The sequence below is a fragment of the Amphiura filiformis genome, chromosome 18, assembly GCF_039555335.1.
Source record: "Amphiura filiformis chromosome 18, Afil_fr2py, whole genome shotgun sequence".
Classification (NCBI taxonomy): Eukaryota; Metazoa; Echinodermata; class Ophiuroidea; order Amphilepidida; family Amphiuridae; genus Amphiura; species Amphiura filiformis.
Genome location: NC_092645.1, coordinates 7,162,360 through 7,234,448, shown reverse-complemented (window position 1 = coordinate 7,234,448; position 72,089 = coordinate 7,162,360). Strand labels below are relative to the sequence as shown.

The 72,089-nt window shown below is 36.4% G+C and overlaps 3 protein-coding genes and 3 non-coding genes across 6 annotated transcripts; 2 read left to right on the top strand and 4 right to left on the bottom strand.

Annotated features, from left to right (window-relative positions):
- Positions 1-21,311: 21,311 nt before the first annotated feature.
- Positions 21,312-27,536, bottom strand: LOC140139806 (microsomal glutathione S-transferase 1-like). Its single transcript, XM_072161539.1, has 3 exons — positions 27,334-27,536; positions 25,073-25,161; positions 21,312-23,008 (listed from the first exon to the last, which is right to left on the bottom strand). The coding sequence occupies exons 1-3, from the start codon at positions 27,454-27,456 to the stop codon at positions 22,765-22,767; spliced, it is 456 nt and encodes a 151-aa protein (XP_072017640.1). The 5' UTR covers positions 27,457-27,536; the 3' UTR covers positions 21,312-22,764.
- A 5,210-nt stretch (positions 27,537-32,746) lies between these two features.
- Positions 32,747-53,345, top strand: LOC140139805 (uncharacterized). The gene is made up of 11 exons (XM_072161538.1): positions 32,747-32,918; positions 33,662-33,886; positions 35,088-35,168; positions 36,244-36,380; positions 40,856-40,961; positions 44,174-44,257; positions 45,042-45,362; positions 46,320-46,532; positions 47,523-47,609; positions 48,042-48,123; positions 48,500-53,345. Exons 1-11 carry the CDS (start codon positions 32,834-32,836, stop codon positions 49,263-49,265), a joined length of 2,187 nt encoding a protein of 728 aa, XP_072017639.1. The 5' UTR covers positions 32,747-32,833; the 3' UTR covers positions 49,266-53,345.
- Positions 53,346-57,706: 4,361 nt separating this feature from the next.
- LOC140139355 (uncharacterized) lies at positions 57,707-71,758 on the top strand. The gene is made up of 6 exons (XM_072161132.1): positions 57,707-57,805; positions 58,414-58,719; positions 68,653-69,084; positions 69,657-69,800; positions 70,323-70,404; positions 71,174-71,758. The coding sequence occupies exons 2-6, from the start codon at positions 58,515-58,517 to the stop codon at positions 71,616-71,618; spliced, it is 1,308 nt and encodes a 435-aa protein (XP_072017233.1). The 5' UTR covers positions 57,707-57,805; positions 58,414-58,514; the 3' UTR covers positions 71,619-71,758.
- Trnap-ugg (transfer RNA proline (anticodon UGG)) lies at positions 60,889-60,960 on the bottom strand. Its single transcript has one exon. It is a non-coding gene; the product is annotated as a tRNA-Pro (tRNA).
- Positions 64,501-64,572, bottom strand: Trnap-ugg (transfer RNA proline (anticodon UGG)). Its single transcript has one exon. It is a non-coding gene; the product is annotated as a tRNA-Pro (tRNA).
- Trnap-ugg (transfer RNA proline (anticodon UGG)) lies at positions 66,933-67,004 on the bottom strand. The gene has a single exon. It is a non-coding gene; the product is annotated as a tRNA-Pro (tRNA).
- Positions 71,759-72,089: the final 331 nt, after the last annotated feature.

Sequence of the window (72,089 nt, the reverse complement as noted above, 5' to 3'; positions counted from 1 at the left end):
CCAAATCTGATTACAATCGTACATGAACATAATGCTAGAGCCCTTTTGGCATTATTCTGATGATCACAGCACGTAATATGCAGAAAATATTGAATTTTAAAGTGATTTTCAGTAATCAACCATTTTTGTCCCCTGTTTGACCTTGAACTCAAAATCTGTGAGGACCCCATAGACACCAACTAATGTCAATGCATATGTGTCAGTCGCATCTCTGTACCATAGAATCTGTAGGAAAAGAAGCATTTTGAAGGTATTTGGTTATGTGCCGGAAATACCCCTTAATGACCTTTTGACCCCAAATCTGTGAGGACCCCATAGGCCCCGGCTATAGCCAAGGTAAATGTCCAAATCTCGATACTCTACCATGTAATCTGTAGGAGAAGAAGCATTTTTGGTAAAAATCACATTTTTAGCCAAAATTACTAATGCGTGACGTTTGACCCCAAATGGGTCATGTCATATGTAAAGGCTGGGGTAGTTGAGCTTGTGCGCAAGTTTGGTCATAATCGGTCAAATAATGAAGGAGCTAGAGCAAATTATATCAAATGTTGACAGAAAGAAGAAGAAGAAGAAGAAGAAGAAGAAAGAAACTACTGATTCAAGAGTCTAGCCGCCGCTCGGCTAGACTAAGAAGAAGAAGAAGAAGAAACTAGATATATTGCATCCTTAGTAAGGCTGCGAAGTCTAGCCGTGACCTTGAAATGACCTCTGATGACCTGGAAATGACCTTCACCGCATATTTTGCATCATATCCACATAACGTATACTAATTTCCATGCAAATTTTGCAATTTGACCCCTTTTGACCTTTGGTTGACCTTTGGTGACCTTGAAATGACATCCATTATATTTTGAATCATATCAAGATCACATACACTAATTTTCATTTAACTTGGACAAACTTTAGAACTTGACCCCTTTTGACCTTTGGTTGACCTCTGCTGACCTTGACATGACCTCCAATATATTTTGAATCATATCAAGATCACATATACTAATTTTCATTTCAATCGGACAAACTTTAGAATTTTACCCTTTGACCCCAAAACAGACCCTCCTCCATGTTTAAGCCAAATCTGATTACAATCGTATATGAACATAATGCTAGAGCCCTTTTGGCATTATTCGGATGATCACAGCACGTAATATGCAAACAATATTGAATTTTAAAGTGATTTTCAGTGATCAACCATTTTTGTCCCCTGTATGACCTTGAACTCAAAATCTGTGAGGACCCCATAGACACCAACTAATGTCAATGCATATGTGTCAGTCGCATCTCTGTACCATAGAATCTGTAGGAAAAGAAGCATTTTGAAGGTATTTGGTTATGTGCCGGAATTACCACCTTAATGACCTTTGACCCCAAATCTGTGAGGACCCCATAGGCACCGGCTATAGCCAAGGTCAGTGTATAAATCTCATTACTGTACCATGTAATTTGTAGGAGAAGAAGCATTTTTGGTAAAAATCACATTTTTAGCCAAAATTACTCATGATGACGTTTGACCCCAAAGGGTCTGGTCAAATGTAAAGGCTGGGGTAGTGGAGCTTGTGCCCAAGTTTGGTCATAATCGGTCAAATAATAAAGGAGCTAGAGCAAATTATGTTAAATGTTGACAGAAAGAAGAAGAAGAACTAGATATATTGCATCCTTAGTAAGGCTGCGAAGTCTAGCCGTGACCTTGAAATGACACCTGATGACCTTGAAATGACCTTCACCACATTTTGCATCATATCCACATAACATATACTAATTTTCATTCAAATTGAATAAACTTTGTAATTTGACCCCTTTTGACCTTTACTTGACTTCTGGTGACCTTGAAATGACCTCCAATATATTTTGAATCATATCAAGATCACATATACTAATTTTCATCTAAATTGGACAAATATTAGAATTTGACCCCTTTGACCTTTCGTTGACCTCTGGTGACCTTGAAATGACCTCCAATATATTTTGAATCATATCAAGATCACATATACTAATTTTCATTTAAATTGGACAAACTTTAGAATTTTACCCTTTTGACCCCAAAACAGACCCTCCTCCATGTTTAAGCCAAATCTGATTACAATCGTATATGAACATAATGCTAGAGCCCTTTTGGCATTATTCTGATGATCACAGCACGTAATATGCAGAAAATATTGAATTTTAAAGTGATTTTCAGTAATCAACCATTTTTGTCCCCTGTTTGACCTTGAACTCAAAATCTGTGAGGACCCCATAGACACCAACTAATGTCAATGCATATGTGTCAGTCGCATCTCTGTACCATAGAATCTGTAGGAAAAGAAGCATTTTGAAGGTATTTGGTTATGTGCCGGAAATACCCCTTAATGACCTTTGACCCCAAATCTGTGAGGACCCCATAGGCCCCGGCTATAGCCAAGGTCAATGTATAAATCTCATTACTGTACCATGTAATCTGTAGGAGAAGAAGCATTTTTGGTAAAAATCACATTTTTAGCCAAAATTACTCATGCATGACGTTTGACCCCAAATGGGTCATGTCAAATGTAAAGGCTGGGGTAGTGGAGCTTGTGCCCAAGTTTGGTCATAATCGGTCAAATAATAAAGGAGCTAGAGCAAATTATGTTAAATGTTGACAGAAGAAGAAGAAGAACTAGATATATTGCATCCTTAAAAGGCTGCGAAGTCTAGCCGTGACCTTGAAATGACCTTGAAATGACCTATACCACGTTTTGCATCATATCAACAACTGTGTGATATTTGACCGCACGATTGTCATGTGACAAAGCGTGGTCACGGGCAGTGATTGCCTGTGGTAAAGTTTGATATTTTACGTGTACTTCAAATAATTAATTGGTGTGGCCCCTGCATTGCATACGTGCTCCGTGTAGATTTCGCCAGGCGTACAACACTAAATCCTTCCGCATTTGGTGTAACCCTTCATAGTCCCGGTAAAAAAATAGTGCCTAAGCGAAATATATCGGCGTTCCGAGGGAACCGAATTTTGAGTGACTCTTGGTTGAGTTGATAGTTGATAAAAACGATAGAATAGGAGCTCAACCTTACAAATTTGTTCAGAAAACGTTCCGAATCGAATGTGCATGGGTGACAGGCTCTCGGAACAATAGCATGGCCGTAACTGGGAAGGAGGCGCGAGTGTCTGCTAAAATTCGGGATGGCGCTGTTCAGGGTTTCGAATCTGTCAAGATTGTCTTAATTTATTTCAAAAAATCAAATTTAAATACAAAATAATATTTAAGACATTTGTGCAATCAAAATATTAATAAATGATTGGAACGTTCTGATAATAATAAGGCTGATAGCACATGCGCCGATGACTGAATACTGAGAAGCCTACTGAGAAACGTAGTAGGGGAATACAAGTGTTGAAAGTGACTTGTATGGTTGGCTAAGCAGGTCATAACGTGTACTAATACGTGTATTCAAAATTTCGAATACGCGTAATGGAATCAACCAATCAGCGTTTAGATTCGAGAACGTGGGTTACAATTTCGACCTCGTGAGACTACCCGCATGTGATATCAACGCAATTGGCACTTGTCCTCGTGCACTAATAACAAACTTCACTTAATAATCAAAAAGCTTATAATTTTCATAAGAATAAACTATAAGAAGCGGCAGAAGAATATGAATGAAGATTATTTTGAAGCTTTTTGAAACGGCCCCGATATAGCATTCATTTCTACATACTTACAAAGTATGATGTTTTGCATAACTTTTATTTTGCATAAAGAAACACCGCGCGATGTGTGTTGTAAGGGTGCATACTACCAAATTACTGTCCCCATCATTTATTAGACATTAGGATAATCATCCCTGAAAACAGAAACATACAGTCATGCAGCGTACACTTAAGTGTGAAACATGTGTTTGAACCTGAGGTAGGCCTATACTAGTTTCAGGTTTGAACATACATGAACACTAACTTATGCAGGATATACCCCATGCAGCATACGCCTATACAGTAGGTCTGACCAAACACGGAGAAATTGAAGGTCACTCTGTATATTTATCTTGTACCTGACCAGCATGCAAATCCTCAGAATTTAGAGAACCGCAGGTCAAGGGCATGGCTGTGTATATGTGTTGTTCGGTATCGGCCGCTTTAGGGGCAGGATACGGTCACTGTTCTAATATTCTCTACTTTCAAAGAATAATTCCTATTATAATTTATATGTAGCCTAGCCTAATACTTTAGGATTCAGTGTGGAGACAAGATACAGATATTGCTAATTCATTTGTTACATACACTATCCGCTGTTTAAAATGTTTTTTATTCCAGGACGGAATGAGTTGGTATAGTGGAGTGTATCCTATCAGTCTATGATCCTATCTATTATTTGCTACATTAGAAAATATTTCAACACTGAATAAATGCATTTTAATTCCCCCAAGAGAATTTTTGAAAAAGCATTTTGTATAAAGGAAGCCGATAGGCCTACCTTTAACCCTCTCCCTAAAAAGATATGAAAATACCAAAAACGACTTTATTCTCTGATCTTTTAGCATGTTCTGTTCATTCCCGTCATTTCTTACAAAAAACGGCGTGATGTAGCACGGTGAGGATTAAAATTATTTCCGAATTTTTATCTGCAGTGAACGAGGTTGTTTACGTGCCTCGATTTAAATACACGGGCTTTAAAAATTCCTCCCACGTTCTCGAAACTCAACGCTGATTGGCCTATTCTATTACGCGTATTCGAAATTTCGAATACACGTATTAATACACGTAATGACCCGAATAGCCAACCATAGACTTGCCGGAATCATTGCATGGTGAACGGAATTGCTTCAGGGCTTGGTAATAATCCTTAGAAAGCCTATTTAATATTATGTAATGTATAGTGAAGAATGAAAAGGATTAGAACCATAGTGTTGCTTTATCGTAGCAGTTGCCTATACACCGAATACACAGTCATAGTGGGTGATTAGAAAAGGTCGGGGACTCTATAAAACGATGATAAAATCTGTTTGGGCGTTCGCCGGCGCGGCAAATTCGGGATAAATCCTGGCAACTCATCTGGCACACATCAACTCGCCATCATGTTGTTTTTGTGTCAGATGGACGGTGAAGAATAACACAGAACTCCTATGACCGGTATAGGCTCTTATCGCGTGACTGATAGCCGATGCAGAGACTGCAGTAATTAAAAAGACCAAAATGACCCACTTAATGACGGTTGATCTAAAATCTGTGAAGACCCCCTAAACTACATTAGTCAATAAACAGTTTGAGTAAATTTTGTGGAATTCTGTCAACTGCTCTAGGAGAAGAAGGAATTGCGCTAAATTGAAAAAGCGTGAAGAGATACAAGAGTCTAGCCGCCGCTCGGCTAGACTAAAAAATAGTCACGACTAGAAAAAAAAAAAAAAATATATATATGAAACAGGTAGGGGTTCGAACCCACACCCGAGATCAGAGTTTAGAAGCCGGGGTTCTTACCGCTGCGCTATAGAGGGATGCTGAAGTTTTCTGAACAAATTCCAAGTAGTATGTGTTGGTGTTAATGTATAACATTGAGGTCGGATCTAAATTGTATAGAACTGATGTATAGTGTTGATGATAGTGGTGGAATTAGCATGATAAAAGCACCCATTCATGGTTGAATATTGTGAATAGATTGGATGAATGTTTTTTTTTTTTTTACCATGTACACTGTAGTGTTATGATCAATACCAGTTTATAAAGGACATTTTAGTCAACAATACCGGTCTGACGTAATCCCTGCAGGACTCGGTAATAATCCTTAGAAAGCCTATTTAATATTATGTAATGTATAGTGAAGAATGAAAAGGATTAGAACCATAGTGTTGCTTTATCGTAGCAGTTGCCTATACACCGAATACACAGTCATAGTGGGTGATTAGAAAAGGTCGGGGACTCTATAAAACGATGATAAAATCTGTTTGGGCGTTCGCCGGCGCGGCAAATTCGGGATAAATCCTGGCAACTCATCTGGCACACATCAACTCGCCATCATGTTGTTTTTGTGTCAGATGGACGGTGAAGAATAACACAGAACTCCTATGACCGGTATAGGCTCTTATCGCGTGACTGATAGCCGATGCAGAGACTGCAGTAATTAAAAAGACCAAAATGACCCACTTAATGACGGTTGATCTAAAATCTGTGAAGACCCCCTAAACTACATTAGTCAATAAACAGTTTGAGTAAATTTTGTGGAATTCTGTCAACTGCTCTAGGAGAAGAAGGTGAATTGCGCTAAATTGAAAAAGCGTGAAGAGATACAAGAGTCTAGCCGCCGCTCGGCTAGACTAACTAGATATATTGCATCCTTAGTAAGGCTGCGAAGTCTAGCCGTGACCTTGAAATGACATCTGATGACCTTGAAATGACCTTCACCACATTTTGCATCATATCCACATAACATATACTAATTTTCATTCAAATTAAATAAACTTTGTAATTTGACCCTTTTGACCTTTAGTTGATTCTCTGGTGACCTTGAAATGACCTCCAATATATTTTGAATCATATCAAGATCACATATACTAATTTTCATCTAAATTGGACAAATATTAGAATTTGACCCTTTTGACCTTTCGTTGACCTCTGGTGACCTTGAAATGACCTCCAATATATTTTGAATCATATCAAGATCACATATACTAATTTTCATTTAAATTGGACAAACTTTAGAATTTTACCCCTTTTGACCCCAAAACAGACCCTCCTCCATGTTTAAGCCAAATCTGATTACAATCGTATATGAACATAGTGCTAGAGCCCTTTTGGCATTATTCTGATGATCACAGCACGTAATATGCAGAAAATATTGAATTTTAAAGTGATTTTCAGTAATCAACCATTTTTGTCCCCTGTTTGACCTTGAACTCAAAATCTGTGAGGACCCCATAGACACCAACTAATGTCAATGCATATGTGTCAGTCGCATCTCTGTACCATAGAATCTGTAGGAAAAGAAGCATTTTGAAGGTATTTGGTTATGTGCCGGAAATACCCCTTAATGACCTTTTGACCCCAAATCTGTGAGGACCCCATAGGCCCCGGCTATAGCAAAGGTAAATGTCCAAATCTCGATACTCTACCATGTAATCTGTAGGAGAAGAAGCATTTTTGGTAAAAATCACATTTTTAGCCACAATTACTCATGCGTGACGTTTGACCCCAAATGGGTCATGTCATATGTAAAGGCTGGGGTAGTTGAGCTTGTGCGCAAGTTTGGTCATAATCGGTCAAATAATGAAGGAGCTATAGCAAATTATATCAAATGTTGACAGAAAGAAGAAGAAGAACTAGATATATTGCATCCTTAGTAAGGCTGCCAAGTCTAGCCGTGACCTTGAAATGACATCTGATGACCTTGAAATGACCTTCACCACATTTTGCATCATATCCACATAACATATACTAATTTTCATTCAAATTGAATAAACTTGGTAATTTGACCCCTTTTGACCTTTAGTTGACCTCTGGTGACCTTGAAATGACCTCCAATATATTTTGAATCATATCAAGATCACATATACTAATTTTCATCTAAATTGGACAAATATTAGAATTTGACCCCTTTTGACCTTTCGTTGACCTCTGGTGACCTTCAAATGACCTCCAATATATTTTGAATCATATCAAGATCACATATACTAATTTTCATTTAAATTGGACAAACTTTAGAATTTTACCCTTTTGACCCCAAAACTGACCCTCCTCCATGGTAAGCCAAATCTGATTACAATCGTACATGAACATAATGCTAGAGCCCTTTTGGCATTATTCTGATGATCACAGCACGTAATATGCAGAAAATATTGAATTTTAAAGTGATTTTCAGTAATCAACCATTTTTGTCTCCTGTTTGACCTTGAACTCAAAATCTGTGAGGACCCCATAGACACCAACTAATGTCAATGCATATGTGTCAGTCGCATCTCTGTACCATAGAATCTGTAGGAAAAGAAGCATTTTGAAGGTATTTGGTTATGTGCCGGAAATACCCCTTAATGACCTTTGACCCCAAATCTGTGAGGACCCCATAGGCCCCGGCTATAGCCAAGGTAAATGTCCAAATCTCGATACTCTACCATGTAATCTGTAGGAGAAGAAGCATTTTTGGTAAAAATCACATTTTTAGCCAAAATTACTAATGCGTGACGTTTGACCCCAAATGGGTCATGTCATATGTAAAGGCTGGGGTAGTTGAGCTTGTGCGCAAGTTTGGTCATAATCGGTCAAATAATGAAGGAGCTAGAGCAAATTATATCAAATGTTGACAGAAAGAAGAAGAAGAAGAAGAAGAAGAAGAAAGAAACTACTGGGATTCAAGAGTCTAGCCGCCGCTCGGCTAGACTAAGAAGAAGAAGAAGAAGAAACTAGATATATTGCATCCTTAGTAAGGCTGCGAAGTCTAGCCGTGACCTTGAAATGACCTCTGATGACCTGGAAATGACCTTCACCGCATATTTTGCATCATATCCACATAACGTATACTAATTTCCATGCAAATTTTGCAATTTGACCCCTTTTGACCTTTGTTGACCTTTGGTGACCTTGAAATGACATCCATTATATTTTGAATCATATCAAGATCACATACACTAATTTTCATTTAACTTGGACAAACTTTAGAACTTGACCCCTTTTGACCTTTGGTTGACCTCTGCTGACCTTGACATGACCTCCAATATATTTTGAATCATATCAAGATCACATATACTAATTTTCATTTCAATCGGACAAACTTTAGAATTTTACCCCTTTTGACCCCAAAACAGACCCTCCTCCATGTTTAAGCCAAATCTGATTACAATCGTATATGAACATAATGCTAGAGCCCTTTTGGCATTATTCGGATGATCACAGCACGTAATATGCAAACAATATTGAATTTTAAAGTGATTTTCAGTGATCAACCATTTTTGTCCCCTGTATGACCTTGAACTCAAAATCTGTGAGGACCCCATAGACACCAACTAATGTCAATGCATATGTGTCAGTCGCATCTCTGTACCATAGAATCTGTAGGAAAAGAAGCATTTTGAAGGTATTTGGTTATGTGCCGGAATTACCACCTTAATGACCTTTGACCCCAAATCTGTGAGGACCCCATAGGCACCGGCTATAGCCAAGGTCAGTGTATAAATCTCATTACTGTACCATGTAATTTGTAGGAGAAGAAGCATTTTTGGTAAAAATCACATTTTTAGCCAAAATTACTCATGCATGACGTTTGACCCCAAAGGGTCTGGTCAAATGTAAAGGCTGGGGTAGTGGAGCTTGTGCCCAAGTTTGGTCATAATCGGTCAAATAATAAAGGAGCTAGAGCAAATTATGTTAAATGTTGACAGAAAGAAGAAGAAGAACTAGATATATTGCATCCTTAGTAAGGCTGCGAAGTCTAGCCGTGACCTTGAAATGACACCTGATGACCTTGAAATGACCTTCACCACATTTTGCATCATATCCACATAACATATACTAATTTTCATTCAAATTGAATAAACTTTGTAATTTGACCCCTTTTGACCTTTAGTTGACTTCTGGTGACCTTGAAATGACCTCCAATATATTTTGAATCATATCAAGATCACATATACTAATTTTCATCTAAATTGGACAAATATTAGAATTTGACCCCTTTTGACCTTTCGTTGACCTCTGGTGACCTTGAAATGACCTCCAATATATTTTGAATCATATCAAGATCACATATACTAATTTTCATTTAAATTGGACAAACTTTAGAATTTTACCCTTTTGACCCCAAAACAGACCCTCCTCCATGTTTAAGCCAAATCTGATTACAATCGTATATGAACATAATGCTAGAGCCCTTTTGGCATTATTCTGATGATCACAGCACGTAATATGCAGAAAATATTGAATTTTAAAGTGATTTTCAGTAATCAACCATTTTTGTCCCCTGTTTGACCTTGAACTCAAAATCTGTGAGGACCCCATAGACACCAACTAATGTCAATGCATATGTGTCAGTCGCATCTCTGTACCATAGAATCTGTAGGAAAAGAAGCATTTTGAAGGTATTTGGTTATGTGCCGGAAATACCCCTTAATGACCTTTGACCCCAAATCTGTGAGGACCCCATAGGCCCCGGCTATAGCCAAGGTCAATGTATAAATCTCATTACTGTACCATGTAATCTGTAGGAGAAGAAGCATTTTTGGTAAATCACATTTTTAGCCAAAATTACTCATGCATGACGTTTGACCCCAAATGGGTCATGTCAAATGTAAAGGCTGGGGTAGTGGAGCTTGTGCCCAAGTTTGGTCATAATCGGTCAAATAATAAAGGAGCTAGAGCAAATTATGTTAAATGTTGACAGAAGAAGAAGAAGAACTAGATATATTGCATCCTTAAAAGGCTGCGAAGTCTAGCCGTGACCTTGAAATGACCTTGAAATGACCTATACCACGTTTTGCATCATATCAACAACTGTGTGATATTTGACCGCACGATTGTCATGTGACAAAGCGTGGTCACGGGCAGTGATTGCCTGTGGTAAAGTTTGATATTTTACGTGTACTTCAAATAATTAATTGGTGTGGCCCTGCATTGCATACGTGCTCCGTGTAGATTTCGCCAGGCGTACAACACTAAATCCTTCCGCATTTGGTGTAACCCTTCATAGTCCCGGTAAAAAATAGTGCCTAAGCGAATATATCGGCGTTCCGAGGGAACCGAATTTTGAGTGACTCTTGGTTGAGTTGATAGTTGATAAAAACGATAGAATAGGAGCTCAACCTTACAAATTTGTTCAGAAAACGTTCCGAATCGAATGTGCATGGGTGACAGGCTCTCGGAACAATAGCATGGCCGTAACTGGGAAGGAGGCGCGAGTGTCTGCTAAAATTCGGGATGGCGCTGTTCAGGGTTTCGAATCTGTCAAGATTGTCTTAATTTATTTCAAAAATCAAATTTAAATACAAAATAATATTTAAGACATTTGTGCAATCAAAATATTAATAAATGATTGGAACGTTCTGATAATAATAAGGCTGATAGCACATGCGCCGATGACTGAATACTGAGAAGCCTACTGAGAAACGTAGTAGGGGAATACAAGTGTTGAAAGTGACTTGTATGGTTGGCTAAGCAGGTCATAACGTGTACTAATACGTGTATTCAAAATTTCGAATACGCGTAATGGAATCAACCAATCAGCGTTTAGATTCGAGAACGTGGGTTACAATTTCGACCTCGTGAGACTACCCGCATGTGATATCAACGCAATTGGCACTTGTCCTCGTGCACTAATAACAAACTTCACTTAATAATCAAAAAGCTTATAATTTTCATAAGAATAAACTATAAGAAGCGGCAGAAGAATATGAATGAAGATTATTTTGAAGCTTTTGAAACGGACCCGATATAGCATTCATTTCTACATACTTACAAAGTATGATGTTTTGCATAACTTTTATTTTGCATAAAGAAACACCGCGCGATGTGTGTTGTAAGGGTGCATACTACCAAATTACTGTCCCCCATCATTTATTAGACATTAGGATAATCATCCCTGAAAACAGAAACATACAGTCATGCAGCGTACACTTAAGTGTGAAACATGTGTTTGAACCTGAGGTAGGCCTATACTAGTTTCAGGTTTGAACATACATGAACACTAACTTATGCAGGATATACCCCATGCAGCATACGCCTATACAGTAGGTCTGACCAAACACGGAGAAATTGAAGGTCACTCTGTATATTTATCTTGTACCTGACCAGCATGCAAATCTCTCAGAATTTAGAGAACCGCAGGTCAAGGGCATGGCTGTGTATATGTGTTGTTCGGTATCGGCCGCTTTAGGGGCAGGATACGGTCACTGTTCTAATATTCTCTACTTTCAAAGAATAATTCCTATTATAATTTATATGTAGCCTAGCCTAATACTTTAGGATTCAGTGTGGAGACAAGATACAGATATTGCTAATTCATTTGTTACATACACTATCCGCTGTTTAAAATGTTTTTTATTCCAGGACGGAATGAGTTGGTATAGTGGAGTGTATCCTATCAGTCTATGATCCTATCTATTATTTGCTACATTAGAAAATATTTCAACACTGAATAAATGCATTTTAATTCCCCCAAGAGAATTTTTGAAAAAGCATTTTGTATAAAGGAAGCCGATAGGCCTACCTTTAACCCCTCTCCCCTAAAAAGATATGAAAATACCAAAAACGACTTTATTCTCTGATCTTTTAGCATATGTTCTGTTCATTCCCGTCATTTCTTACAAAAACGGCGTGATGTAGCACGGTGAGGATTAAAATTATTTCCGAATTTTTATCTGCAGTGAACGAGGTTGTTTACGTGCCTCGATTTAAATACACGGGCTTTAAAAATTCCCTCCCACGTTCTCGAAACTCAACGCTGATTGGCCTATTCTATTACGCGTATTCGAAATTTCGAATACACGTATTAATACACGTAATGACCCGAATAGCCAACCATAGACTTGCCGGAATCATTGCATGGTGAACGGAATTGCTTCAGGGCTTGGTAATAATCCTTAGAAAGCCTATTTAATATTATGTAATGTATAGTGAAGAATGAAAAGGATTAGAACCATAGTGTTGCTTTATCGTAGCAGTTGCCTATACACCGAATACACAGTCATAGTGGGTGATTAGAAAAGGTCGGGGACTCTATAAAACGATGATAAAATCTGTTTGGGCGTTCGCCGGCGCGGCAAATTCGGGATAAATCCTGGCAACTCATCTGGCACACATCAACTCGCCATCATGTTGTTTTTGTGTCAGATGGACGGTGAAGAATAACACAGAACTCCTATGACCGGTATAGGCTCTTATCGCGTGACTGATAGCCGATGCAGAGACTGCAGTAATTAAAAAGACCAAAATGACCCACTTAATGACGGTTGATCTAAAATCTGTGAAGACCCCCTAAACTACATTAGTCAATAAACAGTTTGAGTAAATTTTGTGGAATTCTGTCAACTGCTCTAGGAGAAGAAGGGAATTGCGCTAAATTGAAAAAGCGTGAAGAGATACAAGAGTCTAGCCGCCGCTCGGCTAGACTAAAAAAATAGTCACGACTAGCAAAAAAAAAAAAATATATATATGAAACAGGTAGGGGTTCGAACCCACACCCGAGATCAGAGTTTAGAAGCCGGGGTTCTTACCGCTGCGCTATAGAGGGATGCTGAAGTTTTCTGAACAAATTCCAAGTAGTATGTGTTGGTGTTAATGTATAACATTGAGGTCGGATCTAAATTGTATAGAACTGATGTATAGTGTTGATGATAGTGGTGGAATTAGCATGATAAAAGCACCCATTCATGGTTGAATATTGTGAATAGATTGGATGAATGTTTTTTTCTTACCATGTACACTGTAGTGTTATGATCAATACCAGTTTATAAAGGACATTTTAGTCAACAATACCGGTCTGACGTAATCCCTGCAGGACTCGGTAATAATCCTTAGAAAGCCTATTTAATATTATGTAATGTATAGTGAAGAATGAAAAGGATTAGAACCATAGTGTTGCTTTATCGTAGCAGTTGCCTATACACCGAATACACAGTCATAGTGGGTGATTAGAAAAGGTCGGGGACTCTATAAAACGATGATAAAATCTGTTTGGGCGTTCGCCGGCGCGGCAAATTCGGGATAAATCCTGGCAACTCATCTGGCACACATCAACTCGCCATCATGTTGTTTTTGTGTCAGATGGACGGTGAAGAATAACACAGAACTCCTATGACCGGTATAGGCTCTTATCGCGTGACTGATAGCCGATGCAGAGACTGCAGTAATTAAAAAGACCAAAATGACCCACTTAATGACGGTTGATCTAAAATCTGTGAAGACCCCCTAAACTACATTAGTCAATAAACAGTTTGAGTAAATTTTGTGGAATTCTGTCAACTGCTCTAGGAGAAGAAGGAATTGCGCTAAATTGAAAAAGCGTGAAGAGATACAAGAGTCTAGCCGCCGCTCGGCTAGACTAACTAGATATATTGCATCCTTAGTAAGGCTGCGAAGTCTAGCCGTGACCTTGAAATGACATCTGATGACCTTGAAATGACCTTCACCACATTTTGCATCATATCCACATAACATATACTAATTTTCATTCAAATTAAATAAACTTTGTAATTTGACCCCTTTTGACCTTTAGTTGACCTCTGGTGACCTTGAAATGACCTCCAATATATTTTGAATCATATCAAGATCACATATACTAATTTTCATCTAAATTGGACAAATATTAGAATTTGACCCCTTTTGACCTTTCGTTGACCTCTGGTGACCTTGAAATGACCTCCAATATATTTTGAATCATATCAAGATCACATATACTAATTTTCATTTAAATTGGACAAACTTTAGAATTTTACCCCTTTTGACCCCAAAACAGACCCCTCCTCCATGTTTAAGCCAAATCTGATTACAATCGTATATGAACATAATGCTAGAGCCCTTTTGGCATTATTCTGATGATCACAGCACGTAATATGCAGAAAATATTGAATTTTAAAGTGATTTTCAGTAATCAACCATTTTTGTCCCCTGTTTGACCTTGAACTCAAAATCTGTGAGGACCCCATAGACACCAACTAATGTCAATGCATATGTGTCAGTCGCATCTCTGTACCATAGAATCTGTAGGAAAAGAAGCATTTTGAAGGTATTTGGTTATGTGCCGGAAATACCCCCTTAATGACCTTTGACCCCAAATCTGTGAGGACCCCATAGGCCCCGGCTATAGCAAAGGTAAATGTCCAAATCTCGATACTCTACCATGTAATCTGTAGGAGAAGAAGCATTTTTGGTAAAAATCACATTTTTAGCCACAATTACTCATGCGTGACGTTTGACCCCAAATGGGTCATGTCATATGTAAAGGCTGGGGTAGTTGAGCTTGTGCGCAAGTTTGGTCATAATCGGTCAAATAATGAAGGAGCTATAGCAAATTATATCAAATGTTGACAGAAAGAAGAAGAAGAACTAGATATATTGCATCCTTAGTAAGGCTGCCAAGTCTAGCCGTGACCTTGAAATGACATCTGATGACCTTGAAATGACCTTCACCACATTTTGCATCATATCCACATAACATATACTAATTTTCATTCAAATTGAATAAACTTGGTAATTTGACCCCTTTGACCTTTAGTTGACCTCTGGTGACCTTGAAATGACCTCCAATATATTTTGAATCATATCAAGATCACATATACTAATTTTCATCTAAATTGGACAAATATTAGAATTTGACCCCTTTTGACCTTTCGTTGACCTCTGGTGACCTTCAAATGACCTCCAATATATTTTGAATCATATCAAGATCACATATACTAATTTTCATTTAAATTGGACAAACTTTAGAATTTTACCCTTTTGACCCCAAAACTGACCCCTCCTCCATGGTAAGCCAAATCTGATTACAATCGTACATGAACATAATGCTAGAGCCCTTTTGGCATTATTCTGATGATCACAGCACGTAATATGCAGAAAATATTGAATTTTAAAGTGATTTTCAGTAATCAACCATTTTTGTCCCCTGTTTGACCTTGAACTCAAAATCTGTGAGGACCCCATAGACACCAACTAATGTCAATGCATATGTGTCAGTCGCATCTCTGTACCATAGAATCTGTAGGAAAAGAAGCATTTTGAAGGTATTTGGTTATGTGCCGGAAATACCCCTTAATGACCTTTGACCCCAAATCTGTGAGGACCCCATAGGCCCCGGCTATAGCCAAGGTAAATGTCCAAATCTCGATACTCTACCATGTAATCTGTAGGAGAAGAAGCATTTTTGGTAAAAATCACATTTTTAGCCAAAATTACTAATGCGTGACGTTTGACCCCAAATGGGTCATGTCATATGTAAAGGCTGGGGTAGTTGAGCTTGTGCGCAAGTTTGGTCATAATCGGTCAAATAATGAAGGAGCTAGAGCAAATTATATCAAATGTTGACAGAAAGAAGAAGAAGAAGAAGAAGAAGAAGAAAGAAACTACTGGGATTCAAGAGTCTAGCCGCCGCTCGGCTAGACTAAGAAGAAGAAGAAGAAGAAACTAGATATATTGCATCCTTAGTAAGGCTGCGAAGTCTAGCCGTGACCTTGAAATGACCTCTGATGACCTGGAAATGACCTTCACCGCATATTTTGCATCATATCCACATAACGTATACTAATTTCCATGCAAATTTTGCAATTTGACCCCTTTTGACCTTTGGTTGACCTTTGGTGACCTTGAAATGACATCCATTATATTTTGAATCATATCAAGATCACATACACTAATTTTCATTTAACTTGGACAAACTTTAGAACTTGACCCCTTTTGACCTTTGGTTGACCTCTGCTGACCTTGACATGACCTCCAATATATTTTGAATCATATCAAGATCACATATACTAATTTTCATTTCAATCGGACAAACTTTAGAATTTTACCCTTTTGACCCCAAAACAGACCCTCCTCCATGTTTAAGCCAAATCTGATTACAATCGTATATGAACATAATGCTAGAGCCCTTTTGGCATTATTCGGATGATCACAGCACGTAATATGCAAACAATATTGAATTTTAAAGTGATTTTCAGTGATCAACCATTTTTGTCCCCTGTATGACCTTGAACTCAAAATCTGTGAGGACCCCATAGACACCAACTAATGTCAATGCATATGTGTCAGTCGCATCTCTGTACCATAGAATCTGTAGGAAAAGAAGCATTTTGAAGGTATTTGGTTATGTGCCGGAATTACCACCTTAATGACCTTTGACCCCAAATCTGTGAGGACCCCATAGGCACCGGCTATAGCCAAGGTCAGTGTATAAATCTCATTACTGTACCATGTAATTTGTAGGAGAAGAAGCATTTTTGGTAAAAATCACATTTTTAGCCAAAATTACTCATGCATGACGTTTGACCCCAAAGGGTCTGGTCAAATGTAAAGGCTGGGGTAGTGGAGCTTGTGCCCAAGTTTGGTCATAATCGGTCAAATAATAAAGGAGCTAGAGCAAATTATGTTAAATGTTGACAGAAAGAAGAAGAAGAACTAGATATATTGCATCCTTAGTAAGGCTGCGAAGTCTAGCCGTGACCTTGAAATGACACCTGATGACCTTGAAATGACCTTCACCACATTTTGCATCATATCCACATAACATATACTAATTTTCATTCAAATTGAATAAACTTTGTAATTTGACCCTTTTGACCTTTAGTTGACTTCTGGTGACCTTGAAATGACCTCCAATATATTTTGAATCATATCAAGATCACATATACTAATTTTCATCTAAATTGGACAAATATTAGAATTTGACCCCTTTTGACCTTTCGTTGACCTCTGGTGACCTTGAAATGACCTCCAATATATTTTGAATCATATCAAGATCACATATACTAATTTTCATTTAAATTGGACAAACTTTAGAATTTTACCCCTTTTGACCCCAAAACAGACCCTCCTCCATGTTTAAGCCAAATCTGATTACAATCGTATATGAACATAATGCTAGAGCCCTTTTGGCATTATTCTGATGATCACAGCACGTAATATGCAGAAAATATTGAATTTTAAAGTGATTTTCAGTAATCAACCATTTTTGTCCCCTGTTTGACCTTGAACTCAAAATCTGTGAGGACCCCATAGACACCAGCTAATGCCAATGAATATGTGTCAGTCGCATCTCCGTACCATATAATCTGTAGGAAAAGAAGCATTTTGAAGGTATTTGGTTATGTACCGGAAATACCCCTTAATGACCTTTGACCCCAAATCTGTGAGGACCCCATAGGCCCCGGCTATAGCCAAGGTCAATGTATAAATCTCATTACTGTACCACGTAATCTGTAGGAGAAGAAGCATTTTTGGTAAAAATCACATTTTTAGCCAAAATTACTCATGCATGACGTTTGACCCCCAAATGGGTCATGTCAAATGTAAAGGCTGGGGTAGTGGAGCTTGTGCCCAAGTTTGGTCATAATCGGTCAAATAATAAAGGAGCTAGAGCAAATTATGTTAAATGTTGACAGAAAGAAGAAGAAGAACTAGATATATTGCATCCTTAGTAAGGCTGCGAAGTCTAGCCGTGACCTTGAAATGACATCTGGTGACCTTGAAATGACCTTCACCACATTTTGCATCATATCCACATAACATATACTAATTTTCATTCAAATTGAATAAACTTTGTAATTTGACCCCTTTGACCTTTAGTTGACCTCTGGTGACCTTGAAATGACCTCCAATATATTTTGAATCATATCAAGATCACATATACTAATTTTCATTTAAATTGGACAAACTTTAGAATTTGACCCCTTTTGACCCCAAAACAGACCCCTCCTCCATGTTTAAGCCAAATCTGATTACAATCGTATATGAACATAATGCTAGAGCCCTTTTGGCATTATTCTGATGATCACAGCACGTAATATGCAGAAAATATTGAATTTTAAAGTGATTTTCAGTAATCAACCATTTTTGTCCCCTGTTTGACCTTGAACTCAAAATCTGTGAGGACCCCATAGACACCAACTAATGTCAATGCATATGTGTCAGTCGCATCTCTGTACCATAGAATCTGTAGGAAAAGAAGCATTTTGAAGGTATTTGGTTATGTGCCGGAAATACCCCCTTAATGACCTTTGACCCCAAATCTGTGAGGACCCCATAGGCCCCGGCTATAGCCAAGGTAAATGTCCAAATCTCGATACTCTACCATGTAATCTGTAGGAGAAGAAGCATTTTTGGTAAAAATCACATTTTTAGCCAAAATTACTCATGCGTGACGTTTGACCCCAAATGGGTCATGTCATATGTAAAGGCTGGGGTAGTTGAGCTTGTGCGCAAGTTTGGTCATAATCGGTCAAATAATGAAGGAGCTATAGCAAATTATATCAAATGTTGACAGAAAGAAGAAGAAGAAGAAGAAGAAGAAGAAGAAGAAGAAAGAAACTACTGGGATTCAAGAGTCTAGCCGCCGCTCGGCTAGACTAAGAAGAAGAAGAAGAAGAACTAGATATATTGCATCCCTGTAAGGCTGCGAAGTCTAGCCGTGACCTGGAAATGACCTCTTATGACCTTGAAATGACCTTCACCACGTTTTGCATCATATCCACATAGCATATACTAATTTTCATTCAAATTGAACAAACTTTGCAATTTGACCCCTTTTGACCTTTGGTTGACCTCTGCTGACCTTGAAATGACCTCCACAATATTTTGAATCATATCAAGATCACATATACTAATTTTCATTTAAATTGGACAAACTTTAGAATTTTACCCCTTTTGACCCCCAAACAGACCCCTCCTCCGGTTTAAGACAAGCCTGATTACAATCCTATATGCACATACTGCTAAAGCCCTTTTGGCATTATTCTGATGATCACAGCACTTAATATGCAGAAAATATTGAATTTTAAAGTGATTTTCAGTAATCAACCATTTTTGCCCCCTGTATGACCTTGAACTCAAAATCTGTGAGGACCCCATAGACACCAGCTTAAGTCAATGAATATGTATCAGTCCCATCTCCGTACCATATAATCTGTAGCAAAAGAAGCATTTTGAAGGTATTTGGTTATGTACCGGAAATACCCCCTTAATGACCTTTGACCCCAAATCTGTGAGGACCCCATAGGCCCCGGCTATAGCCAAGGTCAATGTGCAAATCTCAATACTGTACCATGTAATCTGTAGGAGAAGAAGCATTTTTGGTAAAAAATCACATTTTTAGCCAAAATTACTCATGCGTGACGCTTGACCCCAAATGGGTCATGTCAAATGTAAAGGCTGGGGTAGTAGAGCTTGTGCGCAAGTTTGGTCATAATCGGTCAAGTAATAAAGGACCTAGAGCAAATTATGTTAAATGTTGACAGAAAGAAGAAGAAGAAGAAGAAGAAGAAGAAGAAGAAGAAGAAGAAAGAAACTACTGGGAAACAGGAGTCTAGCCGCCGCTCGGCTAGACTAAGAAGAAGAAGAAGAAGAAGAAGAAAGAAACTACTGGAAACAGGAGTCTAGCCGCCGCTCGGCTAGACTAAGAAACTACTGGGATACAAGAGTCTAGCCGCCGCTCGGCTAGACTAAGAAGAAGAAGAAGAAGAAGAAGAAAGAAATCGCCCAGAAACAGGAGTCTAGCCGCCGCTCGGCTAGACTAAAGAAACTACTGGGAAACAGGAGTCTAGCCGCCGCTCGGCTAGACTAAGAAGAAGAAGAAGAAGAAGAAGAAGAAGAAGAAGAAAGAAACTACTGGGAAACAGGAGTCTAGCCGCCGCTCGGCTAGACTAACTAGAGCGTAGAGCGTTTATCACACCATAGCTAAACCATGGGGCTTTGGCAGTATAATATGGTAATGTAGTATACCACTGTACCACGTTTCGGACTTTTCCTCTTTCAGGTGACACCACCGGGGGAGGGATGGGGGATGTCACGTTTTTTGTTTTGTTTTCCGAGATATTTATTCTAGAAAAGACACAAAATATGAATATATCGGCATACCTTCTTGGCATTTTCAGATAATTATGTAAAGGACCCAAAAATACGAATATTGAGAGGAGTGTGTCACCTGGTGGGGAAATTATTTTTGTTATATTTTTTACTTTTTCTCTTCATTTGGTCCACCTCAGGGGGTCATACCCTGGCATTTCGAGATATGAAAGGACCCATATGAATATTGACACGGGTCCTCACGAGTGTCACCCCGGGTGGGAAAATATTTTTTTATTATATTTTTTACTTTTTTTTTTTTTTTTGTGACACCATTTGGGTGTTATACCTTCTTGGCATTTCGAGATATGTCCATTTAAGACCAAAACATTAAGTAAGTAAGTAAGTAAGTAAGTAAGTAAGTAAGTAAGAAAGACTAATATATGCTGATACCCTTTCATGGTTCGGCAAAATAAAAAAAACCCGCAAAGGATATTGTGAGTTCAATTCTAACTTAAGGGATGGGGTATGAACGTTTAGACAGTATTTATTGTGGGACATTAGAGCAAATCAGACATATCGAATTGCATTCTGAATACGAAGAATGTCTTCTGATATCAAATAATTTTGATTTTTGAAATTCACAATGTAATACACATTTTATGGCAAATGATTAAAAATTAATATTTTTGATATTTAACAGTACTCGAAGTAAACTTTATAAATGATTTATACTTAAAGTGTATGTAGGTGGGATGAAAAGCCGACGATCAATTGAAAATTTTGACCTTTCCTATTGAAGATATGGATTTTTTGGGAAAAATACATATCTGTAATATGAAAGGTCAAAATGTTCAATTGGTCGTCGGCTTTTCCTCCCAGCTACATACATTTTAAGAATATATCATTAGATTTATAAAATTTACTTCGAGGACTGTTATATATCAAAAATGTGAAAAATATCAAATTTTAATAATTTGTCATAAACTTTGTATTATATCGTGAATTTCAAAAAATGAAAATTATTTGATAGCAGAAAGACATTCTTCATATTCAGAATGCAATTCGATATGTCTGATGTGCTCTCATGTCCCACAAAAATACTGTCGAAACGCTCAAAACGCTCATTTCAGATCCCTTAATTGCCTAAGTAAGGTAACATCATTTATTCTTGTATTACAATACAATAAAATAAAACTAGTTGAAAAAATGCATGTAATCGAGCGAAAAAGTTATTGTAAGGTACTTGTAAGGTACTTTCTTTTTAGTTGCTGAACAAATATATAATTATCTTCAATACGAAAGATCAAAATTGTCAAATGATGGACGGCTTTCCTTCCCAGCCACATACACTTTAAGTACATATCATTAGATTTATAAAGTTTACTTCAAGGACTGTTAAATATCAAAAATGAAAAAAAAATATATATATCAATGTTTAATAATTGGCCATAACATTTGTAAATTACATATATCGCGAATTTAAAAAAATCAGAATTATTTGATATCAGAAGGACATTCCTCGTATTCAGATTGCAATTCGATATATCTGATGTGCTCTCATGTCCTACAAACAATACTGTGCAAGCGAACAGCCCTACATACGCGTCACCTCCAAAAAGTTGGAGTGCCCCCCGTGACTTTGTGCGTTATGAAATAATGGCCTTTATTGGCTATTTCGAACTGATTATCATGACAAATGGCATGGTTCCAATTTTAAGAACTTTTTACCTGACAAGTCGGCCTTATGTCGGAGCTACTTATTACGCTTCAATATAATAATATATATTGCTTCGCTATTACTAATATAACCAAATTTAACGACTTATTTTGTACTAAAGTATGTACATTTAAAGTGCTTATTTACTTAATTAGTATCTTAAAACACGTGTTCGTATATCTTTATCACAAGTTTTGACATGGTAAGTGAATTTAAATTTTCATGTCACATGTTGTTTTTCGAAACACCAAAAGGAAAATACATATTACCCGGGACATGTTACCCTTAAGTCAAAACGTTTTACGTTAATGTCGTTTTTAATAACGTTCACAAATCTGAAAACTTTCATATCAAACGTTCTAAAACCGTTTGTATGACCTTCATAATGACCCGACATGTTATTAAAAAGTTATTAAAAACAGTTTTGTGTCTACTGGGGATGACCAGTTGATCAGTTATTCGTCCTTATGAAAGGTACATCATGACTGACGTTGTGTTGATCTGTGTTGAGACAGTTAACGTTTAGCCAAGACGAAAGCGTTCTCTTGGTATGTAACCGCCCACAATGGGTTTCAAAACTCATTAGCTTAAGCTTTCTGGAAACAAATCCTTCTTAAAATTGTCCAATCTTCAAACACTGTACAGCCATGGACGCTGTAGTAAACCATCCTACGTACATCATTAAAAAACGTGTTGGCTGAGGTAACGGAAGCAAGTATGCAATCGTGTGGATGCATCTGGAGACGACGAAGATTCGGAAGTGCCAGGTGGCTGCGTCGACTGATGGACCTGTTAAGACGTACAGCAAACCTACGATGAGGAAAGGTACGATGTTCTCTAGGTCGTTAAGATGGCATCTATAGAAAGGGTAACAATAAACATAAATGTGTGTGTTAATTTAAAGCGACGTGCAGAAATTATGTCACGTAAATAATTCCTGGAGTATCCACTGGATATCCATTTACTTAAATCTATATAAAACTACATGATCGTAAGTGAGGGTATGCTGTGAAACTAGTAGTAACGGTTGCCTTTTCCAGAGGTCTATACTTTGAATTTGTTTCTACGCTCACCTGTAATGGGTTTGAGCACTTTTAATTCCAAAGTTAGTCACCTGAAAAATAATACTTGTTATATTACGCCCCCACTATTTATAGTGGTTGAGCACTTTCGACTACTTGTGCTGGAATGGCTAGGTTTGTCAAGGTTTTGACACCACAGAATGTATATACATGTATATGCATTTGTGTTAACTTGAAACCATGAAAAATTATCCGTCTGCTGATCGGTATACCCAATGATCGTAAGTGAGGGTATGCTGTGAAACTAGTAGTAACTGTTGCCTTTTCCAGAGGTCTATACTTTGAATTTATTTCTACGCTCACCTGTAATGGGTTTAAGCACTTTTAATTCCAAAGTTAGTCACCTGAAAAAAATACTTGTTATATTACGTCCCCATTATTTATAGTGGTTGGGCACTTTCGACTACTTTTGGACCGGGCTTTTGGAGTAGAGACTGTGCTGGAATGGCTAGGTTTGTCAAGGTTTTGACACCACAGAATGTATATACATGTATATGCATTTGTGTTAACTTGAAACCATGACAAATTATCCGTCTGATGATCGGTATACCCAGTGATCGTGAGGGTATGCTGTGAAACTAGTAGTAACGGTTGCCTTTTCCAGAATTCCAAAGTTAGTCACCTGAAAAATAATACTTGTTATAAAACTACATTTAGATATCTAAACATATTGGCACAGAGAACCTATTCTTGAGAGGGCACTCTATTCACGTGGTTTCTTTTCCAACGCTAAAAGGTTATGAATTTTGGTGGTTTGCAAATGAAAAGTGTCCCCACTATCGATTGATTACGTAACTGTTATGAATAATTTATTAGGTTTTTCAATGCAATCGCCTCGACCCATTAATACATATTATCTGTATTATCAAAGTAATTGGAATAGCAATCCGGTGAGTTCACTGAACTACGCCCTAATACTGATGGAGTTTTAATGCGTTAATCCTCTCCATACACAGATGAACAAATACAATAGATGAAGGTCAACACGTATGACCTCCTATGTGACATGTTATACGTGATGTACAAAACCTGAATATCATAAAGATAAGTATACGTTTGTGCATATGAACTGCACGTTTGCGTTGCTAAATATTACTCATTATATATTATGACAAATATTGGTATTATGACAATACGATATATACATTGTATATAAAACGACTAATAGATCCTGCTATCATGGCGTCAGGTCAATGTTCATCATATGGTATCCACCTTCGACATTCTGGGTAGGAAAAAATTAATCCGTGAATAAGAGCCGTTTTACTCCCATACCAATTCGCACGAACGGAAATAGGTCCGAAATAATGAGGGCGCTATAATGATAAACGCTTAAAACAAAAATAAAAAAATACATAAGGGATGAAATAAATACAAAACAAGATTATCCCGTATGTTTTTTAAAATTCACTCATATTTGAGACAAATTGCTGTGCCCATTTTATAGGTGCACATGTAGATCCGTGTTGTTTTTTATTTTCATTTCTTTTTAATGAAAGAATTAAGGTTTTCCACTGCACGGGGGCCACAAGGGTGATACTAATTTTAATGCTATATTTTCAAAACGAATACGTGTTCCCGGTTGGCTCTATAGCGATTTCACAGAAAAGGTATTTCTAGTACAATGCAGCGTCGGACTCTAGCTGAGAGCTAGTCATTATAGACTCCAATAATGGCTCTCCATACACAAATGAACAAACACAAAGGAGGGTAGTCTCCTCCGTGGCCTGCTTGATTTCGATGGAGCGAAACCAAATTGGCTGCGGAGGAGACGGGAAATTTTGCCATGCAAATGAGCTGAGTGTCGTAGCCCTGATATTGCCCTCTGGGATTCCTTACCTCCTCATTCTTTCAATCCAAGGATCCTTGCGCACATACTTATTAGGTTCAGGACTGTTAAGTTCCGAATCTTCAGGATTCTCGTAAATCTACAAAAAGACAAAATTATTATCACGGATTGTTCTTACTTTCATAATTTATGTCTGATTGTTGTTTATTTTTGCGTGTTTGTTTTGTTTGCTTTAGGTTTTGCCTTGATACTATTTTGCCTTGTTACTATGATCACCTGTGATTATGTGATAAGTGACGCTGTTCTCGAACATGATTAATTCATTAATTTAAACAATTAAAGAGTAAACAACAATATGATTAAGGGGACTCGATCTTTTGTGCGTTATTATAGAGGGCCAGGGGATTCACTCTATCATTAAAAAAAATCATTTGAAGAAGTCAAAGAGCCCTAAGAATAAAAACTGCAGTGTAATTCACGCCAGACACAATTATTTTATATGACAAAAATTAATTTTTGAAATAGATAAAAAAACAAACGTTTTATATCAATTTTAAATTTAGCCTGAATCCGTAAATATGGTACCTCTCGCCCTTTTTTAAGTCAAGGCTGTTTTTACCATTATGCAGCGAACCATTGTTGAAGCTTTTTCACATACATGTATAAAACATTCTAGAGAAAGAATGGTGCCATATACTGTTGAAATATCTTTTGTTGATTTCGAATGATAATTTCATGAAGTCCTAAATTTTAAGGTCAAATTCCTAAAACCAAAACAAAACATTGCGACACAGATATTTCCCGTCATCACATCAGTGTCTTTATTATTTGTTTGAAACCTTTCCCAAACGTTCGTGCTCTTTATGCATAAAACGGCTAATCTATCTTTACAAAACGCGTCTTATTTTAGTAAACAAAAGTCTAAAGATGGCATTATGAGATTTATCATTTATCATTACACTCCTCCACTCAACTGCCACCGTGGTCGAACGGTAAAACGCTAGACGCGTAATCGAAGGAAGTTTCGAATCGCTGGTTCGAATCCCAACGAAGCCTGTGGAAACTTTTTTCTTCAAATTTCATGATCGCATTCCGAAATGAGTCACTTGTCGGTAAATCATGTATCGTATCCTAAACTGGGTAAATTTTAAAGAAAATAATCACTTTGAATTCTTAGGCTTCAAAACAAGAAAAAAATAACCTGGTATCTCATTGTATTGTGAAGTTCAATATAATGAAATAATGGTTCATTTCTTTCTCACTTCAATTACATTATGTTTGCAGTAGGTTATAAAAAAAATGTTTTTTAAAGGTGGGTAACCTGATTGACAATCTCATCCTCCACTTTACCTAATCAAAATGCTGGTTTCGGTATCAGATGAAAGCTCATATTTTCTCATAAACGTATTGAAATTTGGCGTTCCAAATCGGTATATTTCCGAAGAAATCATCAAAAAACTGCCGAATTAGTCTCAAATATGGTATATCACATTTGAGACTAATTAGGCAGTTTTTTTGATGATATCTTCGGAAATACACTGAGTTGGAACTTCTAATTTCAATATGTTCACTTGAAATCAATTAGGCAAAATAAAAAAATAAACATGTTTCACGTCCCCTCCCGCTTCCTTTTTTCAGGTTTCCTCAAATATATTTTTATTTTTTGAAATTCAGTTATAACTTTTAATGTCTAGGAAGTTGGAATGCTTTCTATAGCCTTCTTAGGATACAAGAAACATTTTAGGAAGGTTTTGTGATCATTGGAGGGGGTGTAACTCTCAGAACAACAAATAAAAAAGGGCCTCCTCCTTTTTTCTGCCATAGAATTTGATTTTCCAAATATATCAGGTCACCTTCCTGCAATGTTATGAAAACGTTTTACCCTTTATATACCCTTTAATATATAACCCGGCATGAAAGCGTTTTCTTACCTTTTATAACCTTTTGTGAATGATGTCGAAAACGTTTTGTGTCTGCAGGGTAATTTTACATAATAAGTCATATTCTGGCATTCAAACTCTTCCATGACTATTAAACTAAGCAACCATTTGATAACCATAGTGTACAATAGACAGCATTTTACCTTAGTATTCACACGTCAAGCAAGTTTTTACAAACAAACAAACAAACCTTACGGGCTATTAGCGCGCCGCGATCCGGCTATAGTACATGTATATAATTCCCGGAGTTTACACCAGTAACACCCGTAGCCCTGTCGTATACCTGGCAGTCAACACCATTATACTGTACTGTAAAATAATGGAGTCCATTTCATGTCACGCATCAACTTACAAACTTAACTTAAACTTACCCTTTTCGATACACGAGTTGTGCTTATCAGTGGCGACAAGATGAGCATTTTAAAGGCTACTAACCCCGCGTAAGCGAGGTACACACGAAATACTTCATTGTCAAGTGAAAAGGTAACAGCCATCGTTGTTCAAGGCTCAAATATATACTGTGCTTTCATCTAGTGACGAGATACTTGCTACAAACATTACAGGTTTTATTGGCGGCAACCCCAGTAGCGATAATTCAGATGTGCGGGAACTTATTCGGGGCGCACTGCACCATGCATACTACATGTAGTTACTGAAAATATAAAAGTGTCCCGGGAAAAGTGTGAAAGGTTGATAGTTTTCAAAAAAAAAAAATGGAGACATAAAATCTTTAAATTTCTATCAAATTCAAATGTTGTTATTCTGTGCAGACAAATTTCTGTTCTCTGCCAAGAATAAGACATAAAAACGTTTTCTGGTCATTTTGAGACAAAATAATGATATGAAATTAACACAATTTGTTGCATCTATTGAAAGAGGTATAGGCTTTTCAAAAACAATTTATGAGTACCAATCAGTTTGATACAGTTTCATGTAAAATGTTCAATGTTGTCTTTAATACACTGGTTTGGGCTTAACAGCTGCCAATATGTTACTTTATAAAGAAAGGTACAGCAAAAAACACAACTGAAATTTTATAATGACAAACATTAATGCATAAGTTGAGGCCTAGTCATTAATAATAAAGGAAATAAGTACCACGAACATGTCGCGAAAGTATAAATATTGATATGCGTATTAAAGCAGTATTCAGACTTTTTATTGTACGTAAAATATTGTATGTAACATATCTACGTTGTTTGATCTATCTAACGAATGTTTGATGACGTAAAATCGGATAATATATTTCTACTAGATATTATATGTAACATATTATCGATTTTTCGTCATCAAACATTCGTTAGAACTTAAACATTACTGGAAATATAATGGCAATAGATTAAATAACGTAGATATGTTACATACAATATTGTACGTCTAATACTCGGAGTCTGTGGAGCGCTTTATAGTTATACCTACTTTTCATGGATTTTTAGCTATAGTGGTATACACCCTTATGCAACAAGTAAATTGATTTTACACGCCCGATTACACCACTTTGCATTGAACTTGACTGACCTTTTATACTCATAGCCAGCATTGCAATAGTGAAAATATAAGGGCGCATTACACCAAATCACTGCACGCAAGGTGCAATGGTGATGAGTTCCGGTTGAAAATGTATGGCTAATTGTAAGTTTCATCTAAATTTTAAATCTTTTTTCAACTCTTTTTTGAGGTAATCAATTCCCCTTTAACAAAAAATTCTTTTTGAACTAAAAGGCGACATTACATTATTTTATACCAAAACAATTGTAGTTTATGCTTTGTCAACAAAAGAGCCTCCAGTATTCCTTTCAATCTAATGGTAACGTATGTTTCGTGACCTACTATATTTGAAGTTTGTTTTCAATTTTGCATAAATAAAAGCATCAAGAATTGACAACTTAGGAGTGATTTTTAAAATTTGAAAATGTGACATGTATCTTACAATATAAATTATGACAGCAAGAATTGTCTTACATTTACTATTTTACTATTTTTAAACAGTAACAACCCTTTAGTAACGTAAGTTACCCATAGAAAACACACGGGCATCATTGACATTGATGTAAAAATAACAGTTCACAAGATTTGATCTTCATAATTTCCAGAATGAAACAGTTCGCATTTCATGGAACAATCGGCCCTCATTATCGGATGATGCGGAGACTTTGACTGGTGGTACGCTCTCTGTGGGCCTATCACATCAGCTTTCTTCTAGAACTAGATCTAGTTCCTCGAGATGGGGTGCGCGCGAAGCTCGCATGGCCGTGAAGCGGCCAGCGAGGCGCCCCAGCGCCGAGGACTGGTGGATTTTGTAATGTTAGAGAGGGGTTGTCATGGTCCCATATACTGATATACTAGGCACTGAACAAGTGCTACTTTCACAAAGAATCCATGAATAGGTCTATTGTCTCAAATACTAATGCACTATTAATAATCATGATAATAGGCCTATATAGGATAATGAACTGAGTTCAATGCAAAAGTCAAAAAGATCACATGTGCCGTGGGGTTATTGCATTTAGCTTGTGAACCCAAAGCGCTCAGGTGCTAGATACGTACAGTCAACTCCATGATAAATGCGATTATCTTAACGAATGCAAGTGCATCATACATCATATACTTCATTAGAACATCAGTTATAATAAAGTAATAGGTAATTAATTGCTGCATTGATTTTAGTTTGAAAATTTGGGAATTCTTATCTTAAATTAAAACACTGGCAGTTCACTGACCTCGTTTGTCAGGAAATCAATCACTGCATATACAGCCAATCATTTGAAGGATATTAGAAAACGCTTTTGAAGGATATTAGAAAAAAATAGTTACCAACACACACTACAGATGACAAACCGACACTATAATAGCAACAGAATTTTTCAAACTTTAATGTTGTTGTAATACAACATACGTCAGTACACTATTTGCACAGTATACTATAAGTACGCACTATGCGGAGGCGCCCTGTTTAGCGTTAGCTTTAGATATTTAATTATTTTATTTATATATTTTCCACCCGAGACACCCGGGCGAAAAATCAATAAAAATATCCAAAGCTAACATTAAATAGGGCGCCTCCGCCTAATGCAATCTGACGGTATATGAGCTAGCATTGTTTGTGTTTAGGTATATTGCTATTATATAACTAAATATTAAATACTTTTGCACCATATTTCATCAGTTTAGCGTCAAAATAGCAAATTTTTTCGCGCGCATTTGTACGATAAACTTACTCCGTCGCCAAAAGGTGCTGGATTCACTATACTTCAAGAATTGTTTTCCAACACTACCCCCCCATGTCAAAAAGAAACCTACGCCACTGGAATCGAGCTGAGACATTTATATGTTATGTGAAAGTAGTAATTCTAGTTTAAAATTTAGTGATTGAGCGTAGACTTACTGCTCCTCCGAAACCCCAAAGCAATATTATCTAAAATCTATTGTTTAGAGTGCATTTTATCTAGATTTTATTATTTAACGTGCATGTTATCGATAGTCTGTTTATTTTATCGTGCATGTTATCATCATTTATCGTGCATGTTATCATCATTGACAACCATAAAAAGTCTATTCATATATTCGAACCGTTCCTCTAGAAACAAACATCCAACGCCCACGAGCGAAAATTCTCCAAATACCAAAATGTGCAATCTGATATCATCCAAAAAGGGTTCAAATGTTACCTGAACTGTTTTGAAATTGGGTCCAGGGGTCTGGTTTACAAGTGAGAACGTGGGGAGATTGCGCGACATCTTCAAATTCGCAGGAGCCAAATTCTCCAAGCAATTGGTCCGGGAGATTAGTAAGATCGCGCTAGTCAGCAGCTTTACAATCTGGAACGCCCGTATCGAGCCGCATTGGGAGGCGGCTCCTTACCTTAAAATCTAGCCCCCCCCCCCCACCTTTGCTTGCTGCTTTGCATCTCTCCCCACGTCTATGGCAAGCCAAGGGGTCCAAAAGCGTGGAACTGCTACGCGTAGCTTCTTTCTCGTTACGAGCAGCTGTTTGACCAATCAAAATAGTCAAATTTAATCCCGTGGTTGGGTCGTTAGCTGCGCGTAGTATAGTGCTAGGTATCCTATTTCACAATTATTATCTCGTAATTAATTTACGGAATTAGCATAGATAACGAACGGGTGAAGGAGGCCAAATCACAGCACGTGTCAAGAGAACATGTTGCTAATGCCTGGCTAAAATGACACAAAGCATATTTATTTAGTGTTTCCAAGTTTACACCGTGTTTAATAGCAAGTAACTTTATACTGGGCTGTATTAGCGGTGCAGGGGATATGAAGGTCAAACAACAACTACTACTGATGTAAAGCGCTGTGTAAAGATATTGCAGGGAAAGCGATATCACATGCCACTGTGTAAATATGGAGAGAGTAAAATGGGTCATCATTTTTTTTCGGAACGGGGGGGTCCTAAATTTACAAAAAGTCGGCGTCAATAAAATTGCGGTCCTCACTATTTCGGCATCAAAAATGTTATGACCACCGACTCCCACCACCGATACACCTTACCCCCTAGACAGGCTAAAATTGTATTGAAATCAGTCTTTTTGAATACAATAAACACACTATCTGTAGTCATCTTGTGACTCCCTACATTTTGTCATTATCAATTTATGACCCCGATCCCTTATTTTTCTTTCCAACAAAGTATGACCCCCCAACTTTGGGATCCCCTTCCGAAGAAAGTGATAGCCCCCTAAATATAGAACAATCATCATTCTGTTCAGATATTACTTTAATAGCACCTATACCATTTTTTTGCTGATATACTACAGATATTTTCATTTACAAAAATTAACAACGTAATATTTGTAAGAGAGGATGTTTACATCAGCTCCACGTGTTTAAAACCGCGAATCTGATTGGTTAATAAGCTGCACGTAACGTGAAAGAAGCTACGCGTAGCAGTTCCACGCTTTTGGACCCCTTGGCTTGCCATACACGTCCTCATTTGCTGCGTTAAAAACATTGTTGGCATTTGTATTTTATAATAGTTGTATTTTTATATTGTGTTTTGTGTTGCCTTTTTAAGGCCCTCCTGCCTGCTTGATGGCCTGCCAACGCAGGTTTTCAGCGTGTCCTGGGGGTGTTCGTACATTCTTTTGTTAATTTTGATGTATTTTTATGATGTGATTAATAAAGAATGATTGAATATAATATATTTTCTAGAAATTAACAAATTTCAATCTTTTCCCATAGCAAAGGAATCGTAAACTCAAATAAAGCTTGCTCTGATCCAGTCATACATAAAAAGTGATTTACTGTTAAGTTTTCCTTAATATGGTTCACCTTGTGGTAATTGCTGGTGTTAGGGTTAAATAACAAAGACCTCAATCTAGGAGAATACATGTTATATACCCTAATACTAATTAAAGAAGAAACGAAAAAGTAGAGAAGATGAACAAGAAAGTAACTTGGTACCCCCGGGACTCGAACCTTAGAACCAAACAGCTCCAAACATAAGATCACCGACAGTTCTAAAAGTATCTATAGCAACGACGCTACTACAGTTTCCCGGATGATAGTTTTCATATAGGCCACACTTTTCTAAATGGTGCAAAATAAGAAAACTGGGTCGTGCATGGCTAAAATCATAGTGTGAAATTGAACATAATAATAACAGGTCTAGTTTCAGAGATTACGTATTTCTGTAAGTTTTCACGCACTTTTGAAAACGGAAACTTGTTCAGCGCTAATTGTGTTCCGGTATAAGACTCTCTGTTGACAAATATAAGTTCAGAGCTGTTGTTGGCTGTGTCCTGTTAGCGTGGGTTCCTTTCAAATAATTACATGAAATAAGTGTAGTATCGTGATAAAGCAGATTAGTTAAAAACCATTTGTTGAGGACACGTCTACATGAACGTACCTAATAATGGCTGAAATTAACAGCGTGTTTGTGTTTTATTTCATGATATTTGTAGCCGCGTCACGAAAATCGCATGCAATCAACGATTATGGTATGTAATGTTATCTTTTTGTAATTTGTAAAGACCGATTGAATATCATTAATTAATCTTAATATTGTTTCTTATTCATCAATATAATCATTTTATGTTCTTGCTGCTCTTATGATTGATTGTGTAATGTCCTATGCGCATCGGCCAGACGCGTATACTTCAAATGACGACATCGCAGTTGTACTCACAAAGGCTTATGGGATTTACCGAAAAGGTCAATTTTAAGCTGCATGTTAGTACCGTTTTAATATCAAATTCAAGCCTTGTTAAAAGTGATATTATACAGACCGCACCGGTATAGTCGCTGTCCGACTAAACACTCCAAGTGGGACCCCAATATAAGGGCCCCTCAGGTAGGAAAGCAAATTATCGTGCCATGTCGCCAAGTTGACTTCGCATGGTAATTTATTAGAGGGCATCAATTTTTATTAATTAATCTTGCCATGTTGCCTCACATTTTTGGTAAGTTGTCTTGGCGAGATAATTTGTATCATCAAGTTGATATAATGCTGATAATAAGTCGACATAATTATCTTGCCAAGTCGTGGCACTTAGGCTTCCGTGGTATTTGTATATTCAAATAATTCGTGTTCGCACTAATTGGGCCGGGTACTGAGTATCATTATTCTACAACACAGCGGTATGTATTAGTGTATGTTATTCTTCTTTTTTGTTTGAGTATCTGCTGCTGTTGCTATTGTCAGTACATTATTGAAGATGGAACTCAATTTGTCTTCTTACAGAAGAGAATGATGTCAGATTTAGCACCCCGATAGGTCAGAAAGATAGTCGTGGGCCTATTGAGGTACTGCGTCAGGACAAATGGTCATCAATCTGCCGTAACAATGAAGATTATGGAAGAGAAGCTGTGGTCATTTGCAGACAGATGGGCTATGTTGGCGGGTGGCCACAACATTACACACAATATGTCAAACCGTCTCTTGCTAAAATAGTTTGCAAAACAGGTGGTAAGAATTGAAATCATTGTTTGTAATTAATCTCAATATCCTTAAAGGAGATTAAATGGGGGTGAACATGCTCAGGCTCTAGTAGAATTTGGTATTTGTGCTTTTGTGATATAGAGTGAAAACAATTAAATCTGATTACAGTTCTTATCTGCTCTTATCTTTTTTTTTTTTTTTTTATGGAGGGTGCAGATTGTTTTTGCCATTTTTCATAATTTTCAATATTTCGCCTTATGTCAGTTTCACTTTAAGCCATCTAACGGGACTAAATCGTACTTCAATTTGGTCTACTTATGTGTTCATAGTGGATATGTACATATTGTCTCCATTTCCGCGGTCCTGTATCCTGGTTTAACTTTTACTTCGCTTACAACAAACGGAATAAGACATGAAAACAACATTTTTTCATTTGCTTAGTTTATCACCATGGAAAATTTGAATGTGATGCTACTTGCAGAAACGTAGATTTGAGAGTGGAGGTATATTTTTTACATTAAATATTGCAAAAGCAAAATAAACCACCGGGAGGGTGGTGTCACATGATGAAAACACATTGTTAACATACTTGTTAATGTACCGACGGAAATATATTTTTGACAACCGGAAGTTGTGAATTGTTCCATTATACCTTTGCTACATGCGGTGGTCAAATTTGGTCTTGGGCATTTTTACTACTGACTCAAGAAGCATAGGTCACAGGTAAGTCAAACTATACTTCTTCCGAATCCATCGACATTATGGTGAGGTTAAAACAAGATTCTACTAATTTTGAAATTTGACCCCTTATAACCTTTCACCCTATGGTAAGACATCTCTGTAGAAGATTGATTTAGTCACCTAGTATAGTTATTGGCCATGACCCATAGGACACACCTACCGGTGTACAGGGTGTATCAAAATAAAGTAGGCCTATACATTTTGAAAAATACCACTAGATTACTAGGTATTTGGTGTGAATGCCATGTTGAGCAGAGATGGCCGTTTTTAAATTGTTTTAACCTATTGCTATGGTAATTAATCCTGTTACATCATCACTTCTACAGCGAATTATATAGTATAAACATTTTCGCTTATAAATAATTCGACTAACTGAACAATTGACCTTGTTTTCTAAGATACGCACCTGATATAATCTGAGTTCCAATAGTTGCTTGGAATTACAAACAAGGGAATTACTACATTACAATTACTTTATTTATTTCAGATGAGCCATCGATAACATCATGTGATGTAACTGACCCAATAGAGTGCATCGGTAACATAACCATTGGAGTCTGGTGTTATAGTAAGTACACATAAACATCATCTGGTTTCTTTCGGCAAATTTCGGTAGCAGATTACAATACAAAGCTTTTTAATATGTGACCGTAAACGACGAATTAGCCGTAAATTCCTCACCCGGTCAATGTTGTTTTATTTCGTGTTTAGCAAATATATATCATAAGATTTAAAATGGTATATTTTACTTCAAACGATATCCAGAAGCTGGGTTTATGGTTTGTTGAACTTTGCTCCTTTAACAAAATGGTAGCTTTTTTCGTTTCTACATGTGTCTTCTTTTCCATATTACTGGTAATAAATATCAAACAGTCATAATTGGCGGTCTTACAAATCATCCCCAAGTCAACGAGGTTCAGGAATATCCTCTCATTGTCCTCTCATGAACAGGATTTAGCCAAACAAACAAAGACAAGAGATATTAAGAATTCTATAGACATCTAAGATAGAAGCTTATTTTCCTCTTCAACAATAGGATTATTGATTGGTTTAAAATGAGATACATGTCGCGCCCATTTGAGGTATCGATGAATACGACCATCATGAACATTTTACACTGTAACTCAGAATAGAATTTAGGACATTCACGGGTCATCATTCGTGCTGTACGGTCACATATTAGGGCATACATGCAGGAGTATACAGGACTCTTACTATTCAACATAGGGGCCAAGTACCCTTGTATTATACTCAGAGGCAAGAGCAGAGGCTATCAATATAGCAACACAGTGTATCCTGAAACCGCTTTAATTTAAGAAGCGGCTAGGCCTTTGTTATAAGTGGGGCCCAGTGATAAGGCTCATGCACCAATGTAAAGGTATGTTGCTCAAGTGCTGTGGGGGTACCATATTTGTTTTACATTACTTTTTAAACATTTGGAGCCCTGTGCCCAAATGTTAAAATAAAGGGCCTTCTGGCAAACGTCACATCTAGGGGTTAAGCAGTGGCGTAGTCATGATTTTTGCAGAGGAGGGGGGGGGAGAGGGGCAAGGCAAACGCATACGGTATTTAAATAAGAACAAACTGATGTTGAAACGATGAAAGTTTTTAAATAGCTGTTATCATAATCATACTTTGTTCAGATGACACCGGAGCAAGACTTATAGGCTATGACGCCCCCAATGCTGGTAGAGTTCAAGTGCAGTTTAGCAACAAATGGATGGATGTGTGCTTCTTTGGAACTCAATATGATCGTACATGGGAATCGAGAAATTTACAGGTGGGTGATACATAATGTCACATTACTTAATTATGGCACAGCTGGCAGTCCATAATGGAAATCCCCGTTGTGTTAATTAAGTAGATTATAATAACCAATCAACGCGTCGCATCTTTTAGGAATGCGAGACATTTATTCAAACCTGCATACTACTTACGTTGACCAATCAAAGCGCATATCTGATGTTTACATGTTTCCATTTATAAAGGCCATTCTGCGCTGGTGCATAAATTATGATAAAGGCTAGAGAAGATGAAGCATGAATAATGCAATTTTATTTTGGAACGGATCTGATTTCATTTTAAAAGCCACAACCATTGACTTTCAGCTTAAAAGCACAAAATGCTAGTGTCATCCCACAATAAACAATAATGCAGCCAGGATCAGCTCCGCGAGTCGCGTTCAGGTCACTAAGGCAAGAAGCTATTAGTTCCTTGCCAAGGAGAATTTCAACTTAGCTCCATTTTTTCACAAGAACGATGAGTGACTTCTCCAGGACTCTAACTCGGATATAGTACCACATTCCTTATAGTGAGCGTTTTTGGACTATATATTGTGATGTACCCTCAGTAATTTAATTGAATTATTTAACATTGTTTACAAGTTGAAAGTATGTCATGAGAAATACATACATACATACATACATGCCTACATACAATAGGCTTTTATATAGCGCCATTTCAAATGATCACAGCGCTCAAAACAACAAAAACATGATAGAATATAAGCAAAAAGTTCACAAGAACCAATAACAAGCAATTATGTTTCTGAAAACAGAAATGTTTTCAGCCCTTTTATGAACACTGGCAAAGAGTTGGAGGAGCGGACTGAAACAGGTAACTGGTTCCACAACTTGGGAGCTATGAAAGCAAAAGCCTTATCAGCGGCAGACTTAAATGAACGGTAGTGGAGTTTGGGCACATGCAGACGAGTGGCATCAGTGGCAGATCGAAGTCCTTGCCTTCCAGGGATGTATAATGTCAAGGAGGATGCCAAATAATCTGGCCCCAAACCACCAAGGCACTTGTAAACATACAACATGGCTTTGTAGTAGATTCTCTCCCTCACAGGCAGCCAGTGCAATTCGTGGAGCAATGGTGAAGCATGGTCTTTCTTGGCTGCAAGAAAAATAATCTTGGCTGCCCAATTCTCTAGTCTTTGAAGACGAGCAATTTCAGTGACATTCGAACCCAAAAGTAAGATGTTACCATAATCCAATCTGGACAGAATGAGTGAGCGAACCACATTGTTACACGTATCAAAGTCTAGATAATGACGAATGCGAGAGATGTTACGGAGATGGTAGGTAACGCTGCGTGAGAGAGAAGTAACTTGGGGAGACATGGACATTTGGCTATCAAAAACGACACCAAGGTTACGCACAGTCTCAGTTGGCTCAATCACAGTATTACCGATGTGAAGTTTGACAGCAGGCATGCGGCGTTTGTTGAAAGGTGACAAAGCAAAAAAAAATTCAGTTTTGTCATTGTTCAGCTTTAACCAATTACACGTCATCCAACTTTGAATATCACTAATGCACTTTGTAAGAAATATGAGACAAGGGGAAACACCTTGGAAGTAATCATGCAAGAGTTTGTGTGTTATGGCATGTTTTAGGGGATTCCCCTTCATTCATCAAGTGATCAAAACAAATTGAATCATATCTAATTTTAGATTGTTTGGGGGAAACCCCTCTTTATCTCTGGAAGATTCTCTTTATTAATTTCAGGTATATTTTATTAAATGTCATAGCAGTAATAAAACACTGAATTGCGACACAATTTACAATTTATAAACATCAAAATTTACACATTAATTAATACAACATAAAAATATATATCTATGTACAATTTCAAAGTAATATATTACTACATCAAAAAAAAAACATATTTAAAAGAAAAAGGAATTATAAAAACACAATTTAAATCAAATTCATAAAAAGTCAAAGAGGTAAGAGTAGTGCACTGGTAGGGAGCTCAAATATTGCACACAAAAAAACTTTCATATTGAGTTTTATAATGATACATGAATATTGCACACTGTTTTGGTGAAAGGTTTTTACTGAGAATATACAAGCTATTAAACTGCACTTTAATAAAAGTTAAAGGACACGGATGAAAATAATGCAGCTAGCACAACAAAAATTAGTAATTTAGGAAGTATAGGAGGGTAGTTCATTTAAAAGACTGGTAAGATAGGGCAGTGGGCTGTTCTTGAATCGGTCAGTTTTGAATCGGTATGGTTTGAATTTTGCTTGTTTCCGGAGTTGCATACTTGATCTGAACTTAGAGCAGGGGAACCACCTTGAGAATCTTTCAGAGCTGCTAGCTTTGATAGCAAATTCCTTGCAGATATGAATTCTGCGGTCCACAAGAGATTGAAGGTTGAGGACTTCCAATGCATCAGAGTAGGTTGTATAATCTGATGAAAGGATGCAACGGCATACACGCTTCTGAATCTTCTCAAGGTGGTTCACCTGCTGCTGAGTGAGGCCAGCACTCCAGAGTGGTGCAGCATACTCTAGACATGGGCGGACATAACCTTTGTAAACGGTAAGGAGATCTTCTTTGTCAAGCCCGGCTCCTTTCAGTTTTCTGAGCATGAACAGCTTTCTGTTGGCCTTAGTGTACATTGTATTTACCTGACCCTCCCACTTCAAATCCTTATCAATGATAACTCCAAGTAGTTTGACCTTATCAACAACCACAAGATTCTGACTAGAAATACGGACTTCCACGTTGGGAGCAGGTTTTCTACCAAAATGGACTTGCATGACCTGACATTTTGTAGGATTGAGCATCATCTGATTATCAACAGTCCATTGGTGCAACGAGTCCAGGCTTTTCTGGATCTTACTAGGTTTCCCATGGCCCCTGCTTTCACCTATGGTCAGGTCGTCGACATATTTCCATACGTGGATGTCCGATTTCTTGTCATTCTCTTGGGCACTGTTGATAATACTTAAAAATATTATTGGGGCCAAGATTGTACCTTGTGGAACCCCTCCCAATAATGTTTCCCATTCAGACAGACTATTTTTATACTTAACTCTTTGTTGCCTACCAGAAATGAAGTCGGCCACCCACCGCACAATAGATGGTGACACACCCATGCTCAGGAGATTTGAAACAGCAATGCTGTGGTCGATGACATCGAAGGCTTTTGAGAAATCTGTTAGTACCAACGTACTGATTGTACCGGATTTCTCAGCCTCCGAGACCAACTGGTGGTAAACATCTATCAAGCAGTGGGTAGTCGACATACCTTTCTGGTTGCCATATTGCCTCTCATCGACCTGGGATTGAATAGAATCAACAACAAATTTGGAAACCTTGCCTTCAGCTATTTTGGCCAAGTTTGATGTAAGTGACACTGGTCTTAATTTGTCAATTGAAGGGGTGTCGTCTTCGGAAGCGGGATGACATTTGCTTGTTTCCACTGTGATGGCACTACACCTTCTTGAAGAGAAGTATTTATGATGTCTGTGACAGGTGAGCTAAGCTCGTAAGCAAATTCTTTTAAAACCTTCTGAGGGATGTTATCAGGGCCACCCGCTTTCGAAACCGACACCTTCTTCAAGTCACCATAATCTTGGGAAAATCCATTGGATTGTGAAATGGATAAGATTTGGGAATTACCCACAGGAAGTGTTGTAATATGATAGAGTGGCTATTAATAGATGTGGGTTTTGGTTGCTATAAAAAGCAAATGTCAACATGTTTATTACAAAGACATTTAATTATTATGAAGCAGTGAGCTGTGTGTGTATGGTGCAGCAAAATAGTCACAAAGTTGAATATTGAATCAGCATTGGAATTATAGCGAAGGTGTTATATTTAAGTGTTTAACCGCTGAACGGAGAAGATAGTGTAGCGACATCCCGAAAATTCGTCGTCATGCTGATAACTGATTCAAAGCTTAAAGTCTGTCAAGTAGGAGAACTGCGCAATTATTTTGGAGAACTGCGCAAGGAGTTATAAACGTGTTTGGAGAACGACGCAAGGAGTTTAGTATTTGGGAGAAAGCAGCACCATTTTCGTGTGAGGATTTTATACGCAAGGATTTATAAATGCAAGTGTACAATGGACTTCGCTGATTTTTGCAGGAAAAGTAAATAAGGATATATATAATACATCAGCCGTCCAGAACATTGCAAAAACTCTAGAAGAAGACTGCTGGTTAAGTACTGAGTAGTTAAAATATTATTGTGATTGTGTGATTTTTTTATGTGCATTTGTTGTCATATATTACTTTCAATTAAAGACTTAGATTTTGTTAGCTTAATCAAACAGTGTATTTGTGTTGTGCATTCGTGTGAATTCGGGTAAACGGTGATTCTGGCCTTGAGTCAAGTACGACTCGTAACAATATGCTTTAATAGCTCGATAGCAGGCAGCAAAATCTGTATACAACTTGATGTTTATAAAACGTATTATCGTAAAATTACTGTTTCTACTTCATTATATCTGCTACAGGTTCTTTGTCGACATCTGGGTTATCCTGGATTAATGTTAACCATGAATGTCACATCAATGTCTTCCAGCGGTGTGGATGCTATTGATGATTTTAAGTGCCTTGGAGGTAATTATATAGTTTTAGTTATTTATTTAATTTAATTTAATTATATACCAAGTGTATTAATGGAACTAAATTTCTTCAAGCGACGTTCAGAGATTCGTTATTGCATGAACTGGCGAACCACAATTTTCCTAAACCAGTATGCTTCGGTTATATATATAAATGCGCTTTTCATACGAACGTGACCACGTCCGCGCTGCCATAACAGCTTATAGACAAGTCTCGAAGTGATCTTCTACATAGCGAGTGGTCTTTCTATACATTTGAATGCAAAGGCGGAACAACATGAGACTGCTGTGCAGCAAAATTGTCTATTTTGTTCAACTTTCTGATTATATATATTGTAAACATTTCCGTCGTTGAATATTTTTTCCGTCGTCAAATACTTTCAAAATGTTGTTTTTGATAACATATTACACCTGATACTTAAATGTGATGATATTTATCTACAGAGTTCCTATCCCTTTCTGTATATTGGTCAATGCATGAGGATTTGGTCACGTTTGCTGGTCTTGTGTGTTTATAAAAGCGCATTTATAGATATAACCGAAGTACACTGTAAACCTGTCAGTTAATATCGAACTCTTAAATGAAGAAGTCGAAAACATTGCCAATGAACATTGCTAATTTTGTACATAATTATTTTGATCAATTCATGGGGAAGTTAGGCAAATAATTGTGCGAACGTCCATTACACTGATTTCAAATACAAAATAAGTGTACGAGATCTAGGTAGCTTTAAAAGGTTTACAGAAAGATAAATAAACATGATTGAAAATAGTTATTATCATACCGTAAACGTTCGCCTAATGGCGCTTTTGGATTCTTAGAAATGTGAGAGCGCCATCCTTGTAAAATCTCAACAGCATTAAGGATACGTGTATGTTAAATTGAGCAACCTGGACATAATGCCTCAGAAAAAATATCGTGACATGACCCAATACTTTTGGTCACTAGGTTAGTTGCTAGAGCAGCAAATGTTTTGGGGTTTCTTCAGGTATTCTTTCTCAAAGTGCCATTGGACTTAATTTGTAAATCGATTCATATGTTATACTTAACTCATTTTGGTAAATCTTTTTATAACATTGTAATTTCTTCATATTTTTTAATATTCTTCAGTTCAAAATTACACCCTTCTATTGTCTGACCCGTTAGCTCAGTCGGTAGAGGGTGCGCCTTGAATGGTGAATGGTACTTGTTCGAATCTTGATTTCTGCCCCCACTTTTATGTGAAGAAGGGTCAAGAAATGTTTTTGGATTTTGTCCTTATTTTACGAAAGAATATTGTGAATTTTTTTTAAATTTAATTTTAATTTTCTTATTTTTTTTTATAGATAAATAGGCACTGCGAACAAACGGCAACAAAAACCGCTGACAAAATTTGCTCCACCTGCTACTTATCAATGCATGATATATTCCACTACAATTAACAGTTAAATGACCTTTGAAAAATAGGACGGCCTCAATGTTTCAAATTGTGTAACTACATTACTTTATTCATTTATGCATTATAAATGATCAGCTATTTTTCTTTTCTTAAAAGGATCGAACCCAAGTAGATCAGACCATTGATCATATAACTATCAGACCACGAAGTAGTTACGTAACTCCGTGATGGTATCGGAACCAAGCACTGTTTGTATGGCGATCATTACGATCACGCTATTTTGGTATGCCTTTTTTGTGTACTGATTGTTTCGATCGTGGTTCATTACTTAAGCGCGTGATCCCGTTGATATAGTAACATTACGTAACTTCGATACCGGGCTTCGATACTGAATAGTTGTTGAGTGCACATAATATGGAAAGCCATTGGGGTATTGTGTGCCTTCCAAAGCGCCTTATAACATGTTCTTATTGTGTTGTGGAATCCTAGCCAGTATTCAATGATAGCTATAGAGGCCTTGCGTTTATCGATTGGCTCCAAACAAAGGATTTGAACCGGTTTCTTCCCCGTAATCATGGCGCAGTGCAGTCCATTCAATCAAATGTTGTCATCAACCTATTTGATGGTAGTGCATTAATGTGTGTGAGCAGAGAGACGAACTGTCGCGGTAGATGCAATCATGCTTTAGTTGAATGCATTTGAGTAGTCCGCCATATTTACGGGATTCTACGTCATATGCACAGCCTCTATTCCGTTGGTCCTTGTATGATTTTGTTTGTTCACTCATTCAAATTTTACTTATATCATTTGAAGACTGAGCCTATTATGATACATCCTCCGTGGAACAGTTTCAAGCAAATATAGCTAGGGATTATTGGGGCAGAGGTTATCTTTTGAATCCTCTTAGAGGGCTATCATGTTTTTTCGGAAGGGGGGTCTCAAATTTACAAAAAGTCTGCGTCAATAAAATTGCGCACCCCCTATTTCGGCAACAAAAATTTTATGATCCCAAACCCCAAAATTGTATTGAAATCAGTCTTTTTGAATAAAATAACACACTTTCTGTGGTCATCGTGTAACTCCCTTCATTTTGGTCATAAAACATTTTATGACCCCCTCCTATTATTCTTTCCAAGACTTTTATGACCCCCGTATATTTGGGACCCCCCCCCCCCCTTCGAATAAAGATATACCTCTTATGACCACTGATGCATAGGAAAGGACACTTGCGCGAATTGAAAGACTTGTCGCACGCGACAGTTCGTCTCACACACATAACAAATACCTATACAATCAAATAGGTTCATTACAACATTTGATTGAATGGATTGAGTTAGTCTAAAATGAAACGATAAAAACAAAGAATCATGAAAAAGACACATACAAGATAAAAAATAAAATTATATAAAAATCTTAAAGATAAAATCAAGAAAATAGAGAATAAAATTTCCTCAAATCAGAAAAAAACATTGACAGACATCATAATCTGTCAGAAATTACGGCAGGAGATTCGAACCATCAATCTTCTCCACAAGTTCTCTTTATCCTCGCACGATAGTCTAATGCTCTGCTCACTGGGCCACAACGTATCAGGTGAATGATTACCGCATTATCATGAACAAGTTAGTTCGATCTTGTTCATAATTGTATGTGTCGATAGGTTTCACCCTTTAACTACACGTACCCTTAATGATCAGTGATAATAGTCGGCTTTTACAGGGATGGCGCTCTCTCATTTCCATGAACTCCTTAGCGCCATTAGGCGAACGTTTACGGTATATAGTGTGAACTCTGTTTTTTCTTGATATTTTTCACAACCGAATAACAGATGAACCTTTGCTACAGAATTGCCTCCCCGACTTACCAACAACTGGATGTTCCGGAAATCAGTATGTGTTCTCTTCATGCGCTGGTATGTTATCTTGCTTCTTCACGGCTGTTTAATGCATATAGAAATGACTTCATTATTAACTAAATGCAAACTATATATGGCGCTATGTATCCTAAATCAAATTTTATAAACATATTTTATCAAACAACAAAAGTAACTAAATAGCGCCACCAATTTTGGCATTAATACACATACATAAAGCTTTAAAAAATACTCTAAAAGTGAACATTTTTTTGTAAAAGAGGGAAATTTAAGTTGAGAACGACTCAAAAGCATCTGTATACATTTGCACGATATCAATTTTTATCGCTATTTAAGCCTATAATCTGGTTATGCATGATGTTTTGTTTAAAAAACTAACAAATGATCCCATCAAACAACCGTGGTTTACGATAGGAGCAGAACTGTAGACGCCAGAATTATCTCGCATCTTGATTAACCGTGTACTCCTATGGTTCCAGTTTTAAGCACTCCTGTAAAAATTAGTAAGAGACACGTAAAGATATTTTCCAAATTCGTTGCACAGTCTTTGATACTCACCTTTGCACGATTCAAACGGTTCTGTCTTGGATAGGGTTATCATGTGGCATTTCAAGTGCTATCGATGATCAAAAGGCTACTTTTTGGTTTTATTGGCACCATATATTATCCAATCACAGGGACTGCCTTTTGCGGAGAGCGAGATCAATAATTGCTCTCTACTATCTCCTTAAATATGATAAAGGAGAGCGCTTTTTAGCTCTCTTTAGTTGACCATTCTCTCCTTACATTTTATTGTAAATGCTCTAAATTGATTGATTAATAGGTCCCGGCTATATAGGCTGTTTTCTAGAACCAACTCAGGGCGATTATCTACTACCCGACTATCCTGTAGGTGGCGACGGAGTGTCACGTTGGACCCACCACAATATGACGATTCAAAGTTGTATCGTGAGCTGCATTGAACTTCCAGGAAATATGCAATACGCGGGACTCAGAGGAGGAAACGAGTGCTACTGTGGCAAAGAGGAACGTGAACAGGAATTTAGTATTTATAAAAAAGATGACACAAAGTGCAATATGCGTTGTGCTGGTAATCATAATGAGATATGCGGTGGATCCAGTAGTTGGCTGTCTATTTACGATGGTGAGTAAATACGCAGAGGATGATTTAAGGAAGCCCCGTCATGCACTTTAAAAGTGTTATCACTAAAGTTTCAACTGCCACTTTACTTTTCAATTCCCAGTGCAAAACATGTTGTTTTAGAATTGTGTGTGAGCCATTATTACTTGGTCGATTTCAGAACAAAAGTGATGTATACATAAAGGATAATTCACACCTTCTGTATTATAACATAACATGTTAAATCGACCAGCATTTTGAATGTGTTTTTATTGTAAATATATCTGTCTAAATTCAAATTCAACCATGCACGTCTATGCAGTGAGCGAGCAGTGGTGCCAACCCAGTGGAGTGTTGGGTAGTACTTAAATCATCCTCTGGTGAATACGTAACTCGTATTTGATCCGCATTCCCGCATTCTGATAGCAGTAGCATGTATTTATGAAGTAGGGTTCGATTCCTCGCAGCGCCTTAAGTGAGCATAACGCAATAACTGCAATTCCGTACTTGTCCTCGAAGCGGGGTATTGCGCATACTCAATGTTCCTCACCTGATAAATTGCACACCAATGCAGTACATGATTTGTACTTGCGCGTGGTAAGTCCCTAATTTAGTTTTCCTATACCCTGAACAGTAAGGTAGTAGAGCGGGTTTGGTGGCCACGTGTTCAGTTCAGTCTCTCCTTTATGTGAGTACATTGTAATCGTGAAAAAAAAAGAAAAATGGTTGAGATCGTCTTCCTCATCAAATATTATGGCTTTAATTACAACCTATCTAAAAGTGCCCACATTACTGATCAGTTACAAACATTGGCCATATTTTAGGCATCGGAATCTAAACTAAAACCGCTGACATAATGAATTTGCTTTTGCCTATTATTTTGTGAAAGACCTATGCGGAAATAACCCAATCAGATGTATAGTAACTGAAATGTATTTAAAATACCACCACAAATGACATATAATCTGTATTTTATCTCAGTTCGTATTGGATTTTGTAATGATCCTGGATTCCCTGAAAACGGACGGCGTGCATTGAATGATATCCCCGAAAGGCGAATGTTTGCCTTCGGTAGTTTGGTTACATATGAGTGTTTTCTTGGCTTCATTCTTGTGGGGTCTCCAACTATACAGTGCGTCATTGGCCATTATTCTAATCAGTCGGTATGGAATGCTTCAATCCCTGTATGTATGGGTAAGTTACAGTATAGAAGAGATGTCACCATTTAGGTAGTACTACACCACTTGATAAATTTGTTACTAATTTTGCATTTTTCTCAAAAAATAACTGTGCACACAAGTTGTGGATATTATAGGGGCAAAGAATCCAGTTACTTCACTGAAATTTCAGTGACTCAAGACAAGCGGTACGTTATTTATGATAAGAATGTACCTCATTTCTTTACCTATATAACTATATAATGAACCACTTGTCTTGAATCAGTAAAATTAGAAAATCAGAAAATTAGTAACAAAATGTATCAGGGGTGTAGTACCACCGTAAAGCATTTTGCTCCTAAACTTGGTTCTCTTGTGCAAATTAATAATCTTAAACTATTTTTTCACCGGTGCGTTGTGTTATCTGATTGACGATGATGTAGACGATGAGAAGGCGTTTTATATGATACAGTTCCATGACCACGATGACTGCGTAAGATCTGGAATATGGAAGTTCAAAGAATTGTTTTTGTGGCCGTCTATAACGTCATCTTCAACGGGGTGTCTAACGTCATGTGCTTCTGGACGCAATAGTTTAATGACTTGCTATTTTTCAAATCAAGTGTAATTATTTGCTTATTAACATCGAGATATTTGGAAAATAGAGTTGATTGTCGAATAATCATGGTAATTAATTGAATTTGGAATCACACGAAGGTCGTTTTTTCTGTTCAGTTACATATTATGCAATAAGATTAAGGGCTCTGGTATGAACGTTTCTTTTCTTTTCTTTTTTGAGGGACATGAGAGACATTCATTATTTGATATCATAAGAACATTCTCTTTATTCAGAATGCATGCAATTCGATATGTCTGGTGTGCTCTTATGTCCCACAGAAAATACTGCCCAAACGTCCATACCCCAGCCCTTAACATACATACATACATACAAAGTATTTATGACACGCTGTTTCATAGATATCACAGCGTGTGTGATGAAGCAACTTTTGTGCCTTAATTCTTTTAGAGATTCCATCAACAACTACAAATGTCTTGACAACCACACAAGAGGAGGCCATCGATCTCGTTGCTCCACGATCAAATAATGCACCTGGCAAGTATTATAATTTTTGTGTCTTCACTTCATTATACTTTTGTTTTTTGTTTGTTTGTTTGTTTGTTTTTTCGTTTCCTTTATTGGTGTTCCTTTGCGTCGTTCTTTCTGTTTTTCTGCTGAATCTTATTCTTTACTCGTCTTCATTTTTACGTACTTTCATTTCTCGGTGTATTATTCCGAATCTTCTTCTAAGCTCTGCTGCTTCTCGTCCTTCTTTTCATTCCTATATCCTCGTCCTGCTCCTTGTTCTTTACATTCAGTACATTGGCCTCAGTCGCTTCAGTCTCTGTATGCTACTTTGCCGCACTTATATCATTTGCTAACGTTTGTTATATCGTCACTTGATTCACATTTTTAAATGTAAAAATCCTGTTAAAGTCATTGCTTTACCAGGTTCCCTTTGTATTTGATTCCTTTCTTCGTCTTTAGGGTCAAGATTACTGATTGGTGCTACAGTAGGAGGCTGTGTTGTTCTTTTACTTGTCGTGGTTATGATCTTCCTCATTTTCAGGTAAATTTGTGTTTTATGTGCATAATAAATATAACATAATCATAAATAATTAGAATAGATTAAATAATAACCAATTGCATGAGAGCCGATTTAACCAATTTCTTATTTTAAAACTACTGCAAATAATGAAATGAATATAAATATTATAATTTCACATATCTAAGTTGCTCTCAATTGAATTATGTAATAATAAACAGTAACGCTTTATTTTTTATCATTTTAGTTATTTGAAAATATGTGTTCATTTATTTACAAAGTAATTTTAGACAAATTGATTGATTAATTGATTGATTGATTTAACTTTTGATTGATTGAATGAACAATTTATTGATTTACTGATAGATTGAATTTATTTTGTGTACTTTTTTTAAAACAGAAAACAGCAGAAGAAGGGCAAAACGACACAGGCTGAAAATCCCGATTCTTCTAATTTGAATGGAAAATCTAACTGTTATGGACTTGTTCCTGATGAAACTAAGCCGGTTCAACTCTCGACCCTGATGAGAAATAGCGAGAGATCAGCAGCAGGTAATGAACATGCGCATGAACAAGTTCCTGATATGTACGAATACGCCGAAGTTAACTGCGATACGGATATACCTTCAAATATGCCGGAATATGATGTTGTTAACAAAGAACCAGACGACTCGACGAATATCCAGGCGTATGATGTTGTCAATCCAGACGATAATCCCGATGTCACTACAAATATTCCGGCATATGATGTGGTGAATGACGAAGAAACATATTGCGACATTAATTTACCGTCCGAAGCAGACAATTTGCCAGAATATGATATTATAAACCCCAACCCCTCCACTTCCGGGCAACTCGAAAGTACTTCCGGAGCGCTGGCGAAACGAACAGCAAGTTTTCCATCCTATGCCCTGGTTAATAAGAAAAAGTATACCGACCAAACAGATGCTTATACCTATGCCGATATTGGTGATATTCCACCCCAGATTAATGGGGAAATACCTGGTTCCACTGGCAACGAAATTGGCGGGAATCAAGTAGGATGGGCAGACAATGCACTTTATGCTGAGGCAGGTGCCGGTTGTGATGAAAAAGGAAAAGAAGGAATCGCTGTCGAAGAAAATGAAGAGAATGGTTGGGCGGAAAATTCAATTTATGACATTTGAGTAGACATCGACAGGAGCTATTGATTACTCAATATATAAAATCTACCAAAACAATATTGTCCCATGATTTCATATTTGCGATTATATACAACAACCACATAGTTACATATATTCTTGTTGCTTGATTGGTTAAAACCGCTTCACGGGGCATGACATAGTTAAACTTTACTTTAGTTGAATTTTTGTTCCCATGACAACGTATAGTATACAAATATATACTGCCATGAGAGGTTCTGGTTAAAACTATGGGCCCGAGGTGAGATCAATAGTACTATTTTCCTGAGGGGCGCAGCCCCGAAGGAAAATAGTACTTCCACTTTGCCTTCATTCTTTGCCTTCATTCATGTCATTCATAGATTATTTGTACAAAGATTAGTGAAAAGATGTACATGTAAAAGATTTATATGTAGGCCTAAACTTGAAGGCCATCATGCATCGGGATAGGCCTCCGTACGCACGGCACTAGGCCGGCTATATCTAGGCGGCCGGCGGTCCAAGACTAGTCTCGCACTGTCAGTGTTTGTTTTTAAGCTTACCATGTCAGTATTGCTCTGAATCTGACTGTGTTGGTCTAAAACACATTCCTGCTCTAGAACTGGTAACAATTCAAATTAAACAGCTGAAATCGTGATCTTCGTCAGCAGTAGCAGCCCACCCCAGCTTGATTTATATTTCGTCATTTTTGTGTTGTCGTTTCTCGGCAGTGACAAAATACTCTCATAGTCAATGTCGACGTTCAATGTTATTGTTATGCTTTATGGACTGCGACGCTGGGTAAGCTGCTACCCGTAAATAGTAAATATCCAGAAGTACTATTTACGGCTTGAAGGTACTATTTACGGACGTAAATAGAACTTTTTTGCACTTCCTCACAGAATAGTGTGTTTATTTTTGATCACGTGACACACTTTTAACCAATCAACTATATTGACAAATACAGTAGTTACGAAAATCATACCGCACTGTTAAAAAAGCTACAAAAAAAAATGATGTCTGAGGTGTGGTTTAAAGGCCAAATGCTATTGGACCTCAACACGTATTACTCGAGTTATTAACATATTATTGATCTCTTCCCATATATTAGAACTATAATACGTATTATGTGCATATAATAAGCTCTTCTTAATAATATTGTATTATACATGTTAGTACTCAGAATTAATTATAGGTTTCAGCCATACTTCCCCCATACTTGACATGAAGGTGTACACCAGTGGCGTAACCAGGCCGCTCCTACCCGGGTTGACTGGAGAAAAGGTGAATTTTGCCGCCCTTTCATCAAGAGGCAAAAAGATTGACCCAATATGTTTTGGATGGTTTGAAAAAGTAAAGAGCAAAAAAAAACCCGAATATAGGCACTAGCAACCCAAAAACAATTACCATTTGTTACACAATTAAATTTTTTTACATATATTGCGCCCTTTTTTTCTTTTTCGTCACCCTTGCTACTAACCCCGGGGATCCCGTCCCAAAAGTCCCCATATACGCGCATGCACACATTTCATTTCTGGCCGAAGAATTATGTTTAGAATACAACTATTGAATGTTTATGAGTACAATGGTAAGAATATTTACATGAGGTAAAATTGGGTTACATTCAGCGAGGCTTAGCCGAGTTGAATGGAACAGTTCATATTTCACCGAATGAAAATATTCTTTTCATGTTTTATATAACTCATATATAAATTATGTTTCCTCCACTCAATTTATAAATTATCAGGAAAACATAATAAAATAATAAAAATATATCAAGTGTATTTATTTTAGAAGCGACACTCACACCTGTAATAATTGGCGAGTCGAGGTGTTCACCGTGCTCGCTATACACCGAAATTTCCAGCGTTGTCAAGGTAGTATCGCGTGAGTGAAATGGAAAATGGACTATTGCACTCCGCGTGTGCAATAGTCTTTTTCAAAATAGTAAAAATAATCAATAGTAATTGACCAATTAAATGATAAGAATCTTTGTTATATAAAAGTAAATGTAACTGAACAAATCAATTTAAAGTCAGTATAGCATATAGATATGTCAAGAATTGAACTGGGAACCTGTCTTATGCAACTGCTTTGATAGGGTAATTGTATTTTTCCAATATATAATAGTTGCAAATCCTGTGGATATCTTCAGAGGTAAAAATACAACGCATCAATTGTAATTCGAATCTCCACTATATTTAAGGAAAAACGAAATCCAATTTATTGGCACTAAAATTCTACATTTGGTTCCATAGAGTACCGAAGTGTGACGTCATAAAATTTTCTTTTTTGCATTTCAGCATTTTCATGACCATATTTCAGTAGAACATGATGAAAAACATCCACAGTCCAAATTTGGTGGGAATCGGATCATGAGGGCCCGAGATATGACCGCATGAATACCTAATTAGCCTCATTGAAATCAGTGTAAATTGGCCTGGTTCCAAACAGTTATGAACCAGGCCAATTTACACTGATTTCAATGGGGCTAATTAGGTATTCATGCGGCCATATCTCGGGCCCTCATGATCCGATTCCCACCAAATTTGGACTGTGGATGTTTTTCATCATGCTCCACCGATACATGGTATTCAAAACGCTGAAAATATTTTTTGTGGCGGAAAATCATAACATTTTACACAAAAGATGCTGTTTTAAGCTTAACCATTTCAGATGCTGAGTCAATGGATACACTTTAACCAAAATTGAGTGCATAAGTTTAATGACATTTTCAAGAGCCCTTTTAAAGAAGGTAATCATGTTGTTTGAGGACACACGCTAACAGCTTGTAATCATTAGGAAACGAATTTGGAGAAAACCTTCTGCTAATAAAATACTATGTTGAGCCACCAGCCTGGGTGGCTCACGCTCCAGTAATTTCAGATGATTGAGCTCAGTAATACATCAAAGAATGTATTCCAATTCATAAAAACAAAATAATAGACAATCAGCTTATCGGATTAAAAGCTTAGAGGGAAGGTCTTGCTGCTCAGCGAGTGTTTGTAATTATCAGTAAGTTTTCTCCAAATTCATTCTCTAATGATCATCTGTGGAAAAACACTGAAATTAGAAAGCAAAAGCAATTTTCCTGTTACCCTATCATGGGGATGAGACAGAAGATGAGAATTCTTGTCCAATTTGCCCCGAAGGGTTTGGTAATATAACTTAGGATATTTAAAAATGTGGGATAGACCTATGCTTGTACGATTGGAGTTCAAACAATTAGTAAGTTTTAGCAGGTTAAATATTACATGAGAGACAAACATATGGAGCAAAAAAACAATATAATATAAAATTTATAAGAAAATTGGCATTGTAAAAGCTTATAACTTTGTAATCAAGTATGCTATGGTATTATGAAGGATTTAAACAATAACACATTTGTTATGCACATTAATGCAAATTATTAATCTTAATCTGCAAAAAACAAAGACAATTTTCAGGTATAAAATGGGGGAAGCAATGAGTAAAGTGGTATTAAAATGACTAGAAGTGGGATATAAACCCAGACAGATGCTACCTTGCCCACACATCGTAGCAGAAAAAACCTTGTGATCGTATGCTCCGTAGCAGGGATCAATAGTCGGGATGGGCATCTGAAATGACGTAACCAAACCGGAAGATGTAGCCTAGGTCTAGACAATAGGCGGATTAGCGGCCATTTTGTTTCCTACATGATGTTATTCACGTGTCGATATACTATAGTACACAAATATATAAGTTAACTGGTTTACAATTTTTAAATTATATTTTGAGTATGCAATATATTCTGTAGTAAATCGATCAAATGACGGTGATTGTTCAGGTATTATATGCTTGATAGAGTTAAACTTTCTGACCATCTAGTCTTCTCCTCCGCCGTCAGTGTGATTCCAGTCACTCCACGTACCGTGTTGCGAAGGTGGAGGAGACTAAAGCTGTATTGACGAACACGCATGCGTTGAACATGCTGTAGCCTATGTCGAACAATAGCGTGACGTAGTTCCCGACATTGCCCCTATGAACAGGCACCCTCCTGTTCCTAGCCAAATGATAGATGACATTTTATTAACTGAAGCAAATAGGCACTCAACCGTAACGGTTAATAAGCTCCTGAATACTGAAATGCTTTATCGAAATTAATACCAATTTAAAGCGATATTGTGGATCAATAAACTTCATAGCTGAGAACTTGACCTCAAGTTGTGGTCTATATGAGTGTTTATACCTCAAATGTTAAAATTAAAGCAGTAAATTGGTTGCAGTGAACTCTTCTGTTTTACCCTATTTTAACCTAAAATTTAAGCAACCACTGTGAACACCCGCACATCAACCCCACTACCAACATCAGTACCGTAACGTTACACACCCATTAACACACCCGCAGCGAAAACACATAACATAAGAAAACTACATTGAGAAAGAGATGTGAGAAATATTATCTTAAAGGCCCATTCAGTGATTTACTCATCCAGGCATGGATCCAGGCGATCGTAAAAATTATACAAGTTCATATTTTGCTTTGGTACCTACGTCATTGTCATAGATGTGCTAACATAGCCTGCTAGTGGTTCAGCCGAAAGCTGACAAATTAAGGCATTTTACATGAATCTGTAAATTAGCAACATGTATTTGAATGGGGTTTCAACATAGTCAATACTGCTATTTTCTTCGTTTTTTGCCAAACCTTTTCATTCCAAAAATATCAAGTGACAATTTGAATGATTTATCCTTCACTTTTAATCAATTTATAAACAATTCCAAAATTGGCTTATTTTAAAATCGATCGGATAGATCATCGAGTCACGTGTGAATGATCGCATTAGTACCTCTAATAAGGGATGAAATATAGTAAATATAATTAATATTGCTTCATTTTAACTGTTTTATTAATTAATTTAAAACTATAACAGAGAAGTCTGCGGTAGTCGAATTTAAAAGAGGCACGTACATTTAATTACAAATAATTATGAAATATAACTCTGCTCTGATGCGATTAATTGTTCACAGGATAATAATGGTTCATGATATCATATATAATATTGATATTATTACTCATTCATAAGAAGTATTAATTCGCAATAGCTCCACAGATGAACTCCAAAATCAATTCTGTAATTAACGTGCGGTTGAAATAATACATCAAACTATGGATAATATGGATTTTCTTCTTTCCCGTGATGCAATATTGGAATGTCGCAACATTCAGCAAAGAACTGTATTGGAAGAAAAGCACGATGTAGACGTGGATAATTGCTTAAACACAACACATAAAGACATTCCGCACTTATGTAGTCCGTCCTAAAGCAGCCAAAACCTGATTTTGCTATGACAATGTGATTGGTAAGGTCGTGTGCAGAATCTTATTAGCTCCAAAGTTGCTATCATTATCAAACACTCTAAATTGACAAGGTTTGATTAAATTGATACCAGTATATGAAATTTGAAACCTGCAGAGGTGAAATGCATAGTGCGACCACTGACATAGCCCAAAAGGTAAAGCATAGATAAAACATTGTAACAATCCATCCGGGCAATCCATACGTTTTAGATTAACACTAATTAAATAAACCAGACACTTGGGATTCACCACAGGTCTGCGTGCTACTTTGTTAATTTGCAACTTTAACAGATGCACCAAATTTCATATACCAGTATCAATCTAGTATCAATCTTTGTCCATTTAGAGTGTTTTATAGCAAATTTGATATCAAAAACACAACCTTCCCAGCAAACACAAAACGTTTTCGACATCATTCGCAAAAGGTTATAAAAGGTTGTCAGAAAACGTTTAAATGTCGGGTTATATAAAGGGTATATTAAGAGTATAAAACGTTTTCATAACCTTAAAAACATTTTTTGATAATCTACTGCTCAGCAAACAAAAATGTTTTACAGAAAACGTTTAAATGTCGGGTTATATAAAGGGTATAAAAACGTTTTAATAACATTCCAAAAACATTCTTGAAAACATGATACAAAACATTCTAAACAGAATGTTATTTTGGGGTTGAAAAAATATTTTGCGAAAAATGTTTGCCCAAAATATTTTCAATAACGTTTCAAAAACGTTTTCATGACCTTTATATAACCCGACATTTAAATGTTATTAAAAGGTTTTGAAAAAAACATTTTAAGAACATTTCTGTGTTTGCTGGGTTCAAACATTTTAACATAATGTTATTTAAGTATTGACACAATATTTGGCAAAAATGTTTGCAAAAATAGTTTACAATAACATTTTTGAAAACATTTAAAAATATTGTTGTAGTGTGTTTTCATACAAAACGTTTTAAAACATTATCATGACCATTATATAACCCGACATTTCAATGTTATTAAAACGTTTTTACCTAAACCAAAAGCCAAAATATAACTTATTTAAAACGTTTTAAAAACATTTTTGTGTTTGCTGGGTTAATACCTAATACCAATGGAATTGTCATAACACATTACATAAGTGCGCACTTTCTTTATATGTTGTGTTTATTATCATTGCTGGGACGATACTTCAAAATTATTATTAAATACACGTGGTGACTCAATTAGAAATGCATTATGGGGCAAAAAAGAAGAAAAGTGTGCATAGCAACGGCAGAAGGATGGACAAACATAACAATATGGCTACTCACAGCAATGTTGTCTTAGTACTTGCTCCAGAAAGTAATTGTTTTATATCAAAAATGTCGTGTTTGCCACCAGTTTATGGAATGAAATTTGTTATGACGCATGTATTTATGGTAACTACTTTGTTAAGCACGTTGTATAATGTCCATGGGATGAATTCCACACATGCAATGAACTCTACAGGTAAGTGTTTATTTGTTTTCTTCAGATCAGTTTCCCCTTTAATTAACCCATTAGCGAAACGGATGGGTTGTTGCAACCTGCCTATTTTTTAATGTTATATATGGTACCAATGTATAGCTTTGGGCTTTGGTTGCGTAGATTTCTTTTTGACAGTGGTGGTATTGGGTTGGAAATATTTCTTGAATTACGTGGATCAAGCACCTTTTGGCAACAGAAAACAGAAACAGTTTATGGAACAAATGCTATACTGAAGCTAAAATGGTGAAACTATATTGCAAAAGTGGAACAAATTCGCGCGAAGAGCGCAACAATTGGCATTTTTAAGGTTAAAGTGAGCAAATATGAGGTTAATTTCAACATGGGGGTGGGGTGGGGTGGTAAACTACAAAGTAAAAAGTTGATATATTTTCCAAGATTTTTACAAGTTAAAATAAAAATCATGGGTTTTACTATATAACCCTACAGTGGGCTTCACCTTTCACTTCACCCTCTATGGTCATTTTTTTTGGTCGGCCTTACTTTGGGATAAGGTGCCGGGGTAAACATTTTATTACGTATTTTATATTTTGTATAGGGGTGGTACAACCCCTACCCTTTCGTAGTAAAAGTCTTTTTGACGAAAGAATGTCGAAAATAGTTTACATGATACCTGTATGTAAGCTTAGTAGAGTTAGATTATTGACAGGTGTTATATACGTAGCTCACTTAATAAAACTGACATAATCCCTCAACGAAGTCCTGACAATAGGATAATTTGGTGAAAACGACTGCGTACATGAATGGTGAAAAATAGTTGTACAAGAGCTATTATATAATAATAAATTATGCTAAAATATTGTAATATGAACAAAGAGCGCATCATTCCTTTACAGCTAAATGATTCTTTTTACAAATTTATATGTATTTAAGCTACACAAAATTGTCTAATACTTAATATGTAATATTTAATTTTTTTAACACCAGCGTCCAATAACTTCACTACGACACCGCTTCCAATGACAACACCGGGTCCTACTGTGGAAGTACGCCTCACAAACGGACCAAAGCCGAACATAGGTCGGGTTCAAATCCGTTTAAGTGTCAACGACTCCTGGATACCCGTATGTAGCCGGAATAATAGCGCCCTCAATGTTGACGATTCATGGGACAAGAAGGAAATCAATGTTGTGTGCAAGCATCTCGGATATAGAGGCGGATGGTTTAAGGAATTTGGAAGGACTGGTGTCCAGGAACAATATATTGCACATGTTAAGTGTGAAGGAAGTAAGTGTCTCAAAACACAGGTGTTTTGCTTTAAAAAGTATATTTAATTAGACTAATGTCGAAATAATCAGTTGACCTTAATGTAAACTGTTTTTAAAACTACGTCTTAAACACATTGTCTACCAAGACGGATTCCGGAGAACAATAAAGACACGTGATTCTATTGTCACTCTGAAGTGCGTGTAGCCTAGCCTATTCCCTAAAATGACTACCATTTTAGTAAGATGTAAGTATAGATGTCCCAACACAACACACTCATCAAAGCCACAAACACATAGATAACAACGAAGATTTTTGTTGAGCAACATTTCACTTTTTCCTACAACTGAATTAAAATAGATTTACCTAATATTCTTTGAAGTCAAATAACTCTAAATAATTGTATCGCACATTTTTGTTTTATACAGATGAGACAAACATAGGGAAATGTAATTTATACAGTAGTCCATACACAGGGCTTGGCTGTGGAAATAGTCAATACGCTGGTGCGCAGTGTTACACTAAGAGTTACCGTACGTATAAGAGACTGTAATTCTCATTATTTTGTGTGAAAGGGTGGGCGTAACCATGATAATACTAATTACTATCACGTCTTCCCGACAATCCGTCGGAAACGTCGTGAGTACGTCGTGCCTAGCGTAACAACGTTGTATCCGTGCAGTCAGTGTGTGTTGTACATTAGTTTGTTACTCATTTCGGCAAAACCCGGATCATGCCGATTCGTACATGCTGCCAGATCGAGGCTCTACCTTCAAACTTGATGACCATGAATACCTTATTAATGTTGGACAACGTTTGAGATTTTAGTAATTTCGATACTTTATCGAAATTTATTTTGCTAATCATAAGGTTTCAGAACTCCATTATTACTTATCATCTTGGTGATATCGCCTTACTTTGATGGTATTATGTGAAGCATGGGTGCTTGTAGATGACGTGTGGGATGTATGGGTGGGGTGTATGTTGTGTGCCACACAACATACATTTAAAATGTGTGGGGTATGGGATAAGGTGTTTGTCGGTTTCGTGTTATTCAAATATTGACGATTTATCTGTGTAACTTTAAACAAACTTTCATTTACCAAAAGTTCCGTTTTCTTTTTTCCACTTTGGGAGACAGAGCCAGGATATTTAGGGTGTTTTGCGGATAATTCATTTAGAGTTTTACCGGACCACCCTTCAACCGGGCCCACCATAGGTCACAAATGGAAATCTCCAAATATGTCTATCAGTCTCTGCATCGAACGTTGTGAATCACTAAATCTTCGTTACGCCGGACTTGAAGCGCATGATGAATGCTTCTGTGGCACGGAGACGAGACAATACGACAAATATGGCCGCATCGCCGACTCCAAATGCTCAAAGACTTGTGCAGGTAATGTCGCTGAAGACTGTGGAGGAGAATATCTGTTGTCCGTTTACGATGGTGAGTTACTATAGAATTTAATGTAGGCTTATAATACACTGCAGTTTTAGCCATGCTGATGAAGCAAGACCGCAAAAATATAGTAAGTCAACTTTTTGGTGTAAAACTTTGTGGCAATGCTTCTAGTTAATTTGTATGTTTTAAATGAAACACCTACCCTACCCCACCCCCAAATAAAACCACTTATGCCATACATGCCATACTGTTACATATCCAGCCCCCACATCCACAAATACCTAGACCTTACCCCGAGCACACCCATAAACCTGCAAACAACAAAGAAAATTGTTTCAAATTCACTCAAGAAATCTAGTTTAGAACTTACACACTGATATAAAACCATGACAACAGGCTGGTGATCGCATCAAAAACGCCCGCAAAAACGTTATCAAAAGTGCACTTCAACTAAATGCTAGACTGTACAAAAAATACAGTTGACTCATTCAAGTTTGAACATCAACATAATATTCAACTTGCGTTATATAAAATGATGATGCTGATCTACCGAAAAACGATTGCTGGGGTCTCTAGCCTCGAATGTGTTATGCAAACTCGGAGCTAGATCTCGCGAGTAAGTTCAAATAAAACGTACATGTATAATAAAAGTTGCATTAAAAATACCTTCTTCATTATCCAAAACATTTATTAGTAGTAAAAAAATAAAAGTAACACATAAAGATAAATATATAATTAGCAAATAAATGAATTAATAAATCGCTGAAAATATTTTTATTTCATGATGGTAGGAGATAACAATAAGAAAGTGAATGGATTCGGCCAGGAAATCACTAACATAAAAATAGCGAACCAACAAAAACGAATTGAACCCGGGACCTCTCGAACCCAAAGCGAGAATCATGCCCCAAGACCAACTTGGGGCATGATTGGTAAAGTGCTTGGTAAAGTAAAATTTGAACTTAATATATACTGCGCCAAAAAGTATCCTTACACTTGGAAAAATAATCAAAATTTCCAAACTGAACCATATTGGAATAAATTTGTTTCTTTATAGATGCACTATCTAATCCGGCATATTATGACACCCCATTGAATCCAACGTGACTTCAAGAAGCAAAGTTACAAGCATTTGATTAGACGAAGGTCCAGTTTTAAAAGTGACAAACTGGCCTATTCAAAATTCCACGAACTAGACATCCGGGTTGAGAGTGTTGAATGACTAATTTATGTGTGCCTTAAATTTAAAACAAAAGGAACCAAAGAAAATGAAACAAAAGAACTGACAAATAAAATGAAAGTTTAATATAAGTATACAGAGAAGTAAAAAAAAATGTTTTAAATAAAGCTTTATTAAAGAAACTGTGTTGTCTCTTGTTGGAACCTTTTGCGCCTTGTATAGGCCAGTTTGTCACTTTTAAAACGGGACGTTGGTCTATTCAATTGCTTGTAACTTTACTTCTTGAGGTCACTTTGGATTCAATGTGGTAATGTTAAGATTAAATCGTGCATCTAAAACAAAACAAATGTATTCCAATATGGTTCGATTTTGAAACTGTGATTGTTTTTCCAAGTGATACTTTCTTGGCGCAGTTTAGTTTGTTTCCAATCCAACACAGACGATAAGCATCGTGCATCAGCATGAATCACCTTGCGAGTTTATCAATCAAGGAGTATGCGCTCTGTTTCCTTTTCAGTATTAATTTCATTACGCTGCATCATTAAACAGAAAAGTAAACAAACATAAATACGCGCCATTGTTACAGTTTAATGTAAGTGTTGCCCTAATATTCATAATCTGATTAAATTACAATTCTAATTCTGAAAGAAACACAATTTCTACTGAACGTTAAGTATTGTTGTCAACTCAATATATTTATCATATAAAATATTTAATTTCAAAATGAAAGTTTTTGTCAGGTTTTTGTTTAAGCTTGTCTTTTTTTAGAGAAGACTCGTTTAATTAAAGGAAACTGATTTTGTTAACATATATAAATAAAACCCGGTCCTCTTCACTGTAAATCAAAACAGTATATGTAAAATGACATATATAACAAATAGATAAAAAGACAACTATATAATTATCAAGTAAATTAATTAATAAATCAATAAAAACCTTTATATGTCATGATGGTGAAGATAACAATAAAAAGTGAGTGGATTCGTCCAAGAAATCACAAACAAAAATATATAAATTAGCCAACAAAAAAATTAGGGCTCGTCCGGGAATTGAACCCGGGACCTCTCGCACCCAAAGCGAGAATCATGCCCCTAGACCAACGAGCCATTCTTCTTGTTCATGTTAAAGTTCGAACTAAATATAGTATGTTTCCAATCCAACACAGACGATAAGCATCGTGCATCAGCATGAATCACCTTGCGAGTTTATCAATCAAGGAGTATGCGCTCTATTTCCTTTTCAGTATTAATTTCATTACGCTGCATTATTAAACAGAAAAGTAAACAAACATAAACACGCGCCATTGTTACAGTTTAATGTAAGTGTTGCCCTAATATTCATAATCTGATTAAATTATTATAATTCTGAAAGAAACACCATTTCTACTGAAAGTTAAGTATTATTGTCAACTCAATATTTGTATGATATAAAATATTTAATTTCAAAATGAAAGTTTTTGTCAGGTTTTTGTTTAAGCTTGTCTTTAATTTTAGAGAAGACTCGTTTAATTAAAGGAAACTGATTTTGTTAACACATATAAAAAGCATCCCGCCCCTCTACACTGTAAATCAAAACAGTATACAGTAAGCCAAAGAATTAAGGTACCAGTTATGTTCACCCGTGCATATCCTAAATAAAGACAAATATGTCAAAATTAAAACAAGCAGTCAATACCTGTACGCTTTAGCTCTGATTTAAGACCTTATTTGTTGAAATTGGTTGAGCATTAAAGAAAAGTGATTTAAAAACCTAATGAAGAAACGAAATCAAAAGTTGCACTTTTGTGTTCTAATCAATGAAACCACGACGCGAGTTTTAACATGCTAATCAATGGAAGCGTAGTGCTAGTTCTCTTGTTCACGAACACATTGTGTGTAAATCAATATGGCATTTAATGCAGCAAACTGCAACTTTTAAATTGGTATCTTCCTTGGGTTTTGGATCGTCGTGTCTTTATTTCTTGAACATTAATACACACCTATGACGTCGCGCTATTGTTTTACCGCTCCATTATTTTCCACGAATGGAGCGATGATTACAATAACACGCCATTCGTAAATGCCTTTCTCTTTTTTTTGAAAAGCAAATTTACTTTTCAGGGAAAAAGTACTGGCATTTACGAATGTAGTGTTAATAACAATTGCACTTTCGAAAAGCATGTATTTGCGTAAAGTGCAGTATTGTTATCATCACTTCATTCATGCAAAACAATGATACGAAAAACAACAAAACTATGATTTTCATTAATACAATAAATTAAGGAAGCGGATAGCAACATTTGCACATTATTGTTATGGGACATGAGAGCACATCAGACATATCGAATTACATGCTGAATACGAGGATTGTCCTTCTGATATAAAAAAAAAAAATAATTTTGATTTTGTGAAATTCGTGATATAATACAAATTTTATGGCAAATTATTAAAATGTCATATTTTTTAATTTAACAGTCCTCGAAGTAAACTTTATAAATCTAATAAATGATATGTAATGAAACTGTAGGCCTATGTAGGCCTAGCTGGGATGAAAAGCCGAATTGAAAATTTTGACCTTTCATATTGAACATAAACATTTTTTCCAAAAAGACCTACATTTTTAGTGTTTTGAGGAAAAAAATCTGTAATAATGAAGGTCAAAATTTTCATATGATGGACAGCTGTTCATCCCAACTTCATAATCTTTAGGTGCATATCGTTAGATTTATACAATTTACTTTTTTACAATTTACAATTTTTAATAATTTGCCATAAAATGTGTAATGTATATATCGCGAATTTAATAAAAATCAGAATTATTTGATATCAGAAGGACATTCCTCGTGTTCAAAATCCAATTCAATGTGTCTGATTTGCTCTCAGGTCCCTCAAATATATTATATAGGCCTACACGTGAAAACGTCGCTATCCGAGCCCTTAAACATAAATTTACAATGCAATCTGTGAAAAGTAAGGCAAGATCAAAACGGGCAGGTTAAAAAGTTGTATATAGGCCTACTTATTATGCAAGATGTGTTTTTACCCTCACTTTGGTGGAAAATGCTTATTTAGGCTTAACTTAGTAAGCCCGTAACTTTAAATTATTTGGACCTTTCTTTCTACGCTTAGTGTTTTTTATATCATTTTTTTTTGTTCTTTATATTTTTATACGTTTTCAGTGGCTTGGGACCAACGTTTAATTTGTTACATTTTGGGCAACATTGCTACACAATACACATTATGTATCATGTATTTAGGCCTATGTATCTGTTTATTTTTAAATCGTTTGCTTTGGGCATGTTTAATAATGATAAAAGCCACAGTAGGTCTATTTTCGGTATAATTTTTATTTCACTTTAGTACATCTGATGTTTCATCTGATAGTATTTTGGCATGTTTGAATATTTACTTACATCGATCAGTAGGCCTATCCGATAATTAAATATTATAATGTTAGGGACGCTCCAGTTGATTTCGGTGGGGGGACTGGAAGTTGAGCTTTTAGTTCGCGTAGGAAGCGGCGAAGTTTGTTTGTTGTTTTTTGCCGCCGAAGTTCAGGGACATAATAGGCCTAGGTAAAATGGGTTGCAATAAGGCCAACCAAATAAAACAAAGTTTACACATTTAAAATGTTCGTACCTTACTTCGGCTTAAAGTAGAATCATACCTGATTTAGGTCCTTGCTGCGAATCAACGATATATATCCTCGGAATGATTCCATCACAAATTATAATTACTAGTATCCAAGATAAATAAATAGTGTCCATAATTGCAAGGTTGTCCAAAATCGAACACTCGATTCATAGAGAAGAATATCATTGCTCATGATAGCGGCAGGTCTACCTTTCTTGAGGTACAAAACTGCAATGATCTGCATTTAACTATTTCATATTAACCTATGACCAGTTTGCCAATTTTCTTTATTATGCAAAATACAGACCTAAACGCAACTACTTCAATCATGTCAATAGTTAACACATTAGAAGTGGGCATAAAGAACTATTGATTGCACTTCTAATCACTTTAATGATTTTACGAATCTACGTTTATTCAATTTGGGTAACAAACATTTTAGATCTTTATAATTCAAGAACGTGGTTACGGATGATTTAAACTAAACACCTGGATCGTGATATGATGGGTAATTCTATAGAAATTTTACATAAAGCTGAGTCCGTGTATTTTTCACCCGCACCTAGTACGATCATTCTATTAGTGTATTTGATAGTGTATTCAGTGTGAGCAATTGATCAATTTGTAAAGAGCATCAAATTTCAATAACACTCCATTCGTGGAAAATAATGGAGCGGTAAAACAATAGCGCGACGTCATAAGTGTGTATTAAGTCGGTTAATGGCCGCGGATTAGAACGTGAGTGGCTAAGAATGGCCTAGGGCCTCCGGCCCACGGCCATTCTTAGCCACTCACGTTCTAATCCTTGGCCATTATCCTATACAGAACTGGTACCTCAATTTTTTGGCTTACTGTATGTAAAATGACATATATAACAAATAGATAAAAGACAACTATATAATTAGCAAGGAAATTAATTAATAAATCAATAAAAACCTTTATATGTCATGATGGTGAAGATAACAATAAAAAAGTGAGTGGATTCGTCCAAGAAATTACCAACATAAATATATAAATAAGCCAACAAAAAATTTCGGGCTCGTCCGGGAATTGAACCCGGGACCTCTCGCACCCAAAGCGAGAATCATGCCCCTAGACCAACGAGCCATTCTTCTTGTTCATGTTAAAGTTCGAACTAAATATAGTATGTTTCCAATCCAACACAGACGATTATGGCAAGCCAAGGGGGCCAAAAGCGTGGAACAGCTACGCGTAGCTTCTTTCTCGTTACGAGCAGCTGTTTGACCAATCAATATAGTCAAATTTAATCACGTGGTTGGGTCGTTAGCTGCGCGTAGTATAGTTATAGGTATCCTCTTTCACAATTATTATCTTGTAATTAATTTACGGAATTAGCATAGATAACGAACGGGTAAAGGAGGCCAAATCACAGCACGTGTCAAGAGAACATGTTGCTAATGCCTGGCTAAAATGACACAAAGCATATTTATTTAGTGTTTCCAAGTTTACACCGTGTTTAATAGCAAGTAACTTTATACTCGGGCTGTATTAGCGGTGCAGGGGATATGAAGGTCAAACAACAACAACTACTGATATAAAGCGCTGTGTAAAGATATTGCAGGGAAAGCGATATCACATGCCACTGTGTAAATATGGAGAGAGTAAAATGGGTCATCAATTTTTTTCGGAACGGGGGGGTTCCTAAATTTACAAAAAGTCGGCGTCAATAAATTGCGGCCCTCACTATTTCGGCATCAAAATGTTATGACCCCCGACACCCACCACCGATACACCGTACCACCTAGACAGGCTAAAATTGTATTGAAATCAGTCTTTTTGAATACAATAAACACACTATATGTAGTCATCTTGTGACTCCCTACATTTTGTCATTATCAATTTATGACCCCCCTCCCCATTATTTTTCTTTCAAAAAAAGTATGACCCCCTATATTTGGGATCCCCTTCCGAATAAAATGATAGCTCCCTAAATATAGAACAATCATCATTCTGTTCAGATATTACTTTAATAGCACCTATACCATTTTTTGCTGATATACTACAGATATTTTCATTTACAAAAATTAACAACGTAATATTTGTGAGAGAGGATGTTTACATCAGCTCCACGTGTTTAAAACCGCGAATCTGATTGGTTAATAAGCTGCACGTAACGAGAAAGAAGCTGCGCGTAGCTAGTCCCACGTTCTGAGCCGCTTAGCTTGCCATAGACGATAAGCATCGTGCATCAGCATGAATCAGCTTGTGAGTTTATCAATCAAGGAGTATGCGCTCTGTTTCCTTTTCAGTATTAATTTCATTACGCTGCATTATTAAACAGAAAAGTAAACAAACATAAACACGCGCCATTGTTACAGTTTAATGTAAGTGTTGCCCTAATATTCATAATCTGATTAAATTATTATAATTCTGAAAGAAACACCATTTCTACTGAAAGTTAAGTATTGTTGTCAACTCAATATTTGTATGATATAAAATATCTAGTTTCAAAATGAACGTTTTTGTCAGGTTTTTGTTTAAGCTTATCTTTAATTTTAGAGAAGACTCGTTTAATTAAGAGATCCAAAATGAGCGTTTATTGCGTTTCGACAGTATTTTTTGTGGGACATGAGAGCACCTCAGACCTATCGAATTGCATTCTGAATACGAAGCATGTTTTTCTGATATCAAATAATTTTCGTTTTTTGAAAATCACAATATAATACAAATTTTATGACAAATTATAAAAATTTGATATTTTTCAAATTTTTGATATATAACAGTCCTCGAAGTATATTATATAAATCTAATGATATATTCTTAAAGTGTATGTAGCAGGGAGGAAAAGCCGACGGTCAATTGAACATTTTGACCTTTCATATTGAAGATATGGATTTTTTCCCAAAAGGACCTAATTTTTTTGGGTGTTTTGGGAAAAAAATCCATATCTTCAATACGAAAGGTCTAATTTTTCCATTGATCGTCGGCTTTTCATCTCACCTACATACACTTTAAGTATGAATCATCAGATTTATAAAGTTTACTTCAAGTACTGTTAAATATCAAAAATATCAATTTTTAATGATTTGCCATAAAATGTGTATTAAATAGCGAATTTCAAAAATCAAAATTATTTGATATCAGAATGACATTCTTCGTATTCAGAATGCAATTCGATATGTCTGATGTGCTCTAATGTCCCAAAATAAATACTGTCCAAACGTTCATACCCCAGCCCTTAAAGGTTTGTTTTTTGATGGATTATTAAAAAAATATTTTTTCATAGTTTAAAATTACGTCAGTCATTTAATTAATCGAAAACGTCTTTGATTTCTTTAACCCTTAAAAGTGCCATATTTCATAACATAACAATATAATTAGCAAGGAAATGAATTAATTAATCAATAAAAACCTTTATATTTCATAATTGCAAAGATAACAATTCAAAAGTGAATGGATTCATCCAAGACAAACAAAAATATGTAAATGAGCCAACAAAATATGACGGGCTCGTCCGGGAATTGAACCCGGGACCTCTCGCACCCAAAGCGAGAATCATGCCCCTAGACCAACGAGCCATTAATGTGTGCTAAATCAAACTTAGTATGTTTCAAATCCAGTACGACAGATAAGCATGGTATATAAAATGTGTATAAAGCATGCGAGTTAAAAAAAAAAGAGTCCCAAGAGTAAGCGTGTATTTTCAAAATGGCGGTCAAATACTGAAAAAAAGGCTATAAGTTATCATACATCTGAACTTTTTTGAACCAAATTATACCTTTTGGCTTAATTTTAAGGTCTAATATACTTCTAAGATAAGGTAAAGGGTAAGCATCCCAGACATGAGTGTACTTCTGTGATGGCACCTAAAATGGCCACCGAAATTGGCACAAATACTAAAAATGACTAAAAATTCTAAATTATTAATGCTTATTCAATCAAATATAAAATCAAACTTGAGACATCTTTGACCTTGTATAACAAAAACAATAGTGATTACCTGCATTTGGCGGTCATTTTGGACGCCATCTTGAAAAAAACAACCTCTGGACCAGTTTATATATTAACATTCTGATTATGTTTTGGGATCATCTCAGGAACCTAAAAAAGTTGGTTTGGACAGGAAATGCTTCTAGCTCCCCTAGTATAGGCGTTCTGTTTCATTTTAAGTGTAAGTATTCGTTTTATTACACACACTGCATTTGAACTGACCATCAAGCGTTATTTTTACAGTTTAATGTAAGTGGCCATACAAACTCCGAATATTGGGCGTAGAATAATGAGATGTAATTATATATTATGTAAATATAAATCTTTTTGTCTTACCGTTCCCCAAGCATTAAAAAAATTACAAATTTGTTTTTGAAGGACTATTGGCCGCAATGGTCATGCAGCTTATAATTTCAAAATATTTGTGATCATTTGCTCTTATTTTGTACTAGTTGCTTGTTGTTATGTGTATTAAATGACAGTAAAAGAATTCAATGAGTTTGAAAAGCCTTTTGCTGTTGCTTAGCTGACCACATGTAATGTACTTTCGTTCGCAGCTGACCAGGCTTTATAATTAAGGTAGAATTCGGCATTATGGATTATGGTAGAATTAATTCGAGGTTTGATGGTGAATATTAATTAAAATTGCTTGACTCTCAAAGTATTGATTAAAAAGGTATTGATTGGTTTTTCATTGACTTTGTTTATTTAAGGATATCGGCTCATTGGTTGCCATGGAATTATTTGATTACGGCTTAATAGCTGTGTTTCCTGGTTCGAATTGGAATATAGAATATCTGTTTCAAGATTGATATCTACCATTCCTTGAATAATTTATTTCCCCTGATTAATTAGTTTTGGTTATGAAGCCATATAACCAATTATTTGCAGAGCTGTCCTAATTTTCATGAAACGATTATGTCAGTATTTCAAAAACAACTTTCGACTCTCGGATCTGGCACTCGCGACTCGAGGTAGTTCCAATAACGACTTGTAACAATTTATCTTCAAACGTGCTCACTGAATACTAGCTATTTAATACTAAGACCATTCTTTATTTATGTCACACGAAGTTCTTGTATTTTTAACATGTTTAATATGTACTTCTCGTTTTGTGTGCGAGGGGTCCCGTGTTCAAATCACGTATGAGCAATTTATTTTGTTCATATTTTGGTTGTTTTATATATTTAGTCATGTATTTATTTATGTATTTTATTATTCGTTATTTATTTACAGTTCCAACAGCGGCATCGGCAGGAAAATGTGGTGATCCCGGAGTTCCCCAAAATGGCTTTCGTTCTGACCAAAATATAACCAAAGCCCAAACGGTAGACCTAAGACCGACAATGCAATATAACTCGACAAACATTACAAACGGAAATATTACAAATGGAAATATAACATTTCAGAACCATACCGGAAACTATTCAACATCAATGTCCTCGACATTATTACCTATGACGTCACCGACGTTAACGCCAACAACGATTCCATCGTCAACCACGCCCATCGTTCCGATACCAAGCAACATTACCTTTAACTTCCATTCAATTGTGTACTTTGCATGTGAGGATGAGTATGATTTAGAAGGAGTGACGTCATTAGAATGCGTGATAGGCAGCACCCCTGATGAGGTTAAATGGGACGGTGAAATACCGGCTTGTTTTCGTAAGTTATGCATAATACATAGCCAATCTATCCAATTCTTTTACGTTAGGCTGAAAAAGCCCATGGCGGTTTCAAAAACGAATGCGGAATGCGGTTATTTTTTTATTTTTTTTTATTTTGTAAATGTTTTTTTAAACTTAATTTTGAGTTAAAATGTAACTTTCGAGTGTTCAAAAGTACACAACAAACTTCCGTGCTTGATTTACACAATTAATACCTAAACAATGCGAATATCGATTCAAGTAAATTTTCTTCAAAATATGTCTCACAATTTCATGATTTTACGGCAAAAAACTTAAAAAGTAAAAAAAAGATTTGCTGTTTCAGCTGGCATGGAAAAACGAACGCGCGCAGTGGCTTTGAGACTTTTTCTTTAGCCTTATACTTTTAGTCGTATATAGCTAATGTTAAGATGTCTGCAACTCGGAATAGTTCTACTAGATTGATGGCGCAATACAAATGGTTATTATTATTTATCATTATTATCATTTACTATTGGTGAATAATGCACTAGATCAGCTTATATTGACTAAATTGTAATTGTAATTGTAATTTAAATTGAACCATTTTAGTTATAACAACATTAGCGCCGACAACTACTCCGGTGATAACAACAACAACAGCTCCGACAACTACCCAACCGACTACAACTCTAATGGCCACTACCACATTGCCACCTTTACCGACAGTAAAGCCTGCAAAATCAACCGCTGCAGGTAACTTAGTAGTGTTGTTCCAGAACTATGCAAAATTTTATCATCGATCATTGGAAACTAAATATAACTCTAAATATGCACAGTTTAAAGACAAACCTGAAAGCTCACTTGTTCTTAGTTTAATTTATTATCCCTCTAATCCCTCTGACCACGGAAAGGCAGCCAATCCTCTTCTGATCCAACAGCTAGGTAACCATGAAAAAATTGTCTACTCTATTTGGAATATACAATGAACTATGCACTCTAATACTGGCTATGATGCTACCTCATTATGGTTGGTTTATGCACTCATGCACAGACCCTGTGGTTTATGTTAACGTTAACCTTTTGTAGCGGGTTCATTACAGCGTTTGAACACTCACACTCGCCGTGCTCAGAATTTTGAGAGAAAAGTCTATGTAAATTTATATGACTTTTGAAATGCTCTCTTTATCATCAAATTGGTATAAAGATTTGTTTGAAGTGAACGATAGTTTTTGTGCAGTATATTTGTAATTCGTATTTTGTATGTGTTCTTTGCAGGGCCTTTAGTTGGAGCAGTACTAGCATGCCTGCTGCTATTAATCCTTTTCCTGATAGCAGTGCATTTTTATATCAAAAAGAGGTGTGTAAAATAGTAAATAGAGAGTTAACGTAGAACCCAAACTACTCAAAAATCTCACTTATTTTCGAAATTGTGAAGAAGATGTACTACGGTATTTGGTACATTTGATCGTACGTATTCGACACTACAACTTTTTTTTTAATACAGGCGTATTTTTACAAAGAATAAAATTAAAGAAAATCTTTTGATAATCTGCATTTCAAGGTACTCTTTCAGTTTGCCTTTTGCGTAATTGTTACAACTAACATTAACTGAATTAGAGAATAAACAATAGGAATTTTTATTTTGACCATCCTCTACCGTGTGATAGATGACAGGCGGGTCCATGTCGTCTATCATAGGTATAGGGTTGTCAAAATAAAAATTACTATCGTTTATTCTCATTCTTAGTCAGTTATTATTTTAATAACTGTACACTATTTTTAAAGCAAAATAAGTTACCGTCATATATGACGAAACTTGTTTACAACTTCACATCTATTATTGCGCGTACTTCTAGCGCGTGCGAGTATTCCGCACTACGTCTACGCATACAACGCGATACATACGCGCACCTCTATGAGCGTCCGCGTTATCAACACTCATGATGACGTGGGGTCGTCTACAGCCTGATAGACGGCACCCAACATCTTGCGATTGTCCAATCAGATTATGTGTATACGTAAAGACCACTCCCACTGACTAAGAATGTCCAATCAGATTATGTGTCTACGTAATGGCCACTCCCACTGACTAAGAATGGATGTTAATCATGCTGTTTTTATTTCAGAAAACAAAAGGCCGCAACACAGCCTATATCGACGCCACGAGAGCCTCGGACCGATGAAGAAGCTGGACTTGCTACTAATATAGAACTTGAAATGGAAGCCAACTCAAACGGTACGAACGAATCACCTGTCTTAGAAACGAACGAAGAAGGACGATTCGAGGAAGAAATTGACTTAAACAATGTTCCTGAAACCCATTCTGCATCTGATGAAAATGTAAACGATGCATGGGTAGGGGATAGCGGGGGTGCCGCAGTAGCTGCAGGTTCTAGTAATGCTAACAATGGCACCGCTGAAAATTCTGGTGAATATGCGAACGAGGATGGTTACGAGTACGTGGATGATGATGATGATGATGACGAATATGAATATGAATATGTTTATGAAAACGAGGGTGACTATAACTCTGCTGAAGATGGTCATAATAATAATGCGGCACACAATTGAGAAAACTCAGGGAATAATGCGAGTAATAGACGCTAAACGGATCCGGGTTTTTTTATCATTATAGCAAAAAGATCTCCGTTATATTTGCAAACTTTTTCAGTTCGGTTGAGCCATATACAGTGATTCATCTTGTGGGTGAGGCGGAGGCATCGAGCTGCATTTGCTACATTTTCAAAAATTATTGTTTCTCCTACAAGTTTTTATTTGCTTAAATTAGATACGTTACGAGTACACGACGTATTGTTGGTTGAAGCAGCCACAAAATCGATTTTCATTATTTAAATCAATATATTATTAGAAAATAACTCTTTGATGTTTTACAAAAGTTCATTCTGCAAATCATATACTTTGAAAACGTGCTTGATATATTGTTGTTAATGAGTTATGTACGTTTTTCAAAAGTATTGTTGTTTCATCCCTCTTTACAACATTACTCAAGAACCACAGTTTCTACAAAGTATATATTTGATT

Excerpts from the sequence above, each read along its gene's own strand:
- LOC140139806 (XM_072161539.1), bottom strand. The coding sequence starts at position 27,456 with ATGGCTGTTACCTTTTCACTTGACAATGAAGTATTTCGTGTGTACCTC. Across the intron at positions 25,162-27,333 it reads CAACTCGTGTATCGAAAAGG|ATTTACGAGAATCCTGAAGA; the intron begins GTAAGTTTAAGT and ends GTCTTTTTGTAG. Across the intron at positions 23,009-25,072 it reads TGGATTGAAAGAATGAGGAG|ATGCCATCTTAACGACCTAG; the intron begins GTAAGGAATCCC and ends CCCTTTCTATAG.
- LOC140139355 (XM_072161132.1), top strand. The coding sequence starts at position 58,515 with ATGTCTATCAGTCTCTGCATCGAACGTTGTGAATCACTAAATCTTCGT. Across the intron at positions 69,801-70,322 it reads TGCAAAATCAACCGCTGCAG|GGCCTTTAGTTGGAGCAGTA; the intron begins GTAACTTAGTAG and ends TGTTCTTTGCAG. Across the intron at positions 70,405-71,173 it reads CATTTTTATATCAAAAAGAG|AAAACAAAAGGCCGCAACAC; the intron begins GTGTGTAAAATA and ends TTTTTATTTCAG.
- LOC140139805 (XM_072161538.1), top strand. The coding sequence starts at position 32,834 with ATGGCTGAAATTAACAGCGTGTTTGTGTTTTATTTCATGATATTTGTA. Across the intron at positions 40,962-44,173 it reads TGATTTTAAGTGCCTTGGAG|ATGAACCTTTGCTACAGAAT; the intron begins GTAATTATATAG and ends ACCGAATAACAG. Across the intron at positions 45,363-46,319 it reads TTGGCTGTCTATTTACGATG|TTCGTATTGGATTTTGTAAT; the intron begins GTGAGTAAATAC and ends ATTTTATCTCAG.